The 72,089-nt window shown below is 38.6% G+C and overlaps 4 protein-coding genes across 8 annotated transcripts; 2 read left to right on the top strand and 2 right to left on the bottom strand.

Annotated features, from left to right (window-relative positions):
* The first annotated feature begins 19,382 nt into the window (after positions 1-19,382).
* On the top strand, positions 19,383-19,841 carry LOC135649031 (RING-H2 finger protein ATL56-like). The gene has a single exon (XM_065167127.1). The coding sequence runs from the start codon at positions 19,383-19,385 to the stop codon at positions 19,839-19,841; it is 459 nt and encodes a 152-aa protein (XP_065023199.1).
* Positions 19,842-24,197: 4,356 nt separating this feature from the next.
* Positions 24,198-51,425, top strand: LOC135649433 (AP-1 complex subunit gamma-2-like). Its single transcript, XM_065167766.1, has 19 exons — positions 24,198-24,392; positions 25,294-25,596; positions 25,712-25,853; positions 28,318-28,491; positions 30,001-30,180; positions 38,157-38,311; positions 39,261-39,351; positions 40,005-40,168; positions 40,875-40,929; positions 43,767-43,889; positions 43,975-44,070; positions 44,927-45,054; positions 47,335-47,439; positions 47,520-47,797; positions 49,133-49,234; positions 49,329-49,415; positions 49,491-49,666; positions 50,365-50,469; positions 51,014-51,425. Exons 1-19 carry the CDS (start codon positions 24,361-24,363, stop codon positions 51,107-51,109), a joined length of 2,592 nt encoding a protein of 863 aa, XP_065023838.1. The 5' UTR covers positions 24,198-24,360; the 3' UTR covers positions 51,110-51,425.
* A 1,677-nt stretch (positions 51,426-53,102) lies between these two features.
* Positions 53,103-53,887, bottom strand: LOC135649434 (MLP-like protein 423). The gene is made up of 2 exons (XM_065167767.1): positions 53,479-53,887; positions 53,103-53,366 (listed from the first exon to the last, which is right to left on the bottom strand). Exons 1-2 carry the CDS (start codon positions 53,657-53,659, stop codon positions 53,122-53,124), a joined length of 426 nt encoding a protein of 141 aa, XP_065023839.1. The 5' UTR covers positions 53,660-53,887; the 3' UTR covers positions 53,103-53,121.
* A 3,491-nt stretch (positions 53,888-57,378) lies between these two features.
* Positions 57,379-65,714, bottom strand: LOC135649609 (uncharacterized). 5 transcript variants are annotated; one of them, XM_065168150.1, is made up of 5 exons: positions 65,119-65,714; positions 62,753-63,100; positions 60,602-62,636; positions 58,118-60,508; positions 57,379-58,011 (listed from the first exon to the last, which is right to left on the bottom strand). In XM_065168150.1, the coding sequence occupies exons 3-4, from the start codon at positions 62,595-62,597 to the stop codon at positions 58,161-58,163; spliced, it is 4,344 nt and encodes a 1,447-aa protein (XP_065024222.1). In that variant the 5' UTR covers positions 62,598-62,636; positions 62,753-63,100; positions 65,119-65,714; the 3' UTR covers positions 57,379-58,011; positions 58,118-58,160. The 5 variants fall into 5 exon arrangements, with proteins under 5 accessions (XP_065024222.1, XP_065024223.1, XP_065024219.1 ...); XM_065168151.1 differs by having other exon boundaries at positions 58,118-60,493; XM_065168147.1 differs by having other exon boundaries at positions 58,118-62,636.
* Positions 65,715-72,089: the final 6,375 nt, after the last annotated feature.

Below are 72,089 nucleotides of genomic sequence, written 5' to 3'. Positions count from 1 at the left end.
GTAGAAATCCGATTGAACTCATTTTTGTCTAAAGCGCAAAATAAGGCATTCATAGCCTTCGCGTTTAAAGAAAAATACTTCTTCTCCAAATCCGACCATTCGTTCATCGGTTTAGAGGGAAGTTGAAAATCGTTTTCAACGATATTCCATAAATCCAAATTCATAGAAGTCAAGAAAACTCTCATTCGAGTTTTCTAATAAGTGTAGTCCAATCCGTTAAACAACGGTGGACGAAAAACCGATAAACCCTCTTGAAAGCCATGAAGAGCCATTTCTCTCGGGTGTAAATCCGAAATGAGAAATACCGGGCTCTGATACCAATTGTTAGGATCAAGAGCACTAAGAGGGGGGGGGGGGGGTGAATTAGTGCAGCGGAAATCTTTCACTATTAAAATCGAAAGCTGCGTTCGTTTGATAAAAACGATTTCGATGTAAAAGCTGTTTCTAAGATTACTTTAACTTAAGATTAAGCGAGATGACGTTAAAGTAAATCTACAAAGATAGTTTGCAGTTTATGATGAAAATCAGAATGCAAGCGCAAACTGAAATGCGACGTTCGTACGATAAAATCGGTTTACATCTAAATGCCAATTTTGAAGATACTGAACTTTGAGATACGTTTTATAAATGCGCAGAAGGCAGTTTGCAGTTATGATTGAAATCAAAACGTAAACGTAAACTGAAATGTAATAATCGTACGAAAAAGTCGATTTATGTCTAAACGCAAATTCGGAAAGCTCTTAGAAACTCGTTCGTAAAAGCGCAGAAGGCAGTAGCTATTTAGGAGGTTTGCAGTAAAGATAAAATGCTCAAAGTAAATGCAAACCGAGATTTAGAGCGGTTCGGTTAATCTTGACCTACTCTACTTTTGGCTTCCTCCACCGACGAGGTCACCGACGTCAACTAGAGGCCTTCCTTCAATAGGCGAAGGCCAACCACCCTTTTACAGTTTCACTCCTTTTGACGGGCTTAGGAGACAACCCTTACAGAAATTTTCTCTCCTTTCTTTACAACTCAGAACTTGGAAGAAAAGAGGGAGAAGAACTTTTGGCCTTTACAACAATTTTGAGCTCTAAGAATCACAGAAAAAGATCAAGATTTCAGTGTATGTCTCTGCTCTTTCAGTGCTGAATGGGTGGGGTATTTATAGGCCCCAACCCAGTTCAAATTTGGAGCTCAAAACTGTCAATTCCCGGAATTCCGGGATCAGGCGGTTACACCTCCTGACTGGGGCGGTTGCACCGCCTGGCAGAGCTCGAAGACTGAGCCTCTGGGCGGTGCCACCTCTGTCAGGGGCGGTTGCACCTCTCTGCCAGAGCTCGAAGACCGAGCTCAGGCGATTGCACCTCCTGACTGGGGCGGTTGCACCGCCTGCCAGAGCTCGAAGACCGAGCTCAGGCGGTGCTACCTCCTGTCAGGAGAGGTTGCACCGCCCAGTCTCACTTGGAGACTGAGCCCAGGCGGTTGCACCTCCTGGCTGGGGCAGTTGCACCACCCAGTCTCCCAGGGAGACTTAGCCCAAGCGGTTGCACCTCCTACAGTAATCAGGGTCCGAATGGGTAGATCCATTCAGCCCAAATTGGGTCTTTCAGGGGCCCGATTGCCCCAAGATTAAGTTAATGGGATCACCTCCCATTTCTAACTTAATCATTGTGCTAACTATGATTATTTCCTAAGACATTTACTGCAACTTGCTCCGGTACGTCAATCGCTTCTTCCGTCGAGCTTTCGGCGAACTTCCGTCGATCATCCGATGAACCCTCGGTGATGCTCCTGCGGACTTCCGGCAAACTCCTGGACTTGCAACGATCCACTTGGCGAGTTCCGACGAGCTTCTTTGGCAAGCTCCTGGACTTCTCGGATTTGTTCCCGCAGAACCTCCGACGACCGTTCGAACTTCCGTAGAACTCTCGAACTCCCAACGTGATCATTGTCTTGACTCCGGCGCAACTCCTGCTGCATGTCTTACTTTCATCATAGTTAATCCTACACATGTAAATAAAACTTCGATCGAGACAATTAATCCTAAGCAATTAACCAAGTTGTCCGGCATGTCATTGGTCCCTCGACGCTTCGTCCGATTCTTCGGCGCATCGTCCTCTCCTGCAGCCTATTGCCCAATTGGCCAGTTGACTCCGCAACTCCGATATCCTTGGCACAATACCCGCTCTTCTTGGCCCGATGCCCGAGTCCACGGCCCAAAGCTTTCTGTCGATACGTCGACCGATCCACCGGCCCGACATCCAATCTTCTGACATGTTCCTCCGGCACAACATGATTTTCCTGCTTTAATTGTCTCATCCTGATCGAAGCATCCTACGTCACTCAAAACGCAGATTAAATCATAAACATATATCAAGTAGTTTCATCATCAAAATACGAGATTCAACACTGACATGTTCCTTCGGCACAACATGATTTTCCTACTTTAATTGTCTCATCCTGATCGGAGCATCCTGCGTCACTCAAAACGTAGATTAAAACATAAACACATATCAAGTGATTTCATCATCAAAATACGAGATTCAACAATCTCCCCCTTTTTGATGATGACAACCACTTGATGACGGAGTTAAACTTAACTCCCGGAGTTTAAACAAACTCCCCCTATCAATATGCCATATTGATAGAACCTTGAATTCAAACTGAATTCAAGTTATTACAATATTCATCATGAATACTTGCAACACGTTATCATGAACTTATTCATAAACTTATGCATAACATCATACTTCTCCCCCTTTGTCATCAACAAAAAGGAGAAGTCCAACTATTCTATGTGTTTGGAATATAAGTTTAACTCATTGCCTGAAAAACAGAATATCAAGTTTTATCATCATGTAGTTTTGAAGCTGAAAAATTTAGCAAGTATTACATCATGCTTAGAACATTCAAGTTATGCAAGTTGTACAACATACAAGATAGCAAATTCAAAGATATGCAAGTTGGCATATTTGCTTTTCTTTGCGATAGGTAAGATAGCACTTTTGCTTCTAGAAATATGCAAGTCAGCAATCTTTGCTTCTCTTTTGAGATGAGCAATTTCTTGCTTCCTTTGCAAAGTTTGAGCTAGCAATTTTGCTTCTATTGCAAAGTGTAAGTTAGTATGTTTTGCATCTTGAGATAGGCAAGATAGCACATTTTTACATTTTCATGAGATTTCAAGCTAGCAATTCTCGGTGATGTTCAAGATAGCAATTTCTTCTCTTTTGAGAAGTGCAATTTTTGCTTTCTTCTTGAATTATACAAGCTAGCTATCTCCCCCTTTGTCATTGTCAAAAAGAAGGGAAGACCCTTTATGTCAATTTCTAAATCATGACAAAGGTTAGTAATCATTCTTATTTCAAAATTCCATAATTGACATAAACCTTGAATTCAAATTAAGGCAATTTTAATCATCATTCACATCATATGCAATACATCACATACATCATAAAAAGCATAAGTATTGCATGCAACATTTTAGCAACAAATCATAGCATTTCATCACATAAGGAATATCAAGAAGAATTATTAGGTGATGAGATGTATTTCATACATTCAAAGAATTTCACATAACAAAATTCAAGTCATAAGCCTTAAAAGATGTCATGAAAGAACGTATAAACAATCTTGATTTATAAAATAAATACTCAAGTTATAATTTCGAAAAATCAAGAGAAACCGTGATTCATTTTAAAGCAAATTAATTTTCAGTCATCACATAAGGCATTTAAAGAATTTTTGAAACATAGGAGAATGATTAATTTAAGCATGCAATGTTTCAATCAAATTCAAGTCATGAATACCAATACTTTTATATTGTGAGCATCAATTCACGAATATCAAAAGATATTATTTGTGATTCCAATTTTGCAAGATCAAGATTATGATTTAGATAAAACTTATTCAAATCAAATCGTTAACTTGAAACTCATAATCAAGTCATCAAAATCAATTTCGAGATTCACAAAATATCATGAAATTATTAATCTCGATCAGATGGGAAAAGCATTTTTTAAGTGATTCTTTTTCATCTAAGCATGAAAGTTCAAGATGTAAAGGCAAAATCTTATGAAACAACTCATCAAGCAAGATTTTAAACATCCATTTTCAAGCCATATAAAGAGTAAGTCAAGGATTCAATTATCTCATATCATGAATTTCAATAGGCATCTCAAAATATCAACATCACATTAAAAAGATATTTCAAAAAGATATATCAATAAGTGATTCATTTGTATCATTTCATTCATTCGGAAGATTCTCCTCTTTAGTAAATAAATGTAGGAGAACAAAATGAATTAAGGAGATGTAACATGATTGAAGCATTGAACATGATTTATATTTAAAATGTGTCTCATGTCATAAGTATGAATCAAGCATTTGTAAAATCTGAAATCATCCTCAAAGTCACATTCAATAAATTCATTCATGACAAGCATAGATTTATTGAAAAGACGATAAGATAGAGGATCACATTTCATTTTTATAAATTTCTATTCATGTGATTTGCTTCTTATAAGCATGCCTTTACCTTTAATAAAACAAGTGTCAACATTTAAGATGGAAAGGTAAAAAACAAATCATCAAGCATGATTTCATGATAACATCCTTTTAATATCTTGATATTCATCATCAAGTATGATTTTAAAAAGTATGTTAAAGAGAAATCATTAAGACCAAATGCATGATACACTCATTTATTTTCAAAATATTCATCATGTTTATTTTCATGAGATTCACAAGATTGGTAAAATAAATTCACTAATCTCAATAGAATAGAAAATTATTTCCATTTCATACAATTGATTTCATGTGATGGTATTCAAGTCTTTTGTGAAAACATGTATCATCATTTAAAATCGAAACATGAGTTTCGTCATGAAGCCATCAAGACCAAACACATCATGATATCACATCTATCATCAAAAGACTATCAAGAGATTCTTACATAGATGTACATGTACTATGTCATCTTAATTCGTCATAGAAACGATTAGACCAAAAACATATTAATCTAAAAGGAGAATTTCAAATCAACATTTACTTCAAAAACTTATGCATGACATAAAATCATCAAGATACACATGCATGGATTAATCCTAAGCATTATCACATATCATATTAACATCCCTAATGTTAAATACATCATTCAACATTTCCAAACATAACATGCATGAAACTTTAGTAATATACTTTTCATGATCAAATTTTTTAATTTTTCAAAGATGCTAAAAAGAAAAACATGATATAATTTTTAAAAAATAATTTTTTATTTCCTATTCCTACTATCTAAATTAAGCACTCATGAAAGACTTCAAGTAATTTCAAAATAATTCAAGAGGGTTGAGTTACTTACCTTGTAGTCGAAGCTTGTCAAAGCCCAATTCACCGTTTCACCTTTGGAGGTTTTTTATTTATCCTTGGTTGCCTTCCTCTTCTTTGGCATCTTCCTCCATTCAAGTTCATTGTTTATTTTAGATTTTTGTTTAATAAACTTATTAAGATTTAGTGTTCGAAGTTCAAGTTCATCATTATCCTCATCACTTGAGTCATCGCTCAAGTGGTATTCATTTGTCCGGAGTTCCAAATCCTTTCTGTTCTTTGGAAGGTGATTTTGTTCATCATATTCATCATGTGCATTATGCACCATTTCATATGTCATCAACGAACCAATTAGTTCTTCAAGTGGTAAGTTGTTTAGGTTTTTAGCTTCTTGTATTGCAGTTACTTTTGAATCCCACTTCTTAGAAAGAGAACGCAAAATCTTGTTTACGAGTTCAAAATCCGAAAAACATTTTCCAAGAGCTCTTAAACCATTGACGACATCCGTAAAACGGGTGTACATGTCACCAATGGTTTCGCTTGGCTTCATTTGAAAAAGCTCGAAATCATGCATCAAAAAGTTGATTTTGGACTCTTTCACTCGGCTAGTGCCTTCATGAGTGACCTCAAGAGTTCTCCAAATATTAAAAGCTGAATCACACATCGAAACACGATTAAATTCATTTTTGTCAAATGCACAAAACAAGGCATTCATAGCCTTTGCGTTTAAAGAAAAATACTTTTTCTCCAAATCCAACCATTCGTTCATCGGTTTAGAGGGAAGTTGAAAACTGTTTTCAACAATATTTCATAAATCCAAATTCATAGAAATCAAGAAAACTCTCATTCGAGTTTTCCAATAAGTGTAGTCCAATCCGTTAAACAATGGTGGACGAACAACCGATAAGCCCTCTTGAAAGCTATGAAGAGCCATTTCTTTGGGGTGTAAATCCAAAATGAGAAATATCGGGCTCTGATACCAATTGTTAGGATCAGGAGCACTAAGAGGGGGGGGGTGAATTAGTGCAGCGGAAAACTTTCGACGATTAAAACTGCATTCATACGATAAAAGCGATTTTGATAGAAAACCTGATTCGTAAATCACTTTAACTTGTGATCAAGCGAGATACAGTTAAAGCAAATCTATAAAGGCAGTTTGCAGTTATGATGGAAATCAGAATGTAAGCGCAAACTAAAATATGATGTTCGTACGATAAAACTGATTTACGTCTAAACACCGATTCGAAAAATACTGAACTTTGAAATACGATCATAAATGTGCAGAAGGCAGTAAGCTATTGAGGAGGTTTGTAGTAAAGATAATATGCTCAAAGTAAATGCAAACCAGAGAGCACCGCAATTTTAGAGTGGTTCAGTCAATCTTGACCTACATCCACTTCTGGCTTCCTCCACCGACGAGGTCACTGACGTCCACTAGAGGCCTTCCTTCAATAGGTGAAGGCCAATCACTCTTTTACAGTTTCACTCCTTTTGACGGGCTTAGGAGACAACCCTTACAAACTTTTCTCTCCTCTCTTGAAAGATCAAAACTTGGAAGAAAAGAGGGAGGAGAACTTCTAGACTTTACAACACTTTTGAGCTCTAAAATCACAGAGTAAGATCAAACTTTTGGTGCCTTTGGGTTGCCCTTTCATTGCTGAAAGGGTGGGGTATTTATAGACCCCAACCCAGTTTGAATTTGGAGCTCAAAACTGTCATCTCCCGAAATTCCAGGGTCTGGCGGTTGCACCGCCTAGCAGAGCTCGAAGACTGAGCCTCTAGGCGGTGCCACCTCCTGTCAGGGGCGGTTGCACCTCCTGCCAGAGCTCGGAGACCGAGCTCAGGTGGTGCCACCGCTTGACTGGGGATGTTGCACCGCCCAGCCAAAGCTCAGAGACCGAGCTCAAGCGGTTCCACCTCTGTCAAAGGCGGTTGCACCGCCCAGCTCTCTTGGGAGACCCTCTCCTGGGCGGTGCCACCGCCTAGTAGGAATTCTGGTCCGAATGGGTTGATTCATTCGGCCCAATTTGGGTTTGTCAAGGGCCCAATTGCCCCCAAATTAAGTTAATGGGATCACCTCTCATTCCTAACTTAATCTACATGCTAACTACGATAATTCTTAAGACATTTACTACAGCTTGCTCCGGTGCGTCAATCGCTTCTTCCGGCGAGCTTCCAGCGAACTTCCGGTGAACTTCCAACGAACCTTCGACGATGCTCCGGCGGACTTCCGACAAACTCCTGGACTTGCGACGATCCACTTGGCGAGTTCCGATGAGCTTCTTTGGCAAGCTCTTGGACTTCTCAGATTTATTCCCGCAGAACCTCCGACGACCGTCCGGCTTCCGTCGAACTCTAGAACTCCCAACATGATCATAGTCTTGACTCCGGCGTAACTCCGACTGCATGTATTTCTTCCATCGTAGTTAATCCTACACACTTAAAATAAAACTTCAATCGAGACAATTAATCCTAAGCAATTAACCAAGTTGTCCGATATGTTATTGGTCCCTCGATCTTCGTCTGATTCTTCAGTGCATCATCCTCTCCTGCAGCCTATTTCCCAATCGGCCAGTTGACTATGCAACTCCGATATCCTTAGCACAATACCCGCTCTTCTTGGCCCGATGCCCAAGTCCATGGCTCGAAGCCTTCTGTCGATACGTCGACCGATCCACCGGCCCGATGTCCAATCTTCTTACATGTTCCTTCGGCACAACATGATTTTCCTGCATTAATTGTCTCATCCTGATCGGAGCATCCTGCGTCACTCAAAACGCAAATTAAAACATAAACACATATCAAGTGATTTCATCATCAAAATACGAGATTCAACAGATTGTATATCCCTAAATCCCTGTAGATCTCTAGGAGAGGGTGAAGGTGGTCAAGCGCCCTCCTCTCTAGCGGTGATCCACATAGTAGGGCCACGATGACGCTCCTCAAATCTCTAAGCCTACTTTAAGGAGGAGAAGGGGAGGAGAATAGGAGAGACAATCAAGAAGCTCTAGCCTATGAACCCATGGTTCCCTTCTATTTATAGAGGTCTCTTGTTAACATAACCCTAATGGATCCAGTCCTATTAGGTATTGGATCTCCACCCAACTACCCAAGTCTCTTAGATTAGTAGATCTCTATCTAATAATCTCTCATTAGCTCTTATTTGATCACATCCATAGGATCCAATAATTCATAGGCTTATTGGATATCTAAAAAGATAGGGGCTCCAGCAGATATCTCATGTCCGAACCTCTACTCATCGCAACGCCAACCATATATATATGACCTTCTAAGCCCAATATTAAGCTGGCCGTGAGTCATACCTGTCAGAACTTTCTGACTCAGTGAATTATTATCTCTATAATAATTCACTCGACTCACCGACTATGAACGTACTAGGCCACTATACCGTAGTCCCTAGACGATATAGGGGAATCCAATCTATTGGATCTATCTGTCCTCAGTTACCGTATACCTATAGTCCCTCATCTATTGAATATCCTAGAGACCGTATAATGGGCATGGTGTTGTCAGACTCATATGGTTTCTACTCGAGTTTTGCTCTAATAGGATTTTTCCAAAGAACTCTTTCTCTCTCAATCCAAATGACCTTAGCCAGAGATTTATCTGAGCAAGAACACATGAGATATTTCTCTCATGACACTGAGAGTGGATGATCCTCTATCGACACTCAATAGTTATCATAAGGTTGGCTACCATTCTCGATGACCAGTTGTGCTAGATCTGGAACCTACAGACCTATAAGTCTAATATCAAAGAAAGGAGTACTCATATAAGATATCCTTGGTGTCTCAAGTCTAAGAACCGGATACACTACTGGGACTACGGAATCGTTGTCTAACAGTAAGGCATCATCAACCATCCAACATTCCATAAGCAGATCAATCACTGAACTCATTCTCCAATGAGCACCTATACTGTATCCCTAGTGTCCCCACACAAGCAGCTATGAGACCAACTGCATCCATCATATGGATGGGTATACAACACACCAGTCTGTTTGGTTATCTCGATGTCCCTCTCGAGTAACCTATGATTAGGATTATTTAGGATCTGTATTTAAAGGCAAATCGATCTCATTATCATGATCTCATCACGATTTGATTTCCATTGCATAGATCCATGGACATCATAATATATTAAAGCAATATACAATATAAAGTGATAAAATATCAAATAATAATAATAAGTAAAAAGACTGCGTGTTAAGTCACACGTGTTATCACTCACGTGATTGGCTTGTAGGGCACCTATGACTATCACACGGTAGGGGTTGCGAAGACGCTCCTTAAATCACTACCCAAATCTCTACACCTACTATCTGAGGAGAGGAAGGGAAGAAGAGAATAGGAGGTGGCAACCAAGAAGCCTAGCCTATGGCCCTTTGGTTCCCCCATATTTATAGAGGCCCTTTGTCAACTTAACCTTAATGGATCCTGCCCTATTGGGTATTGGATATCTATCTAATTACCTAGGCTTCTTAGATTAGTGGGTCTCTACCTAATAATATTTTATTAGCTCTTATTGGATCTCATCTATATTATCCAATAATTTAGGGGCTTAATAGATATCCAATAAGATATGGGCTTCGACAAATATCTCATATCTGAATCTCTATTCGTCGTAACACCTATCATATATGTAACCCTCTAGGCCCAATATCGAGTTGGCCATGAGTCATACCCGTCAGAACTCCTTCTAGCTTAATGAATTATTATCTCCATAATAATTCACTCGACTCATCGACTGCTGACGTACTAGGCCGCTACGCCGTAGTCCCCAAACGATACAGGGGAATCTAATCCATTAGACTTGTTTGTCCTCAATTACTGTATACTTATAGTCCCTCATCCATCTAATTTCCTAGAGATCGTACATCGGGTATGGTGTTGTCAGGCCCATACGGTTTCTCCTCGAGTCTTGCTCTAATCGGATTCTCCTAGAGAATTCTCTCTCTTAATCTGAATGACCTTGGCTAAAGATTTATCTGAGCAAGAATATATAGAATATTCCTCTCATGATATCAAGAGCAGATGATCCTCTATTGACACTTAATAGCCCTCGTAAAGTTGGCTGCCACTCCCGATAACTAGTTATATTAGATTTGAAACTTCCAAACCTATAAGTATGGTATCAAAGAGCAGAGCACTCATACAGGACATCCTCAATGTCTCAAGTCTAAGGACTAGCTAAACCATTGGGACAACGGAATCACTGTTTGACAATAAGGTATCATTAACCATCCAATATTCCGTGAGCGGATCAATTAGTGAACTAATTCTCCAATCAACACATATACTATAGTCTTAGTGTCCCCACACAAGCGGCTATAAGACTGGCTGCCTCCATTATATGGACGGGTATACAGCACACCAGTCTGTCCAGTTATCTCGATGTCCCTTTTGAGTAACCTATGACCAAGATTATTTAGGGTTTGTGTTTAAAGGTGAATCGGTCTCATTATCATTATCTCATCATGATCTAATTCTCATTGCACAGATCCATGGATATCATAATATATTTATACATTAAGCAATATAAAGTAAGAAGATACCATAATAATAATAAATAAAAAGACTGTGTGTGATGTCATACGTGCCATCACTCATGTGATTAGCTTGTAGGGCACCTATGACTAGTAGTTTGTTTCATTTATGACTGAAAATGGATACGAAAGAACAACTTTAGATCATTGTGTGTATATCAAATGGTTTAGTAAGAATTTTATTATTCTCTTATTTTATATTGATGGCATGTTTATCCGTGGGAAAGATATGTCTACAATTGATAGGTTGAAGAAGGAACCAAGTGAGTTCTTTGCAGCGAAGAACATGGTGCCATCAAAGCAAATACTAAGCATGCAGATTTTTTGTGATAATAAAAACAAGAATATTTGATTGTCACAAGAGAAATACATCGAGAAGGTATTGAAAAGATTCAGTATGAGCAATGCAAAGCCAGTTGGTTCTCCTTTTTCGAGTCACTTCAAGTTGTGCTAAGAGCATAATCTGTCAAGTGACGAAGAGAAAGAGAAAATATAAAAAATTTCTTACACTTTAGCAATTGAAAGTTTAATATACACGATGGTATGTACGAGGCCAAACATCGCATATGCAGTGAGTGTTACTAATAGATTTCCTACAAATCCAAAAAAAGAGCATTGGGAAATAGTGAAGTGAATTTTTAGATACTTTTAACTTCATTGTATGTTATGACCTGCTTATATTTATTCATATATAAATTTTTTTTATTCCATCACTTCTTATAGGAGTTCAATGTGTTGGGGATGGAGGATCAAGGAAAAAACAGAATACTATGATACGAATAAAAAAAAATCCTTTCGATTCAAGAAAACTGATGTAGTATTTAAAACAAAATGATTGACATAAAACACTTACAAGATATTCTCAAGTGTATTCTTCCTTCTATCTTGCTTCATGAACTACGGTATTATTTATAGGACCTAGTGGTAACTACCCATATCACCATGTCACCCATGATTGAGGTTGAGGTAGTTATTGAAACTACCCTATAACTTCTAGATCATGGTAACTACCTAGATAACTACTATGAATTAATTCTCAACACTCTCCCTTTGATTCATAGTTACATACACCAATTTACGAAATGAAATAAACATGCTTTTGAATTGGAAGCGATTGGGTGAGGATATCTGCAACTTGCTCATCTATTCCACAATACTTCATTGCTATGGCTCCACTGTTAGGATCGGAGCAGCACTAAGAGGGGGGGGTGAATTAGTGCAACGGTGAAGTGCGATAAACTTTTCACGATTTAAACACTTTTCGGAAACTTTGTACGATAAAAGCAACGTTTTCGTTTAAAAATGTTTTGATTATGTTTTAACTTGAAGAGATAAGTAAGACGGAGACAAAGCAGTATAGCATTAAAGTGCAAATGGTTTGCAGTAATATAAATGACAATAAGTAAATGCAAACCAGAGATTACGCCGATTTTACAGTGGTTCAGTCAAATGACCTACATCCACTTGCGAGGCCCCTCTTCGATGAGGCTCTCACCTTCCACTAGCAAATCTCTTGAAAGGGAAGGGTAAATACCCCTCTTACAACTTTTATAAGCGGTTCACTCTCTTACAGATTTTCAGCAAGAAAGAAGGAGGTGAACACTAGCAAATTGAAAATAAGACTAGCAAAGACTCTTCTAAGACTTTTCTCTCAATCACTTGCTGCTCAAAAAGTTGTTTTCTCAGCTGAGACTTGAGGGGTATTTATAGGCCTCAAGAGGATTCAAATTTGGGCTCCAAAAAATTTGAATTCTCTTATGTTCCCGATGCTAGCGATGCCACCGCCCAGCGCTCGGGTGCTGGACAGTGCAACCGCCCAGCCCAGGAGGTGTCACCGCCCAGCTCTCGGGTGCTGGGCGGTGCCACCGCCTGGCTCTCCGATTCACTGGTTTGGCTTAATTTTAGCCCAAACCAAATCTGACTTTGGGCTCAGTTGGCCCCTAACCAGGATATAGGATTATCTCTTAATCCTAATCCTAATTACAAGTGAACTACATAACAAAACACATCCTAAGCAAGTTTTCAACCGCGAACGTCGAGTCTTGTTCCGGCGAGCTTTCCGACGAACTTCTTCCGACGAACTTCTTCCGACGGACTCCCATCAAGCTCCCGAACTTGTGATGACTTTAACGAGTAGCCGAGCCTTCTCGGTGATCTCCGTGAACCTCCGACAACCTCTTCGGTGAACTTCCGAAAATTTTGACAGGTTCCCGATTTCTTCTCGGTTGGTTCCGGCAACATCTCCGACGATTCTTCGGACTCTTAAACGTTCATCAAACTTGACTCCGGTATCCTTGCTTTATGTTTTCTGGTTATCGTAGTTAATCCTGCACACTTAACTCAATAATATGGATTAGATCAATTAACCCACCAATTGATTATATCATCAAAATCCGAGATTCAACATCCACTTGCTACAAGATCCCGGATGAAATGATAGTGTATCTTTATATGCTTCGTTTTTCCGTGAAATGTTGAATTCTTCGTCATTGCAATTATGGCTTTGTTGTCACAAAATATTTCTGTTGCTTCTTTTTGTTTTTGATGAAAATCTTCAAGAAGTCTTCTAAGCCATATTGCTTGACAAGTTGCTGATGTTGCGGCTACATATTCTACTTCCGATGTCAATAACGCAGTTATTGCTTATTTTTTTGAACTCCAAGATATAGTTCCTGATCCAAGGTTAAAAATATTGCCTAAAGTACTCTTTCTATCATCTAAAGCTCTTGCCCAATCACTATCAGTGAAACCAAATAATTTACATTTAAAATTATGAGAATTCCGAATACCATAATTTGTAGTTCTAGCAATGTAACACAGAATTCTTTTAATAGCTTCGAGATGATGTTTGCTTCGGCTATGCATAAACCTAGATACTACACCAACAAAGAAGATAATATATGGTCGAGTATGAGTTAGATAAATCAAACCTCCAACCAAACTTCTGTAGTATCTTGTATTTGTCAAACATGTACCATCTCCAATTTTCAATTTCTCATTTATATTCATGGGTGTTGCTGCAGCTTTGCAATTAATCATATTAGATTTTTTGAGTAGATCCATTACATACTTTCTTTATGAAATAAAAATTTTATCTGATCCTTGCTTCACTTCCAACCCAAGAAAATAGTGCGGTAGACCTAGATCTGACATTTCAAACTTATTCATCATGCATTTTTTAAATTCTGTCATAAAAGAGTTAGATGAACCCATATATATAATATCATCAACATAGAGGCAAACCATTAGAATATTATGTTCACCTTCCTTATTTAGATAAAGAGTATGTTCATTATTGCTCCTCTTAAATCCATTTTGATGAAAATAATAATCAATTTTGCTATACCATGCCCTTGGAGCTTGTTTAAACCCATAAAGAGCATTTCTTAGCTTATATACCTTTTCTTCATGTCCTTTAACCAAAAAACCTTTAGGTTGAGTAACAAAAACCTCTTCGTGTAAATCTTCATTTAAAAATGTAGATTTCATATCAAATTGATAAGCAGGCTAACTCAAGTGAGCAACTAAAGCCAAGAAATTTCTCACGGTTTCGAATATAGCAACTGAAGAAAAAGTATCATCAAAATCAATACCTTGTTGTTGTGAATATCATTTTGCTACAAGCCGAGCTTTATGCTTTTGGATACTTCCATCTACATTAAACTTTGTTTTGAACACCCATTTTAATCCAATAACTTTCTTTTCTTTCGGTAGATCGATTAGTTCCCAAGTTTCATTCTTCTCAATTGACTTGATTTCTTCCTTCATTGCTTGTCTCCATTTCTCTTTTTCAACTACTTACTCAAAAGTTGTTGGATATGAAATAAACAAAGCAAATGTTGAGTCATAAATTTCTGTTAGTGATCTGAAATTTCTTGGACGGGTTTCATCTGAGGAATCATAATTTGAATTGCTATTGGGTGAGGTTGACGATGAACTTGTTGGAGCAGGATCTGTCATTTGATTCTGCGGAGTGTCTAATTCTGCTAGAATCTGAATTTGTGTTCCACCTTTATTGGTCTCCCAATTCCAACTTTCCCTTTCATCAAACACAACATTTCTATTAATAATAACTTTGTCACTAATAGGATTATATAATCGATATACTTTTGATTGTAAGGAATAACCAATTAAAATATATTTTTTAAATTTTTCATCAAGTTTGTGATGATTTTGTGAATTCACGAAAGCGTAAGTAATATAGCCAAAAATTCTTAGATGGCTTACATTTGGTTTTATACCATACCAAGACTCAAAAAGAGTTTGATTCATAACAGCCTTTATTGATGAAATATTCAACAAATAAACTGTTGTTGCAACTACTTCTACCCAAAACTGATTTGGAAGATTTTTTCCTTTAAGCAAACTTCTTATCATTTCAACGATAGTCCGATTCTTATGTTCAGCTACACTATTTTGTTTTAGTGTATATGGTGCCGTCAATTCTCTACGAATATCATTTTCTTCATAAAAAGAATTAAACTCATTAGATAAAAATTCGTCACCTCTATTTGTCCGAAGTGTCTTTATGTGTCTACCACTTTGCCTTTCTATAAGTGCCTTGAATTTTTAAAAATTATCAAATGTTTCATATTTCAGTTTCAAAAAATATACCCAACTCATGCGGCTATAATCATTAGTAAATAATAAAAAATATTGACTTCCACCAAATAATTTTATATTCATAGGTCCATATAAGTCAGCATGAATTAATTCAAGACAATTAGATGATCTTTATGCTTTTCCAATAGGAAATGATTTTTTACTTTGTTTGTCATAAATGCATCCTTCACATACATCAAGTGTATTAATCTTGGGCAATCCGAAAATCATTCTTTTTTTACTTAATAACCTTAAACACTTAATGTTAAGGTGCCCATATCTTAAATGTCATAAATTAGACTCATTCTTTTAAATTGCGACAAGTGCATGTCTTTCAATATTTGACATATCAAGTAGAAACATCTTGTTTTGCGTAATGCAAACATTTACTATAATCAAACCATTTTTTTTATATTTAATAGTGCATGAACTATCATCAAATATTACTGAATATCCATCATCTATCAATTGTCCAATACTAAACAAGTTATGTGATAAAGTAGGAACAAAGAAAACATTACCAAGGTATTTTACCTTCCCTTGATTTGTCTTCACCTCAATTGTTCCTTTCCCTTCCAATTGGATTTGCTTGTTATCTCCAAGTCTAACTTTCAACTTATGAGTTTCATCAATATCTCTAAATATTGATTTTATGCTTGACATATGATTAGAACATCCACTATCCAGAAACCAAATATCATTTGAGATATCATGAACTTGTAAATGAGTCATAAATAACTTACTATTTTCATCATTTTCCTCCACATAACTTGCTTGCTTTTCTCTTTTCCAAGAATCTGCCTTCATGTGATCAAACTTTTTACAATAGTGATATTGAATTCCACTCTTGTAATATTTTTTATCATAATTTGATTGCCTTTGTTCATCATGCCCATCAAAGTGGTCTCTTTCTCTTTCATTTCCTCTACCATGAAATCCTCCTCTGTCATGTCCTCTTCCTGCTAATTTTTTGTCTCCTTTTGAAGTAAAAGACTCCTTAATCTGAAATGATTTCTCTTTGCTTTTTTCAAGTGACCTGTTCAACCTTGCTTCATGTGCTTGCAAAGAACCCATTGGTTCATCAAATGAAAATGTAGATAAATCTTTTGACTCCTCAATTGTGGTAACAACATGATCAAATTTCGAAGTTAAACTTCTCAAAACTTTTGTAACAATTATATGATTAGAAAGATGCTTACCATAAGATTTCATTTGACTAATAATTTTAGTCACTCAAGAAAGAAAATCTTGATGAGCCTTGAAATTTATTTTGAAGTATCAACCAAGCTTGCTTTGATGTTATTGCTACTGTAATTCTTGAGAAGATTATCTCATATACAGCTTGTTGAATAAAGAACAATGTCTTTGAGTCCTTCTTTCTATTTTCCCTCAACCTGATTTCATCATCTAGATCCATATATCCATTCTCTATTAAGTCACAAATATCTTGAGACTTGAATAGAGTCTTTATCTTGATACTCCAAAATTCATAACATTTGCTCGAGAAGATGTTAATAAGGGGTTGAGACATGAAATTGCCATTGAAAGTCATAATGCTCAATTCATATTGAAACTAGGCTTTGATACCACAAATGTTGGGGATGGAGAATAAGAAAAAAAATAGAATACTACGATACGAGTAAAAAAAATCATTTTGATTCAAGAAAACTAATGTAGTATTTAAAATAAGATGATTGACATAAAACACTTACAAGATATTCTCAAGTGTATTCTCCCTTCTATTGCTTCATGAACTACGGTCCTATTTATAGGATCTAGTGGTAATTATCCATACCACTATGTCACCCTTGAGGTAGTTATTGAAACTATCCTATAACTTTTAGATCATGGTAACTACCTAGATAAATACTATATCATAGTAACTACCTAGATAATTACTATGAATCAATTCTTAACACAATGATTGAAAAAATTGTTGCTTGAAGTGGATCCATTGCTCTAATATCGTGATACTTGTTACATGAAACGCTCTTCCATGGCCACAAACTTTGAGGACAGTGGCCGATGGAGTCAACCTTCATTGGTCCCGATGAGGTAGCTCAATCGGAACACAGCAAACGGACATCGCACTTGAATCTACAAGTGGATGCGAACTCTTCTTCCTGTACCCTATTCTGATGGGAAGAAGTCATCTGGCTCGATGATAAGAGCTTTACAAACAAATGACAGAGGGCCTCCGAAGTCATTTAACTTGAACCGCTACTCCCATCTCCAATGGCTTATCATGTAAAGAAAGAAAGGATAACTACATGATCTCAGGGTGCCATTTCTCGTCACCTGTTATCTGAAGCGATAAAGCAAGCAAGGTCAACGCATGCCTCTGACCAGATCAAATTCATTCCCAAGAACAGGTCAAACTTGTCATGATCTACCAGCATGATGATAAGCTTTGTCTTAGATTTTGGTTGGATTGAGGTCGAATAGTGATCAAATTCATACCCAAGAACAGGTCAAACTTGTCGAGATAAACTGTTTGTCCTCGAGATACAAACAAACGTGTCCTTACGTAGGTTTCTCTTTCAGCTTGTCGAACATCTTTTTCGTTTCCGAATGGTACAAAATTCGAAGAACGGATGAGGTTTGATCAGTCTCGTCACGTGGAATTGATGACAAAATATGAAGATATCACGTTGTCGACCATTATTTAGTAAAGCTTCAGTCAAAAGAAAAAGGCCGCTGCTTCTGCAGATTACTAGCCTCCATCCACAAGTATTTTCCAATCAATGAATGATCTGAGTTTGATTGCTGTGGGACAGGTTGGGTCGAGCAAGGGGACTTACTGTAAGCTTTTTGTTTGGATCTCTAAAGCTGAGACATTCTTCCAAGAAATTGTGTACATATGCTGATCCAATGTGAGAATCCACTTCCCTGGAAACTGCAACAGTTGTGGTAGATTGTTGGACTAGCAAACTCGAGAAGACTTGAGAGCATGTGTTTGTTCATTTCATTTCATGCAAAGAATATGGAGACAGTTCCCTGTCAATAATGAAGTGGGGGGCAGTCATTATGGATTCCATTGGCTCAAACCAAAAGGATAAGAACTAATTTACTTTCTTTGAAACAGGTTTAACATGTCATGCTCACAAGGTAGAGTTAAATCTTTACCTCTTTGATATAGTTCAGATTGTATACAAAACGGTACCATACCGATATACCAATAAACTTCACGAGTTCAAAACAAAAAATCCTAAAAAAATCTGAAATTATAGAATAATAATAATTTCTCTTGATTCGTTTATGGATAATATATCAGATTAATGGTCATGCTAAATCATGCATATTATATCGAGTAATACCGATTTATCTTGGTCCTGATAATTTTTTTATCAATAAATATCATCCGTATTACAAACATTGGTTTAGATAAGCACAGCATTCCGGGAGATCAATCTGATTCGATGCAAGAAAGGTTGGAAACTGATTCTACTGATCGTTTGGTGCCGATCTCAACCATTGGATTCTAATTCTACAAAGAAGACTTCAGAAGCAAGAAGCACATGCCACGGAATTTTGTGAAGATGGAAATCGTCTGATACCGCATCCCTTTCTCCTTCTTCTTCAGTTCCTTCTTGCTTACTGCAGTCTCCTTCTCCTTGTCCGTGTCCACCCACTCCACGCATCACCAACTCCCAGTGACAAGCCATTGATTACTAATAACACCAACCGCACAAGCTTTACCATATCCTCTCACCCCCATTAAGTATGTCTTCTTGGTCCTCTTTTGCCTAACTCCTCCAATCACTCGAAAGCTTCTTCTCCATCTGCTGGATTTTGGTTCTGTATGTTTGAGAGAGAGAGAGAGAGAGAGAGAGAGAGAGAGAGAGAGCTGCATGAGAACAAGACAATGAACACCAAGCTTTTAGGCTTTGCCACACAGATAATGGTGATGGCGATCCTCATCTCGGTGGTGCTGCTCTTCGTCGGCGTCGGCGTGTTGGTGCTCATCCATGTCTGCATCGTCGGCAGGGCATTCAGGAGGGGGTTCAACACCATGACGCCGCCCGCGCGCGACGACGGAAGGAGCGGCGGGTTGTCACCGGATGATCTGGCGAAGCTTCCCTGCTATGAATTCAAGGGTAGAGAGATGGTCGGCGCCACCACCGACTGTGCTGTGTGCTTGGAGAGCTTCCAGGTGGGTGACGGGTGCAGGTTGCTTCCTGCTTGCGGGCACAGCTTCCATGCGCAGTGTGTGGACTCCTGGTTGCTGAAGAGCTCCATATGTCCCATCTGTCGAACGAGCGCCGACGGCGGCAAGGGCGGTAAGGCCGGTGGCGGCGATGGGCTTGAGATGAGGGAGGGCCAAAGGGTAACAGCAGGAGTTCCCCATGCTTCCTCTTCACAATAGATTCTTGGAACTCCAACTCGATTCTCTGAGCCTGTGAAATACATCTCTGTGAATCCAATTTTTCTATTCTCCATCAGATTTTGCAGCTTGTCCTAAATCTCAAGTACAGCTTCTTTCGCATTGATTTGTGATTGGTCTTTCAAGGACAAGTTGATGAGGGTAGAATGATCTGCTGCGGGGGTCTCTTGCGGTTCTTCAGATGAGATGGAATTCTCACGATAGCATTCTTTTCTGGAGAGCAACAATGGCTACACGATTGTCCCTGTGGATTAACTCTTACTTCAGCTTGAGATTTGGGTTAATTTAACTCCCTGTCAAAAGATTTATTATTGATCATTTATCATAAGATTTTAGTTAATTTAGTTAGTAAAACTCTTAGTAATTAGGTTCGAATTCTGAGTCTCTATCATTTGTACTGTGAAAGATGACATGCTTGTCTCCTAATGCTATGAAAGATGACATGCTTTGCAACAACATTAATATCTTTCAGTACCACTATTCTAATTGCATTCGGTGTGTGATCCGATCCTGTAGCAGTATATGTTGGATGTATTCTCTTTCATCATTGCATTGTTAATCTTATCAGTCAACCAGAGTCAACAACTCATCTACGTAAGCATCTGAGAATAGAATTTATTTTTCCTAGATATATCTAAATAGAAAATCTTGTCTTGCTGATGCTTCTGATTCTAAAACAATTCTTGTTCCTTATTTAGGATATCTAAACTGCAACGAATCTGTGCCCAGTTAGTATTCCTTGCAATCCATTATCAACAGTGGAAACTAGTTTTCATGAAAGTTGGAATCAGATTAGGAATTTTAGCTTCTGCTGATTGAAGAACTTACTGTAATATCTCAAATTTTATTTGAGGATCTAGTCATAAATATAGAAATTACAGGAGAGGAAGAAAGATAGAAGGAAAGAACAGAGAAGGGAGAAGAAGAAAGAAATAGGGAAGGCAGAAAAGGGCAGAAAAGAAGAAGGAAAAAGAGAAAGGAAGGAAGAAAGAAAAACGAAAGAAGAATAAGAAGGGGAAGGAGAAAAAAACCAAAAAAAAAGGAAAAAGGAAAAGAAAAGCGCTGCAACACAAGGTCTCGATTCGTGGCTGCATGGCTTGCCGTAGCAAGCAATCCGTACGGGAAAAAAAAAGGAGGAGAATACTCGCTGCAGATGTGAATGTGAGGCGAGAAAGAGAGTGGGAAGAAGAGATGACCGAGGAAGAGGGTGTGAGAGCGTGCCACCATCCGACGCGCAGAGAACAGTGGATTGAAAAATATCAGAGAAAAATTATGAAAGATTCGGGTTTGATATCAGACTGAGGTTAGAAAAAATGTATTTTTCTATGAGATATAATTTTTAATTATCTTATATTCATATTAATTATATTTATATTTTAAATTATAGATTAATTTTTTTATATTTTTAATTAATTAAATATTTATATCGTGAAGGAAATAAAAGAATGAAAAACAACGATGATGAAAATAAAAAGGAAATAAAAGGATATGCTTGTATCGAGGATATATGATTAGGATAAGTATCCGATGATTTCATTTATTCTATTTTTAATTTGATTGATGCATGTGTTTAAAAATTATAAATACATATGATATACATTATTTATAAATTATTTTATTATTTAAAGACACTACAAGAAGATTTATATATGATTTGGACAACTATTTATTATGTTAAAAGTATTTATTGATTTATGTTATCTAATTTATACAAAAATATTCATTCAACATTATATTTGAAAAGGATTCAAAATTATATGATTTTTAAATGATATGTAAAAAGATTTGTATAAACTCTAGGTTTGGTAAATGATAATTATGGTGACTATGATAACAATAGAGGTTATATGTTGGAATATATTTTAAAAATTAATTTCTTTTGGATCCTGTAGTCATCAATATTACAACAATTTTTATTCTATTATGTATATTTTAGCTATATTTATCCTTAAGTCTTAGTTATATTTGTCCTTATTCGTGAGTAGTTGATGGTAGTCTTTGCAATACAATGATTTACACATTGATACGTGACATTAGTTTTATTTTTTATTATAAAATATATATTTAAATATATTTTACATTTGAAAAGCATTATTAGTAAATCATGATTTAAAATATATGTATGTTGTTCTCAAAAGTATTCAAGTATTTTATTTTTACAAGTGATGATCTTCAAAGGGGTATAAAGTCTAAGTTTTTGTATGAGCATGATGAAAGTCTTTAATATCCCTGCATATTTCAAAAATATATTTTGAATATATACTAAATTTATTTTTATTTTAAAAAAATAATAATTATTTATGGTAAATTTTGCTAACATATGAGTTATGATGCTTATTGAGCTGTAATTTGCTTATATGATTATCTGTCAAATTTTTAGAGTTGCACAACATAAGCATGGTGGATGTTCAATTATATAATTATTCTATTGAGATTATTTTGTATATATATATATATATTATTTGGATTAGAACATCCTATAGGTGGATTGATTTATGTAATTAATATCTTATATGTGTAATTAATTATGAATTAGATTAATTATGTAATTAAATACTCTGTGAATGTTTTCTTTTTCATGATTCTTTGGCTTCTTATTCTTATAGGAAAACCTATAATAATATATAATATTGAATCGTCCCTAACTTTTCTCTAGAATGAGGGCATTTCACTAGTTCTTTCCAGATGAGACCGACAAGTTGACCGAAGATGAATCTGGTAAAACAGTTCATTGTCCCTCGGTCAGTAAAGTTGACTGAAGATTAATCTGGTAAAACAGTTCGTTGTTCCTCACTCAGTAAAAAGGAAAACACAAGATCGCACCTGAAACTTTCTCTTTGATCGCTGCATTATCTCTCATCATAATCTTATTATTAGCAGCTAACCAATCAAATGCTTAAGACTTGATTGATGAGGTCGTCATAACTTCAGCACTAAACTTTGTATTATTTCATGTCAATAAAAATGTAGTGAGAATTGGACTTCAGGAATCACTGTAATCTGAATGCTGAATGAAGCTTCTAATTGTTTGGACTCTAAAATGACATCTGTAGCTACCAAACACCCCATCCTATAAAGATCTAGTGTTACAGGATGCAAGTAAAAAAGAACAGAAAGAATCTAATAACAGCTTCTTTTGTCTCGAATGAGAAGGTTAAGAATTCATTTGAGATCAAAAAGGTCACACTGCTTAATTCTTCTAATTTTACTTCTGCTATCTCAATCGAAGAGCAGAGTGATGTGACCAATGGAAGCCTTTTGAACTCTCTTGAAATGATACTTGCAGCTGTAGCCTTGGAAGCAATCACTCCAGCAATCCACTTTCATTATAAATCTGGTCCAGCCTCGCTTGTTGCTGTGGCCTTTTCTTTGATCGCAGCCTCTTAATAGGCACAACTCTCTCTCTCTCTCTCTCAACATGCTCACCCTCTCACACTCTCTCTCCTCCCTTCCTATCTATCTGTCCATTTATTCTCTGCTCAACTATTCTTTTTCTTTTCTTTCCCCCTCTTTTTTTTCTCCTCTCCTTTTAATCATCGAAGATAAAATAAAATATAAAAAAAAACGAATGATGAAATCGAACCGAAGATCGAAAATGAGAAAATAAAAAATAATTTTAGATGTTTATCATAATAATTTAATATATTTTGTAAAAATTCAAGAGATATCATCAAGATATTACTGCAAACTGCATAGTAGGGTGAGCGAGTGACAGGGAAGAAATAAAAAAGAAAAAAAACGAAATTAGATGGGTTATGAATAATAAAAATATTATTTTATTATTTTTTAAGGAATTATACATAGTAAAGAGATTTTGAATAATAAGAAGGGATGGAAAATAGTAAACTTTTTTTATTGAAACATATTATGAACGTAATTATAGAGCGTCTAAATTCAATTTAAATGATTGGATATATCTAAACAACAGATATAAATGTGAAATAATTAATTTGAGGAGAGGTAATTATCGTTGATATCATCGATCTGATAGCCCATCAAGAAATCCCACACCTGATCGGGTCGATCTCGTCGGTGCTGTGGACCGGTTTTGCTACGAACATATTTGACTCAGCGTTTAAAACTCCGAATCCGGTTTAAATGGATCGGGCTGATTTCATGTGTCACAAAAAGAAAACCCGACATGCTCTCGCATCACACGCATCATCATCCACTGATCCGATAGCTCATTGGTTGATCCCAGACCGTCCCGGTTCGATCTTGTCGACCCGCTGGGCCGGCTCCCGAATCCGGTCGGTCCACGGCGTACGTCTTCGGTATCCCTCTCACGGAAAAGAGAGAAACCCCGACATAATAAAATCGCACGCTGGCTCGGATCCAATCCCCCATTTCTCCTCTCGGTCTCCGTTCCGCTTCGGATCGAGATTCCCTCGCCCAGATCTCGATCTTTGCCCTCGCTTCTTCACCTATCGGAGATCTAGCTTCTCTTGCGCGTTCCGGAGCTGAAGGTCGAGCCCTAGAGGACCTCGCCGCGGCCTTAGCCATGAACCCTTTCTCGTCGGGGACGCGGTTGAGGTAAGTTGCATACCTTTCTCGCCGGATGCGTAGATCAAACCCCAATTCTTGCGTCGGTGCCCTTCTTCTTGTATCTGCTTCGTCCCGACCCAATCTTTTCGTCCTCAATGGGACGCCCTTTGCCTGGATCAGCTCGGTTTCGTTCTTTTAGCACGAAGAGTCGGGTAGGGCTCCCAGTTGATCGGATTCGCCTTTGGTGCGGATCTTTGGTGGAAAGGAGTATTGACCTACGTCGTAATAAGTTGGTGATTTTTTCTACTTTTGACGTCCTTGATTGTGACCCTTAAATTGGATCATATGCACCCTTCAATTACACAAAGGGTTGTCGGTCCAGGATCGCCATTATTGTATTTGAATGGGTGATTCTGTGGGAGAGAATCGTACAAAACTAGGTGAGGCGTGATTGCAATGCCATAAATTTGTGCATCTATGTTACAGAATTCAAGAACATGCATTTTTTCATTCTAATTATTACCATAGTCTTGGGTTCTGCCATGCGGGTGGAGTTAAAAAGCTTAAATATAGAATGGTTTGTGGTACAAAATGAATATATACGTTAAACATTTGATTCCATTGTCTTTACTTGGTGCTAGATTAAAAATCACCTGTAAGTATGTTGGAGTCTTATAATTCGCCGCATTGTCAAATTGATATCTGGAATACAAATGAATATTATGTAACACAGCTTTACTAAGCATTACTTGATTTTGCAAACTTCAACTATAAGACTAATTCCCAATTCGGAGTCCAATGCAATGTCAAGCATAGGGTATAGACTGGTCCATTTTAGTGTTTTGACATGACTATGCCATGGATTTCTTCAAAGTCACAAAGGAGTAAATCTTCAGATTTCCTCTGAATTTGGTCAAATTTAACGTTTCTTACTAACCTTTAATTTCAGGGATATGATTAGGGCTATCCGTGCCTGCAAAACTGCTGCAGAAGAACGTGCTGTCGTGAGAAAAGAATGTGCAGCAATCCGTTCTGCAATCAGTGAAAATGATCAAGATTATAGGCATCGTAACATTGCAAAACTCATGTTTATTCACATGCTTGGTTATCCTACTCATTTTGGTCAAATGGAATGTCTCAAACTGATAGCTGCTTCTGGATTTCCTGAGAAACGAATTGGCTATCTGGGCCTTATGCTTCTTCTTGATGAAAGACAGGAAGTTCTTATGCTGGTTACAAATTCCTTGAAACAGTATGCATCGACTTCATCTGTCTATTATTCTGTAAACATTACTTTGTTTTCTGGACTAATATTCTGGTCAAATAGAGATTCTTATTCTTATTTTGGATATCTTTTACATATGCAGAGATCTCAATCACTCAAATCAGTATATTGTGGGTCTAGCACTTTGCGCTTTAGGAAATATATGTTCTGCAGAAATGGCAAGGGATTTAACACCAGAAGTAGAAAGATTACTCCTAACTAGAGATCCAAACATAAAAAAGAAGGTACTTTTTTGTTGTTTGAAGAATTCCTCATTTCAGAGCTTCTTGATGTGACACTATCTCATTGCAAGAACCAATTTTCATAACCTTGAAGTTTCCTGGAGGTAGTGTTTGGAAGTGTAATCTGCCTTTTGGTTTATTCTTCTTTGTTTTCAAGTATGACAACCTTTACCACAGCAAAGGATGCTGCTCAAATCTTTCGTGTTTGGCTGTTTGCATGTACTCTGGTGCATATATGAATTCCTTTTAAGATGTATGGAAAGCGTGCTAACTTCTAGGTGAATGTCCTAAAGAGACCCTTGAGTCCTGTGCTTCTTGCTTACATTTCGTTGTTAGATATAACAAGAGAAAACTATCAATAAATATTTTGCAAAAGTCCATGTCTGTTGAAGCACCATCAACTTTTGTGCTAAATATCCTTTTCTCTTATATCTTATATTCGATATTATAATTAATATTGAAATTCTTGAGCTTTGACTAGTTTGTTATTGCAGGTCTAGTAGTTAATATTGAAATTCTTGAGCTTTGATTATTCTTCTTCTCCTTCTCCTCCTCATTCTCCTCCGCCATCTCCTTTTCTCCCCCTCCTTTGCATTGCCTTTTCTCCTCTTTCCCTCCTTCTCTCCCACCCTCCTTCTGTGCCACCACCTCTCCTCCTCCTCTGCCACCTCCTTCCATCCTCTCCTTCTTGCAACACCACCTCTCCATCTCCTCCTTCCCTCCTCCTTCACTGCCTTCTTTTCTAATTTTCAATTTCTGGTAAATTGATACTGGTCGGTACATATTGGGCCTCTAGGCATCGATACAGTAACATGGTATGAAATTGCAATCATTGTTTAAGTCAACTTAAGATTTCCACTTTAAAATCCATGCACTTAAGAAAGCATTGATTCGGGAATCTTGTTCATATTAAAACCAATTTTTCTCACTTGTATCCTATTCTCTATCAGATTTGTATCCCAAAGGGAGGACTATTGTTGTATTTAGCTGAATCAGTAGTTCCTAATTATGATCTAAAAGATCTTTGAGAATATGCCCAATCTCCCTTTCCCATTGCCTTTGTTCTTCTTACAAGATGACACTAGATTATCTTCTTTGTGTGTTAGCCATGTTGGATATGAGATGAACATCATGTACCTCTTCTCTTTTTTCCTTTATTCTAGTCCATCTTTGTGTCTTTATTTTGTTCTATAGTATTTTAAAGCCACCAGCATTTTATTCTTTTATTTGTGTTGTCTACATAATTTCTGCTGATCAGTCTCTGAAATAGAATTGATTTTTATGCTTTATTTCCATCATATGACTTAAATGTAATTGTAAAACATACAGCAACTAATTAGTGGGTATTATATATATATCATCAATTGGAGCTGCAATCCATAGGTTGTGTTTCGGTTACAATATTAATGTTTTCTGAATATTTATATTTTAATGATCCAATCTGCATGAAACTTATTATTGCTGAAATTTTAGCAATCCCTGATTCCTTTTTCCTGTCCCCTTTTATCCCTGATCATCTTTTTACAGTCCAAAATGAAGCTCCAAGCTATCTAAATACAAGCGTGTTCTGTCTGGCAGGTCAACTTAACAGGACATCTAGATTTGAATTTGAAGTTGGACATAGATTGAGAATAAATGTGCATGTGGATCCCGAGGAGTACCTCAAACTAACAATAAGTTGATGCTGAAATTGAACAAAAACCAAAATAGAATTTGATCTGATTGTTATTATCTTTTGTTGTGTTTAGATGGACATTTCAACTATGTAGGCTATGACACTTGTATCTCAAAGAGAAAAGAAGCTGAAATTTTGATTGGAGATTAAAGTCAAATAAAATTTAATTGAAATTGAATGGATCTTGAAGAGCTAAGATGAACATCTAAAAAGGGTGAGTTGGTGCATGTGACTCACGCCAACATGGGGTTTCGGAAGGGTTAATGTATGCAGCTGTATCCCTGCAAGTATAGGTGGTGTTTCTTCTATTATTCATGCCCTGATCACTTAGGTCACAAAGGTACTACCTTATCATGTTTCCAAGTCTAACCCTTTGAATATGAACATCTGTTACACACTTTTTTTTCTTTTAATTCTATGAGATCCTGGGAGACTGTATGTGATCTGTGAAAACAGGGGGTAAATCAACCTTTTCCTCCATCATACACGTTCAAAAAGAAAAGAAAGGTTTTCTAGTTTTTGTATACTGCATCAATTTTATTTTGTGGTTTAGCTTTATCTGCACTATTTTGCTGTTAATCGGAAGACTTCATTTCTTCTTATTGTAAGTTTCTTAAGGTTCATTTAGATAGAAACAGTCTCAACTGTTTTTTCCTAGAGTTGGATGTCATTTGTATGTGTTTAGAGATTCCATGTATAGTTTAAATAGATGCAATAGCCTTTGTGTAATTTTATTTATATTTTAAAAGTATCGTGCAATCTTGCTGAAGTGAATCTGATTTCTGGTTCTAGGCTGCCTTATGCTCTATCAGGATTATAAGAAAAGTTCCAGACTTGGCAGAAAACTTTTTGAGTCCTGCAGCTTCTTTGTTGAAGGAAAAGCACCATGGAGTTTTAATAGCTGGAGTTCAGCTTTGTACAGATCTATGTAAAGTCAGTGTGGATGCCAGCAACTATTTGAGGAAGGTACCCTGGTCATGGACATACATTAATAGTAGATTTTAGCTGTGCCAATGATATAGATGTGTTTCTATCTGATCCTTTGCTCAAGTTCTTATAATGCATTTTTCAATTTTCTTTTAGTCGATCATTTTAAGTATCTAGCATATTGAAATTTGTAAAGCTATTAGCAGTCATTAAGGATATACTTGATAACGTAGTTAGGTTCTTCCTTGTTTAATTGGTTTGATACAATGTTTTAAGATTCACAGTGTATTGCCGTGAAATGCCAGCACAACACATACCTCAGCGAGGGCCCATTGGCATGGGCTTTTTGCCAAGTCAACAATGAATTGATGTATCATATCATTAGCATGAATAGGCTTGCTAACATGAACTTCCACTTATATTCATAGTTAGTGCTTGTATAGAAATAAATATGGGCAAAATTTTATACTTGTCATCTAAGTTCTGCACTCAAGAACACATAATTTTTTGGATCTAAGAAACATAATGTAGATACTATGAGACTTGCAAATGTAATATTTTCTGATGTCTAGCTATCTTAAGGTTTTTGGATGCCCGACGTAGATCCTCTTTATGCAAATTTCATCTTACTATTAAGCTTGGATTTGACTTGGATGTCCTACCTAGCAACCAGATCCCCATGTTCAAATGATTGCATATTAAGCACAGACTATAACATTCAGAATAATTAGTTTAAAAGTAGAAATGATCATATCATAAGCACAAACTCCTAATCTACTAAATGCCTAAGTGTATGATTTCTAGGCATTATTCGTACATAAAATATATGACTCGTAAGATTTTGTAATTTAATTCAAGCTCAACACTTGTAGCCTTTACCAACAGCTCTAGGCAAAAGCTAACCTGCCTATGTTTCTTCATGATCTCCCCTCAAAATAAGAATAAGTACAGCTTTCACCTCTTGTTTTTCAGTAATTTTTAGGGGTACCAGGTTGTAAGAAGTTATGATAAACAGTTGGCGATAAGGTTTATTCATCAATGTCCACCTTATTGACATGGATATCCTACATTTTATCATTCTGTTCTGTCATCCATTAATTTTACTTTTGTTTAAAACTAAGAAAAAAAATATTTAAAGACATCCAACAGTTTATTTGCATAAAGTAAATGGTCAACTTAGGTTTCTGGAACCTAAATTGATAAACAATACTAGATTCTGAAAATATGAGTTGGGAAAAGATTATCTTATAATTGGTTTTCTGTTCTCAAGTTTCTTATTTATGATAGCATACCACATTTCAACAATATTTGTCCTTCAGAGTTTCTATATATGGTGTGAAAACTTAAATGTCTTCATTTTGCAAATATTGAGTAATGGAACCTCTTTTTATCTGCTTCAGCTGAATTTTATTGTTTTTTTTCCAAAATTTACATTATGCTATATACTTCTTTTGGTTGATGCTTTTGCTGGATTCAGCTTGCTTGCAACTGTTAGGCTCATAGTTAAATACAGTTCATACTGTAAATTAGTTTCCATCTTAATTATAGAACTGCACAGAGGGATTGGTTCGAATATTGAGGGATGTCTCAAACAGTCCATATGCACCTGAGTATGACATTGCTGGGATTACAGATCCTTTCTTACACATTCGACTGCTTAGGCTGATGCGAATGTTAGGTCAAGGAGATTCGGATACCAGTGAATATATAAATGACATCCTTGCTCAGGTAAGTTTCCCTCTTTATTCTCAACATGTTCTGAATTTTGAAGATCCTTGCTTCTATGTGGTTCCTGAGATGTGTATTATAATCGTATGCATACAAGGCCTTGTATAATGAAACCTGCTAGGAATATAAATCCAGACATATATGCTTATCCAAATATGTTATATCTAGGTGCATATCCAAAGTTTATGTGTGATCTGAGATAGATCTGTACATACAGTGGCATATTTGCACGTACTTATTCTTGTATATGAATATGATGGGTTTTCCACAAGTTACTTCTGTATGATAATGAGAAAAGTCTTGGGAAACAATTTTCAGATTGAAAATGAGCTTTAGTTCTTGTTCTTCTTATTTGCAATAGTTCTTAGGTAATTTCTTAATATTCAAAATATGTTATGGAGAACTAATGGAAAAGACGTATGTTTTCCAAGTTGCAACATTCAAGATCTTTTGCTTGCCCTGTCATCCTTTTCATGTTTCCCTTTCAGATCAAATTCGGTTAAGTAAAATTGAGTGGAATGGGCAGTTGAAGCTTTAAACAAGGACCCCGGTCGTGGTTTCATCATTTTATTTGTTTATGATCAGAAACTAAAACTTAAAGCAATTCTGAGTTTGATGTAGTTTACAAAATCTGAAAGGCATAGGAAGTGACTTGAAATTCTACAAATTTAACATATCAAATCTAGTCACCTAAAATTATGCATTTAACCAAAGATTGACATTTTGGCACAAGAAAAAATGTTGGTATTTGTGTAGGCATGTGGTAAGCATCAATGTTTTGAAAAACGTTAGGCACTAAAAAGCACCAAGGTGCCAAAACGCTTGAGGCGAGTACAGTGAGGCATTCTCAAATGTTAAAACATTATATATATATATATATATATATATATATATATATATATATATATATATATATATATATATATATATATATATATCAGTGATTTAAAAAGCGCTAGGCGCTAAAATGCGCCAAGGTTCTAAAATGCCCGAGGCGTTAGTTGCTCGCCTAGGTGCTTGCTCGAGCGAAGCAAGTCGCTAAAATATAAAAAATATATTATATAAATAATAAATATAATTATTTAAATAAAAATATGATATTAAATTAAGAAAGCCTTAAGTATAAAGTCACAATATCACACTAACAAAAGTCTTAAAATTCAAAATAATAAATAAAGTTAGTAGTATTAAAATCGAAATAATATATTATTAGTCTAATAAATAAAAGTTACTGTTTATAGTATACTATTAGTGTTAACAGTATACTGAGTCGAGTGTGAGAAGAGAAGAGATCGAGGCTGCTGATTGAGAGCAGCGGCAGCGGTGAGCAGCGATAGTGGCAGCAGCGAGTAGTGATAGTGGTTGCGGTAGCGACAGCGGCAACGACGAGCAGCGACAGCGGCAACAGAGAGGCAAAGCGGAGAGCAGCAACGGCGGAGAGTAGCGACAGTGATAGCGGTAGCGGAGAGAGGCAACGACAACAGAAAGAAAATGTCGGTGGTAGGAGTCGGGCTAGGGTTGGGGAAGTCACGAGAGGCAACGGAGAGATGTTGATATCGGTGCTTTAGTTGGTTCGATTGAACCAACTAACGCAAATGCGATCGAATCAAACCTAACATGCTGGTTCGATCGTCTGATTTAACCCGGGCGCTCGCTTGAAGCGCCTGATGTCTGGGCTTGGGCGAGCGCCCAGGCGGCGCCTTGCCTTGCCCGAACACCTAGGCGAGCGCCAAGCGCCTTTTGAAATCACTGATAGGGTAGGAGATTGATAGGGTCTGAGGTGGAGAGAGGAGGAATTAGGTAGGAGGAGATTGATAGGGTCTGAGGTGGCTATTGATTAGGTGGGGAGCTATTAGGGAGGAGGGAGGAGGAGGGGCGACGGTGGAGGAGAAAGAGGGAGGGGACAACGAGAGGAAAGGAGAGCGGGAAGAAGTAAAGAGAAGTTGAAGAGGGAGGAGGAATTAGGCAGGAGGAGAACAAGGGGTTGGAGGAGGAGGGAGAGGGGAAGCTCGATGACTATTGGTTGTGAGGAGAGCTGCTATGGAGGAGGAGGAGGAAGAGGAGGGAGGGGTGGGAGGCAACAATGAGGAGGGAGGGGACAACAAGAGGGAAGGCGAGGGGCAAGTAGCAAAGAGAAGAAGAGGAAGGAGGAATCAAGTAGTAGGGAGGGGGGGTTGTCGGGGTCGGAGGAGGCTCGACGAGGATGGCAATGACGATAGTGGAGGAGGGGAAAGAGAAAGAGGGAGAGTGTCATGGCAAGGAGAAAAAGAAAGTTACTATGAGAAGAAGACATTATCGGAGGGCCGTTGTGTGTAAGGAAGCTGCTTATCAATCGCCAAAGGATTGCTTTTGCCACAAGAGGAAGTTATTCACCATTGTTGCAGACGACAGTGTAAGTCGAAGGAAGCTTGTGGTCTAGTAGGATAGGATGGAGGAGGTGCATGGTCCAACAATGTAGGGAGGAAGAGGTAGGCGCTTTGGTGGCGTACTGTCACGGACAAACTTCTAAACAAGGTGTTTGATGTAATGCTTATGTATGTCCGTGTCTTTTGGCATATTCATGCCTTGTACAGCATGTAAAGGGGCGGCCGAAGGCTTAATAGTCCCATTTTAGTTGGGATGGTGGCCTCTTTAGGCTTGTAAATAAAGGTTGTGTCATGTAGACACGTGCGAGAGATTTTCGGTCTGTAATGGACCATTTTACCCTTTGTTGTGCCACTGTTCAGAGCTTGTAAAGTCTGTTTGTAATTTGCATTGTCTATGAAGTGTTTTTCGGAGATGTTTGCTTGTGGATCCCGATTGAGGCGTTCTCTCTAACCCGTTCTCTCTTCTGGTGGTCCTAAGGGACAATGGGAGGCTTCGAGGAGGCTGACCTTTGCGGACGGACACGCAAGGGTGCCGCACGACTTAGGCAAAACCAGCTAAGTTCGTGACAGATGGTATCAGAGTGGGACAAGCATTCATAGAAACACTTAGCATGCAAACATGGGGGACCTAGCGGGGCTGCGTTGAGGGCAGTCAGCACTCGCGCAACCGTTTGGGGGAAAACGGACATGGAGATGTAGGGAAAAGGAGTCGCTCAGAGGAGCGGGCATCCGAGATTGGCATTCAGAGGAATGGCCAACCCTTCGCGCAAGAGGCACCACGAGAACAGGCAAGCTTGGAAGAATGTGGAGTGTACAAAGGTTGGGATGGTTGAGTTTGAGCTACGACTCAACGTTGACAACTATACTTGATGGTGCCCAAGCCATGCGAGGCGCTTGGTAAAGGATGAGACCATGCAAGGTGGAATGAGTTGCTCAACGACCAAAAGAGTTATGCAAAGCTCACAGAGGTGAGGGGAATTGCTAACTCGAAGAATTTGGTACTCATGCATGGGCTTGTATGCGGACGATGGAATGTTCACGGCCATCCCAAGGCGATCGAAACTCGGCGCCATGGAGTATTGAAACTTTCTTTTCGGCATGTGAAGGATACGTCCGTAGGAGGCTGAAGTGTGCAACGAGTTCAGCATGTTGCTAGGCCTTGAGTGGTGCAGCGGGGGCTGTATTGACGTGGAGTCGCAATCTAGCAAGTGTGTTTGCATGAGGCAGAACAATGCATAGTTTGTTCAGCAGATCGGAGTAGTCCAAGGGGATGGTGGTCTCCGAAACGAAGAGAGATGTTGCTCCAATGGGACAGTTATCCAGGAGGGATAAGTCCCGGCTCTCCAGAGGGAGAATCATGTGCGACGGACCGCACATGTTGAGGAGGAGTACCTCAACAAACAACAACTCCACGAAGCTCGATGGACTGAGCAAGCGGCGAGGAGTCGTCGCATGATCTCGCTTGAGAGAATGCATTGGTGGATGCATTGCGAGATCAAGTGGGGGAGCGACCCAAAGCAACTTAAATGAAGGCACACTTGGAGTCGATATGGAGATCGGACTCAAGAGAGGGCTGACCCGTGGAATGGTGGGCGCGAGGGCCACCATCGACTCAATGCAAAAACGAGGAGCGGAGCAACTTGGGTGTAACTTGGCGAAGTACTCAAGCTGTATGAAGGGAGCCAGCATAGAAGTTGGAACGTGGAGCAGAGGCACAGTGCTTTCCTTAGACAGAGGTCAAGGACATGAACTCTTGCAGAGGCAAGAGTAGGATCATGTTGTTCCATGGGTCCTTCATTCTGACGGAGCGGACTCATCTTGCATGGTGCCAAAGACGAAGGGAGCTTCGGGGCACATGCACCTTATCTCGGAGAAGCATTTGATGGAGGAACTAAGGCAACTCAATTTGCGAAGGCGAAGTTGGGTACAGAAGGCCTTAGCACGGGGCAAGAGGACGCAGAGGCGGGTACTCTTGAAGAATATGCCACAGTGTTGCCATTCGAGTTGCTATGAAGAAAGCGGTGTGCAGCGGAGATTGTGCTGGTAGGGGCAGAGGCCCAGGATCCAAACAATGGTGCACAAATTACAGTGAAGTCGGTGGACTTCGGGAGCTACTAGGCGACGGACTGTCCTAGAGCGGTGCTTCATCTAAGTATGACCCAAGAGTGGGTGGATGAAGGTCGATTGCCAAAGGAGCGAACAAAATCGAAAGTGGAGGAGACCTTGCAATGTATTGGCAGAGGCCACACATGGAGGGTTCACAATTCGAGTTTATTCCACAAGGATCAGAATGCAATGAAGATGTCACCAGGAGGCGACATGGTGCAGCGGATCGTGGTGGAACAGTTCGTGGCAATGCGATACACATGACTTAGTCCCGGGAGGGACTAGATCATATGGAGGTATGATCGGGAGCTACTGGAAGCTCCACTTCGGTGAACAACACGACGGCAAGAAGGGCTATGGATTCAAGGAGTGAAGGCCATGGTACCGCAGAGGCGGGTCTTCCGTGCGTGCATCGAATTTTGCATCGGATGAAAACTTTGGTCATCAGCATATGGGGACTGGGTTCCACCAAGGGAAAAGTTCGAATGCAAGTACCAGTGAGTTCCATGGGAGGGACTGGATCATGCAGAGGTATGATCAAAGCAGCTGGAGAGTTGGACTGCTCCAGAGCTCATATTCGCTTAAGGGAGCACGGCAAGTCAGAGGACAAGGCCGAGTAAACGAACGTTGCTACCAAGGAAGCTAAGGAGAACAGAATCGGTGCAAACCCTACAACGTGATAGCAGAGGCCATGCATGGGAGTTGCAGTCTGTCTTTCCATCGACCAAACGGACTGCTTGGAGAACACAGAGGTGTTGAAGCAGGGGGTCGAAAGGGGCGAGGAAGCGACGACGAGTCCAGAGGGACTTAGCTACCCAAAATCAAGCATCAGTTAGAATGGAGGTGGACTCAGAGGAGTGCCACGGAGACATATCTACTGATCGTGAAGAAAAGGGATGCAGATGCGAGGCGACGGATAGTAGGGCCATGGGCATGGCAGTGCCATGGTACCGCAGAGGCGGGACTTCCGTGAAAGTCATTGATCCCTTGCTCTCATGGAGGGAGAGCGCTTGGTCGTGAAAGGGGCCGAGGAGGTGGAGAATGTAGAGGCAATCTCCAAGTACCGAGACAAGGCTGAAGGGCAGAGGCCGAAGAACTTCGTAAGACCGGTGTCAATGTGCTTCTCATAAAGATAGCCGAAAGTGAAGGACTTCGGGTCATGCAAGAGTGCATAACCAAGGAACGAAGCAGGCAGTACGCGGTGCTGTACCTTTGCTACTCAGTGGAGTAGGCGGCAGGGTTGATGGAGAAGACGGTACAATCCCAGAGGCGACCAAACCTATAAGAGAATTACTCCAAGTCGGGGTGAAAACTTCTCGCATTCCAGAAATTCGATGGCATTGAGAAGGTGAATCACAGTAGCTAACTCAACGCAAGGAGTGCAAACACTTCAAGTGCTTCAGAAGTGTGAGCAAAGAGCAGGCGAAGACCAGTAACCAGCTCGATGCATGGAGTACAACCTCGAGGAGGCGGGCGAAGTCAAGTAACCTTTGCCTTCTCAACTCTCAAGAGAATGGGTGAAACCGAGTACCCCAATTCTCTTATCTATCCAGCAGAGGAGCTCTGCACAAGTTCAAAGACCCTTCGAAGATAATGGAAGACAATAGTTGTCTAATCCTCACCAATGGTGATCAGTGTTACTGAGAGTAGATTGTCCGCTTCATTTCCCAACGAAATGCCAATCGAAAGCGGAAGTGATGCGAACCTACTTGGATGTGACAACTAAGTGAAAGAAAAGTCAATGAGCAAATTTTGTGGAGGAAGGACCCAAAACTTCAGAAGTTTGCGAGACGATACTCGTTAAAGCTCCAACAAGCATCCACCCAGTTCAAGCAACATGAGGAATTTGAGAGACTGGCGCAGTAAGGATGGTCTTTTCCTTCATTTGGGGGATCCGTAGGAATCAACAAGGATCAACACAACTCAGCCAACCCCACACCAGAGTCAGAGTCATTGGTGAGTTGAAGCAACATGGCGGATCAAACGTTCGACTACTCAAAAACAGCAGCGGAGAGCAGCAAGGAGCCAAAAGGCGCATTGTAGCTGGAGCAGAAGATTGAAGACTCAGCAAAGGCGAGGAGTTGCAGTGTCGACAAAGGCTTCAACGAGGACGTCGAAGGAATAAGTGGGGGAGAATGTCACGGACAAACTTCTAAACAAGGTGTTTGATGTAATGCTTATGTATGTCCGTGTCTTTTGGCATATTCATGCCTTATACAGCATGTAAAGGGACGGCCGAGGCTTAATAGTCCCATTTTAGTTGGAATGGTGGCCTCTTTAGGCTTGTAAATAAAAGTTGTGTCATGTAGACACATGCGAGAGATTTTCGGTCTGTAATGGACCATTTTACCCTTTGTTGTGCCACTGTTCAGAGCTTGTAAAGTCTGTTTGTAATTTGCATTGTCTATGAAATGTTTTTCGGAGATGTTTGCTTGTGGATCCCGATTGAGGCGTTCTCTCTAACCCGTTCTCTCTTTTGGTGGTCCTAAGGGATAATGGGAGGCTTCGGGGAGGCTGACCTTTGCGGACGGACACGCAAGGGTGCCACACGACTTAGGCAAAACCAGCTAAGTTCGTGACAGTACGGCAGACGAAGCAGCGAATGATAGCTAGGGTTTCGTTGGCTTCCTTTCACTAGGTCGGGTGCATGGGGCTACGATTTTTTTTTGTTGGGGAGAGAGAGAGAGAGAGAGAGAGAGAGAGAGAGAGAGAGAGAGGGAAGTTGTGAGTTCGTTTGGTTGAGCCAATTGAGTGCCCAATATTGAACTTGTTTGGTTTGGGTGCACGCCCGAGTCGCCTAGCGCTTTGGCTCAGGCACACAACCGAGTGGCGCATCCTTTAAACGCCTCACCTAGACCTGTTACGAGGCGCCCAAGTCTCGCCTCGCCCGAGTGCCTAGGCAAGGCTTCGAGCACCTTTTGAAAACACTTGTAAGCATGCAATATTGTGTAGAAATTAATGCACGATGGATGTGATCTCCTTTCCTCGATGAAATCTTGTTCCTTGTCTAGATTGTTTCCTCATGGAGTCCTAAATGATTGTCGCTCTCCAAATGTTGTTCTTTCTGCTTTTCCTTTCTTTTGTAGAATTTAAATTGCTTTTCACATATGGCATGTTATTTAGTATCAATTTCCGGAGTTTTTCTTGTAATCTAGATGATCGAAGGTCATGGTATCTTGGTAATAAAATGGAAGGCTTGCACAAAAAAAAGAAAACAAAGATTTTTTAGTTTGGAATGGTGATGTGAAATTGTGAATAAGCTAAGTCATTTCTGATGTTGAACAATATTCATCAACCATCCTTCAATTTCTCATGCTCATTGATTGTAGTTGTCTAAAGTGGTCGAGTTATGTTCTTTTGATTAATCCATGATCCATGACTGGAAGTGGTTACTTGTTCTATGAAGAATTATGAATTATCAAAATCATAGCTGATTATTACCTGTTATATTTGATGTGTATTAAGTCTTGAAGTTCTTATATGTGCTGCATTTTTGTTTTATAGGTTGCTTCAAAAACCGAATCAAACAAAAACGCTGGCAATGCTATTCTATATGAATGTGTTGAAACTATAATGGGTATAGAAGCTACTAGTGGTCTGCGTGTGCTTGCAATCAATATCCTGGGTAGATTTTTGTCGAATCGTGACAACAACATCAGGTCAATTTTTATTTCAGTATATCATTATATTATCTTTTAGTAATATTCTATCAAATTTGAGTAATATTAGATGTGACAGTTTCTTAGCTTTAATTATTTATTCATTAAAGTTTTCATGTACACTAACCAGGTGTTCTTGAAAAGAATGAAATACATCTTTCCTCCATTCATTCACATGCTAATCTTGAAGCCTTGGATTGAGATAAACATGGCTTGTGCTTAAAATTAGATGTATTGTATTGGTTTACGTGGTTCCTTAAATTTGCTTGTACCCTCGTTCAAAAGGGTGAATCCTACTCACCAGAGGTACATGTGGATTAAGGCATGATTTGAGAGGTTTTAAAGATTTTTAGTTTGGCTTGCGGCTAATATACATTGCTGTGAGTTACCCAACTTCTAGCAACAGGGAAGGTGCAGTTTATGAGTGTGGTGATAGTTTAAACTTTGTAATTAGGGAAGGTGATCCTTTACTCAGGTGTCATTAATTTCCAACTCAAATCGATAATATTGTATACTAAATGAACATTACATGAGATGTGCATTTTTGATAACCAGTTTGGTTTTATACTAGGAAGACCAAATTATTGAAGCTTTTATTGAAAGTACTTGATTAAATTTTGACTAATAAAAAGCTTATGATAGAGTTCTTAGAGATATATTGTGGCAAGTTTGGAAAGAATAGGAGTTGCCAACTCTATCATATTTTGGAGTTCCAAAAGCATCTACCTTGCATTCTGGAGCATGACTGTCTGTCCAACTTGGCCATGCTATTGGGTTTGATATTAGGCACTAGAATCGGGGTGCCATGCCAACTGGTGATCTGTACGGGGCATGTGGCTATAAGGAAGACCAAGATTTTGTCTTTCCTTTTGTCTCCTTTGCTAATATAGTTTTTGAACTCCACTATAGACTGTTGTGTTGATATCTTTTTCTTTTGTTTTTGGTTCAGATATGTTGCCCTGAACATGCTTATGAAAGCTGTTGCAGTAGATTCTCAGGCAGTGCAGAGGCACAGAACAACAATTCTTGAATGTGTCAAGGTACTGTTATGTTAAATATATGTTTTATGAAGTGAAATGTACCTTTTCCAAATTAGATTGTTGAGGTGGTGTTTAGGGTTGATGCTTCCCTGTAAGGACTGCATCATAAAACAATTTGAATGTTTTCTGTGTTTTGTTAATCCTTATCCAGCAACAATAGTAAACGTTATTTGTGTGCTTCTAGTTTGTTATTTTCATCATCAAAATTTCACAACTCACTTCTAGTACATTCAAAGGAGTAATTCCCCCCACTGTGAACAAGACATTTTATAATTTGTTTCTTCAGTTCCATGTTCTCACAAGGAGATTAGTTATATTGACTGCCTATTTGGATTATTGATTTAGTGCTGTATTTCTTCCTGAAGTAAAAAAAGCTCTTAAACAATTTGGTCATTTGTGATTTATATGTATGATATGGCTTTCGGTTGAGTGTATTAACTATGTTTTCTTATCATGCTTCCATTTTGTTCTCTATAGGTTTTGTTGCTAATCAGGCGCTTAAGTTTGCAGTCATCATTATCTTCCATCTTTATTTATGTCTTGAAAGCAACTTGCATATTACATTTGGTCTTTTCTGTTCACTGTAGATGGAACTAATGCTCTTTGATAATGCTTACCCATCTTTATTTATCTCTTGTTGCATCAACTTTCAGGATTCTGATGCCTCAATTAGAAAGAGAGCTCTTGAACTTGTTTTTCTGTTAGTCAATGACACAAACGCTAAGCCGTTGACAAAAGAACTTATCGACTATCTGGAAGTGAGTGATCAAGATTTCAAGGGAGATCTGACTGCTAAAATTTGCTTGATTGTTGAAAAGTAAGTGAATTATTGACTTCGATTTTGACCATACAAATGAAAATAACATCTAAATTTACATGCATCAGTTCAAATGCAATTGTGAATTCTTTTTTATTATGGGCAAACTTTGACTTGGTTTCAAGTTTTCACTTTGAGCTTCAGGTGAGACTTGAGAAGAGTATTAGTTGAGCATGATGAAATACTTCAGCTATAGTGATTGCACCACATATCATTTTGGAGCTGTTGATGTTGGTCCATCTTGAAATATTTCAGCCATAGAATTTGTTGGCCTAGTTATGCCCTTTGAGTTTCTTTTGTATTCATTAGAAATTCAGTAGTTTTTTTTTCACTGGTTACAAAGTTGTCTTCATTTTGCTGTTTTTTATCAATTTAATTTGGTCACTTGTTCTCCAAAATAAGATCTTTTTAATGTTGTCTCCAATTCTACAGTATTTTCATCCATAAGCATGCTTTTTCCATGTCTTACTTTGACTAATGCATATTTCTTAGTGTGCCTGTGTCATAAATGAACTGTTCAATTTGAAGTTATAATGTTTGCAGATCTTTTTAACCAAGTTATGATTAGGTTTGTAGGATATTATTATGGCAAAATTGCTTTCAGAAGTCTTGCATCTTTGGTGACCAGGCATCAAATACATTAATAGCTTATGGAGTATATCATGTCTTAAGTCCTAATGACAACTAATGTTTCTTACCTCTGTAGGTTTTCTCAAGAAAAGAAATGGTATATTGATCAGATGTTCAAGGTTTTATCTCTGGTATGTGATGAATAGTAGTTCATTGAATTGTTTTGTTTTATATAAAGGTGCAAAAGTTTGACTATTATTCGTTGATTGATTTTTGCCGGATTGTTTCTATTAAATCGTCATTCTTAATGTTACACAGTTCATCGCACGCTGAGATTCCAGCATCATTATTCCAGAATTGCAAGATGTCTTTTGCTTTTCTTTGTGATTATACATTGCACTTGCTGTCATGATCCCATCTGATAGGCCCATTTGTCCAATAAATTGGCGGAATGAGTTCATAATCATATGGGGCAGCATGCTTAAACCCTAGTTACCAGCTGTTACATCTTCTCTTCAGAACATCATAATCTCCCCCTTACTTTCAGTTTGGGACCAATCGAGATCTCAGAATCTTCCCAACTCAAATGATCAACATGCTTGTCAAGGAGCCTGGAGTCGTTGCTTAATAAGCAGCAAATGAGACCTATGATCCAATAAATGTTTCCGTGTTTAACATGTGCCTCTTGCATCATCCGTAGTAGCTCTTGAAAAACTCATGTTAGTTGGTCCACTCTGTTACCAGCTGCTGTGACTCAAGCCAATATGCTCACTGGCCCAATAACTCGGTGGTGAGCCAATAGCCACTTGGCCTATAATGCTTGACCACAAACTGTTAATTTACTCTTTGATTATCATCAGTAGAACCCCTTGACTGTCAATTGAGGACTCATTGAGGTATCACCCTTGCACCATATCTAAATTGTACATGTTGATTAAACTGTTTTTAGGTAAATCTTTATCATCTTTTCTCTCTTTTTCTTCTTCCAACTTGCAACGTGATATATCATTACCCAATGTCATGATGTGGTGAAAATTGTTGGTTTATATATATTAATATATTTTTCATCAACCGGTTAACTTAATCATAGATTTGGTTATGATGCACTGTGAAGGTTTCGTTTTTAACCTTGGTGTCATGGGTCTGAAATGTAAAGACTATCTTTGTACTGTGGGGGAATTCTGCATGTATCTATCTTTCCATGGTCCCTCAGTGACGAGAACATAGATTACCATTTGTTTTACTTCCAAATTCTATACAAAATTTCTTAGGATATGTGAAAGTTCAGAAATGTGTAACATGTCTCTGATCTGTCTGCTGTATTGACCTAAACATGTCTCATGATTCGCATATTATCTAAATTCAGGTGCTCTTAATCAAGAACCTTATTCTGAAAACCACCTTGTCCATCATAACTGATTGCATTTGACTTGTTTCTTTGTAGAAAAAGGGTAAACTAGTGCACGATGCTACTATCAAATTTATAAATTTAATGCTTTGATCTTGCACTATTGTGGTGATATTAATCCTATCCATAGTCTGAACATGCTGTATCAGTAAGTGTAACTTTGCAAGTTTGGTTTGCCTTGTGAACTACCGCTCCATCTAATTTAAGCTTGGCTTGCTTGCTGTTGACAATAAGAGTTTCAGTGTTGCTTGGTAAATTCTATTTATTCGATTAAGTATGCTTCTTGGTTCCCATGATAAGGCCTTGCTAATGTTTTTATGCCAAACTTATAACCTAAGTTGATGGGTTAGGGATGGGGAAGTCGCGAGAGGGATGCTGGGAGGCTAATATCGGTGATTTAGTTGGTTCGATTAAACCAACTAAAGCACCGGAGAACGAACCAGATGTAAAACACTGGTTCGGTCGCTTGGTTTAACCCGGGCACTCGCCTGAAGTGCCTGACGCCTAGACTTGGGCGAGCGCCCAGGCAGCGCCTCTTTGAAGCGAGGCGCTCAGGCCTCGCCTCGCCTCACCCGAACTCTTAGGCGAGCACCTATTGAAATCACTGGGGTATGGAATCACTGTTATTGAACTCTGGCAACAGGATGTCCCTTGCTCGCTAGCCCTAAGAGGCTTTGTAAGGAGAGCTACTATTTACATGTTTCAATAGCATCACTCTGTAATCGCATGAGGTACAAACTAAGATGCTTGTGCTTGCTCTGCAAGCATGATTAAAGCCCTAAATCACTATGCTTCTTAAGGTGATATTGGTGTCCTATACTTCACATCTTGCCTATAGGAAAAGAAAAATAGTCAGGTAATAGCTGTATGTTTGAAAAGCTCATGAGTTTTCAATGTCAAGCAAGGTTTAAGGTCTAATGGTAAAATGCCAATCATGGGTTAGTGTTGTGTTAGCATGGGCAGGGAAGAGATCTATCATTCAGGTCCAATATTGTTGGGGTGGGGTTACTGGTCCCTTGCCAATATTTAGGAGGGGAATTGACGTGTGCTGCTGTCAGGTCATGCATGCAATTTCTGGTACATTATGTCTTATACGACAACGATCTAGCCTTCTTGGTACTGAAATTAGTACCCGTCTTAACTATGCTTGTATTTTTATAGCATAATTTACTTCCTTATACCTGTAATTTTGCTTGGAAGCAATACCTACCCACCAAAATAGACTACCCTTTTGGAATCAGTTCTTGTTTACTATGGATTGGAGTTGATCACATCAGAGACAAGACTCTGACAAGTGGCTGCATTTCAATTTCATGCATTTGGCATATATATATATATATATATATATATATATATATATATATATATATATATATATATAATTTCTTTGACAATGCTTAACTTTATAAAGTTTAAACATAATCTGATGGATTTCCTTCTTGCATTTTGTTGGATAATTTCAATTGTTATAGTTATTTGCCAACCGCTACTATAGGCCTTTTTTTGTCTAATAGATGTTTAATTTCTTTCTCTACCACCTAAGAATTTATTTCTTTAACCTTTTTATTTTTCTTAATCACAATGCATCTTCTTTAATGTTGTCAATGTTGTGATGCTTAGGGAGGGAATTTTGTGAAAGATGATGCGTGGCATGCTCTTATAGTTGCAATAAGTAATGCACCTGATCTTCAAGGATATTCTGTGAGGTCACTGTGCAAGGCATTCCAAACATCATCTGAACAGGTAAAGACTACTATGTCGATGTTGAGGCTTTATAACATTTGGGTTTGTCTTTTATTTTTTATAGTTGTCATGAATTTGTTTTCAGGTAAGTTTAGTACGAGTAACAGTATGGTGCATAGGAGAATATGGCGAGATGCTGGTTAATAATGTTGGGGTGTTGGAAGTTGAGGAACCAATGACCGTAAGTGCACAATTTTTCCTTTCCCTTTTTGTTTACTAACAACCATGATGTTTCTCCTGTTACTTAGCTTGTAATTTATCAAGTTGTTGATTTATTATCTTCCATTATTCTAAGACATGGTTGGTGTTATTGACACTCCTATTCGAGCCAAGCAAACTTAGAGATGCATTTCTGAACTTCCACAATTTTGTCTTTCGCTTGTGCTTGTATATTTTTGTTTTCATTTCATCTGTTAGGTAATTGAGGATTTTTTATGTGCTGCTTTTCTCAATGTTCTAGCTGTCCCATCATTATTTGACTTTCTAACTTAAAGAGTCATTACACAAATTTTAAGCTAGTAGTCTATCAGGTTTCTTGTTGGGAAATGGTCTAATGTTGTCTGATAAGTAGAACTGTGTATTTGCATTTAGGTTCTAATATTTGCCCAAATATGACTAGCATTTCTTTGTGTCAGCCTTTTCATGGATAGCCAACATAATGAAGTGTGATAAATTTTGGTTCGTAGTTTCTACATTCAAAATCAAGGATGCAATTGATTTGAAGTTTAGATGCTTGTTAGCACTTTGCGCATATTCTAGCCACAGACTTATGCGAATAGGTATTGCCAATTTAGAATGCAGCATAGTGAATGGGCCTACGGTTCCTCCTGACATATATATACTATTCTTTTACTGTCATCATGTTCCTTGGTATCTTTAATCTTCTATAGACTCTGCAGATTCTTCTGTTTGGTAATATCCACCCTTGCCTTGTTGATCAAACACCCAAGAAAATGAATTTACTTTTTAGTTTCATTACTATATTGCCTTCTTTCTAATCCTTGTGTAGGCACCAACTGCTTGATATATTATTGCAGGTGACAGAATCTGATGCTGTGGATGTTTTGGAGGCCTGTTTAACACGTTATTCATCAGATATTGCAACCCGATCAATGTCCTTGATTGCTCTCCTGAAGCTTTCATCGCGATTTCCACCAACCTCAGAGTATGTTCTTCATTTGGTATATTTTCATTTGCCACATTCACAAGCTTGAGTTCTTTTATGTGCATTACAAGTCAGAATATATGTTGTGGTATCTGGTAGATTTAACAGCTTCATTACAGAATTGGTCACCTGCATCTTTTTTTTATTTATTTAGATGGTCTTTACAACCTTCTTATTTCTAGAAATTTCCAAACTAATCATTTGAATTCTGTGGATCCTATTTACATATCTGTAGCTTTGTGTTAAGTATATACGTATTATAACTCTCTTATGAGTTTAACATTGCATCAATCAGTTCATCAGGTTATGGATTTTTTTTTCCCCTACTCTTTTTCTTTTTCTGGTTGTTCAGAATGAAATCATGTTCATCCTGTAACTTATTTGTGAAAATGCATATAATCCACTAAATTACATATGCATTTAGAAACATTTGTTTTCGGGTAACAAATTCCCAATTTTTGGTTGTTTGGTTTACAAAAGCACACTTGAAAGTCCTTGGTGGACTTCTTATATTATCCAGCCTGTTCTGGGTGGTCAAATGTATTCCCATATATCTTTGTCAACTAAAAAATATTAAACAACTCTTTTGTAGACTTCAATGTTTGTGAATTGTTTTATTCCTTGATTTTCATTTTTGTAAATTAAGTGTCTTTTTATTTGATGTTAGGGATCATCACTTTCTTTTGGAAAAAATATATTTTATACCAATGGTTTGCTATTTTGGATATCAGATCGTACTGGCCCGTGGATGGACCAGTATGGGACTGATATGTGCCAACTGCACCAACACACGATATGTCGACATGGCTTTGGTATGCTTTTTTAGGGTTTTGGCCATCTGAAACCCTAAAAATCTCATATTTTATGGGTTTTCCTACTTAATAAGGTGAAGTTCACATAATTTACGTGGTTTAAGACTGTAAAAACGATATATATGAATTGAAACGTGCAACAGAAAGTGAAGAGTCATCTAAGCAATTATGCATAACAAATGATTGTATAAGAACATATATCTGTTTGTCGTTATTCTATAGTCGGTGGGTCGGAATCCTCAATGTGATGATACTGTAGATCAATATGACACATATGCAAAAACCCAAGTTTGAAACTGCTGCCGTGAGATCTAATAGTGAAATAGTTTTGGTGATTTTGGGAGCAATTTCGAATAATACCGCCTGGTACGTACCGGTCCATCAGTTTACCGGTACACGGATCGCCCGTTACCGAACAGAACGATATATATATATATATATATATATATATATATATATATATATATATATATATATATATATATATATATATATATATATAAGAGGCAACGTCGCGTCACCTCGGCGACGTCGCCCTGCATGGGAGAAGGAAAATGCGATGTCGCCTTTTGTAATATATATATATATATATATATATATATATATATATATATATATATATATATATATATATATATATATATATATATATATATATATACCGAACGGTATATCGCTCGGTATACAGTTTCGTACCGTACCGAACAAACGTCGAAACTCCGGTACGGTATGAAATTGCATACCTTGTTTGGGAGTTCATTTTTCAAGTCCAAACTAACAGAATCTTTAAGGAATTCTGTATTATTTTTTAAGCTCATTTTCTTAGTCCAAACTAAGCAGAATATTTGAGGAATTCTCTGCACCTGTCAAGACACCTAAGAAAGTCCATCTGCTGTATGTGTCAGACAGTCTCAGGTGGAAAATTTAAAAGTTTGGTCATAACGTTTCATGCATACTGTTTTGGACTTCCAGTTCTTGGTCTAGTTTTATGCAGTCACATATATCATGCATACGAAGTAATTGCTTGAATATGACAAATTATATCTATGTAAAAACATGCCAATTAAAAGAAATAATTTTGTATTGTTATGCTTGTTTCGTTTCTGAGTCTAAAAAATCTCTCTTCTATTCTGAATGTCAGTGCACATCTTTAAATTTTCCTATCCCATTATTCTTTGCTACATATTCTCAAAGTTCTATTTTATCTTGTGAGGCTTTTTACATGTCTGTTTGTTTTCTCCAACTATTAACAATAGTGTTTACCTGTATCACTACTCAAGGAATTTTTTGTCTGTATCATTGAGTCAGGAAAAGATTAGTTGTCAGTGGATATCTCTTTCCTCTCACAATTTTTTATATGCTCCTAATCATTGAAATGAATCTATCTGCAACAACTCGTTGTTGTTGTATCTACATTATGATGTTATAGGATTTCTGGTCTTAACCTTATTCTCAATCAATTGTTCAGGAGGATAAAAGAGATTATTACAGTGCATAAAGGAAGTGTGGCACTTGAATTGCAACAAAGAGCAATTGAATTCAACTCTATAATCCAGAGACATCAAAACATAAAGTAAGCAATTAGTTTAGTACAAGTACGATTTCACATAAAATCTTATACTTTAATTTTCAGAATAATTGATGCATATGCAGATCTTCTTTGGTTGAACGAATGCCTGTTCTGGATGAGTCGGCTTATATTGGGAAGAGAACTAGCTCTTCACAAGCAAACATTGTAGCTGATAAATCTAGCCAACCATCTTCAACTGCAACTACACTTAAATTTCCAAATGGTGTCGCGAAACCACCTGCTGCTCCCTTGGTTGATTTACTTGATCTCAGTGCTGATGATACATCAGTTCCTTCTTCAACCTCTAATGATTTTCTGCATGATTTGTTGGGCATTGGCTTGACAAACTCACCATCCTCAGGTTTTAATATTTTTCTTTCATATATAATATTCGTACTTCTATATACATTTTTTACATGTTTAGGTTGAGTTCCTATTTGTGTTTGCATAAAATAATCTGATTTACGATTGCATGTATTAGTTTGAGTTGTTCTTTGCATCAATTAATTTGATCGTCTTTTGTTATGTGTTGATGAAGATGTCAGTCCAATATTTTTAATTCTAAGTAGCAGTAAAGTTCACCTTTGCAAGCGACAGAATAATTCAGAGTTTCAAACAACCAAATTTGAGAAGTTACCATACTAAGTATATGCTATATAATTAGTATATTTTCTACCTTTCATATGTTGAAAAAAGCATTCCAAAGTCAACATTCATCAATAATAGCTAAATGCCAAAGGCCAAAACCACCAGCGACTCATGGGATCAGTGCTAAACAGTGTGTTATGCAGTTTGTAACAGTTGTGAATCACTCATATTTCTTGTAAATTATTGAATCAAGTGGCAACGTTTGCTTTTGCTGCAAAGGCAGGTGTGGGGACCTTTGGACCCCTCAGTATCGAGGCTGTGGTTGGCAAAAGTTCCCATTTGCCAGCACTTCAGTATGTAGACCCTGTGGCTTAAACAGACATGAGACTAACAAGAATCTCTTCTTTCTATGTTACATATATCTGGGTGCAAAGTGTGAATAGCTATGGTCTTTGCTTCGCTAACATAATTTCTTTGTGACAAGTCAGTTGAACACTGAAGCATGGATATAGATATAAATACGAAGACAAGATGTTACAGATATCAGATAAGTACGATATGATATGGATTAAATAATGCAATACTATTAGTTAAAGGTTTGCAATGCTGTATATGTCAATTATGTTATATATGGCATAGCTTGAAGTAATCACACACTTTTTATATGAGGCAAGCAAGGTGCTAAATACTGATCCATAGTATTAGTTTTGGCAACTTGTTGAATTAGTATGGTACAAGATGCCAACTGGAGAATTGAACTGTACCATCATTTTTCAATGAAAAATAATACAATGGTGGAATACAAAGTGATACTCAGTTGTATAGTTTGTTAACAGAGTATGATCGGACCGGTGAATGCCGGTTGGCACACACCATTCTGACAGTAAGTTAGATTGTGGATACATGTAATTATTCATCTTTTTTATCGATAATCAATCAAAAAATCCATATATCAGGATATATTTAAATATTCTGACAAATATGTGATGTGTTTGTTAGCATGCATTTATGCCAGTTACATATTAAAAGTACCTTTTGTGTCTTTCAACTTTGATTATTTTGATTAATTTGGAGGAATATTGATTGGATGCTTTTCTTGTATATCAAGGCATTGCTCCATCGGAGGGTACAGATATTCTTATGGATCTATTATCTATTGGAACACCTGTTCAGAATGATACAGCACCTAAAGTTGTCTCCTCCAACCAAGGTAACAGTTGACTTAAGTTCTCAAATACTGAATCATATGAGGTATTTGTCCTCAGCTTTATATTTTTAGGCTCTAAAATAATATTATATTTTAGGATTTGCACCAACAACCAAGCCTGTTCCTACCACCATCCAAGTAATGGATTTGTTGGATGGTTTACCATCAAATGGATCTCTTCCAGGTAAATTTGCTTGATTATTAGTGTTGTGGATAGAGCAGTAAAAATTATGGTGAGGTTACATTTGTGCTTGAACAGGGTCTCAAACTCCAGTTTATCCATCTATCACTGCTTTCGAGAGCAGCACCTTGAAGATCATGTTCAGCTTCACAAAGCAGCCTGAAAAACCACATGTTAACAAAATCCATGCTACATTTGTGAATTTGTCATCTGATGCTTATACAGATTTTGTTTTTCAAGCAGCTGTCCCGAAGGTACTTCAACATATTAACTGGATGTGTCTTTTTGGAGCATTATCATGTTTACTTTCTTTTAGGTTTTTCCTTCTTTTCATTTTAAAAATGCATTCCTTGCAAACAATAATTTATCAGATGTGTCATTGTGGTGGTGTCTGAAACAGTAAACATTCTTAGACATGTTAATTCTCTATACAAAACACTTGTCCCGCTTAAGATCTGTTTTTTTTCTCACCTAAGATTTTCACCAGTTGTCATTTGGAAATTCTTGAGCTAACAAAAAAATGTTGTTAAAGGTATACCACTTGCTTGGATAGTGTTGCTCTCACTTAGTCATGATATATCCTTATACTCTTCAGGTAGGTTCATTGCTGATATGTACATGGAAATATGTAACTTTTCACCATTCTGTATATAAGGATAACAATGATCACTGTATAATAATATTTGAGATATGAAATCACATATTAGGTGAAAATTTGGTAAGCTTGTTTAAGTTTCGTTGGATCTATGTAGGAACATAATGTAGTACTGCATATATTATGCTATAGTTGTATTTCATGAATGTTTTAATTTTGGTTATGTTTGTGCTTTTCATCTATAATTGCCTTTAGTAGGTTTTCATAATATTCATTGGACATGGATGGGCTAGCAGTTTCTGAACTGTCAATTTTTTACTGTAGATTCATGATAGCTGACATTTATGTACTATGCAGTTTGTCCAGTTACATTTAGACCCAGCCAGCAGCAATCAACTTCCGGCCAGTGGCAATGGGACAATCACACAAACTTTAACTGTTACTAATAGCCAGCATGGACAGGTATATGAGATCCAGATGTTGTAAAGCTTTCTTATTGTGGATCATTGTTAGTTCCATACTTCATGAGAGTTAAATTTTCCGATGACATCACTCATGTAAGGTGTAATTCTAGATTAAGCAAGCTGCAAAGTCAACATGAGAGCCATGATATATTCATGTTCAAATTTAAGGATACATGAGGTGATAGATAACCTGAAAGCTAAAAGAATAAATCAAAGTGACATGTAGATAAATTGTTATAACCTATGAACTCAAATAATTCATGCATATACTTAAGTTGATCTGAAACTAAAAAGGAACCCAAGTATATTATTTGTTGGATTCATTTAGCTTTCTGAACTTCTGATGTCATAATGCATCATAATCAACATTGTGCAATTCTTGTTTGAAACTTTGCTACTTGGTAAGTCAGAGTAACAGTCAACAATGTATTGGTAGGATCAAATGATGTTCTGAATCACTTTCTTAGCAACATTTTGGTGGGATCTTTTCTGATGTAAAACTGGATATGTCATTGTTAATTTGTTTTCTTCTGTCATCTCAGAAAGCCCTGGCGATGCGAGTAAGGATGGTATACAAAGTCAACAACCAAGAGAAATCAGAACAAGGACAAATCGACAATTTCCCTCCTGGGTTATGAGTATTCAAACTACTTTGCCACAAGAATTTACCTTCGCTTCAAAGGGAAACATTACCTACTCGATCTCTTTATATGTTCTTAAACAATAGAGGGAAATTTTGATCATTGATTCAAATGTATTGTATAGTTCATTGGCAATTAAATAACAGTGTCAAGTTCCAGTACCCTTGGGCCCTTTTACACCATGCATTTGGATTAGATGTGTGCCGAACTTGTTCGCTCTCCCTGGTAGGGAGGCGGTTGTAATGAAACCTGAGATAGGGGTTGTACAAATATTTGTCAGAGTTATCTACTTACCGTCGTATGCTGTTCTTGATGTACTGTGTTAATGGAGGTTAGATTTTGACATCAATTGGAGAACATGCGATGCACCACACTGTAATCCACCTTAGTGCAGTATCTTATATCCGTGGCCATCTTGGTAATCATGAGATGTGGATTGCATGCGATGGACAACCTTATCAAAGCTCCTCTCTCTCTCTCTCTCTCTCTCTCTCTCTCTCTCTCTCTCTCTCGCAGCCGTCGAATCCGATCCCTTGGTCGATGGATGGAATCAATAGATCGTCGATCGATGCTCCTCTACTGCTTAAGCCAGATCGGATTGGATCATCCATGGAGTCCGCGGATATTACCCTGGAGCCGGTCGACGATCCCGATTTGTTCGGCCCCTGCCGCTGCTGCAACTGGGTCGCCTGGCCCGCGCCCCCGCTACCCTTCCCCCAACCCCTCCTCCGCCGAAACGTGGGCTGTGATGAAGGTGCAGGAGTGGCGGGAGATGGTTGCCGGACCGCAGTGGAAGACCGTCATCCGACGCTTCAACCGCGACCGGCACCACCACGGCGGCGGGGATGGGGGAGGATGGGGTCGGCGAGCTCCCAATACGATCCCCTGAGCTACGCCCTGAACTTCGACGAAGGCCACGGGCAGGAACTTCACGAGCTCCTGCGACTCCTCAGCCAAGTTCGCCGCCCCGCCAGCGTCCACCAAGTCGTCCGTGGACCTGGGCGGCCGCGACGCGCCGTCCCGACTGCCTTCTCCTCCGTCACCACGGCCGGCCTACGAGGAGTAGTTGGAAACAGGTTGGTCTGCGCACGTTTGCGATAGGCTCTATTTCTTGTCCTTTTTCTCAATTGCAGGAAAAGAGCATTTAAACGTCGTCTTCTTGATTGACGGATATTATGAGCTGTTGATTTGCTGTATAAATTGTCCGCGAAGAGTAGCTGTAGAGATCGTGCAATGCAATGGCATTTTTCTACTTTCCTATGACATGGGATCTTGATGCAATACATATATATGGTATGAATGCTCGAATTCACTTGCATAGGTAATATATATGTACAATGTAGGAGCAACAAGGCACAAACATGAATTGATTGGGTCACCATTGAATGAGGAAAAAGAAAGGTAGGTTTAAAACCATGTCATGAACCCTTCCACTCTTTTGGGGCCTCATGTCCCCTCACTAAACTGTCATTTGTGTTTACTCACATTGGAGTAGTAGGAAATGGAGCTGCTGCTGCTGCTCCAATCACCACCCAACTCCATGCTCCTCCCATTACCATACTCCTCTCTCTCCCATCTCCTCCTTGACCACACTCTTCAACCAAGCAAGGTGTTTGACATGGTATGAACTATAATTTGCTGCAGTAACCCGATGAGGACGTTGGTGTTGGAGGTTTTATCTAAGGCTGCTTTAGAAGTAGAGCTTCGATGGTGGGTACAAGATCAATGGTGTGCCAGTGATGCAGATGCCAATAGGTGTGGTAGGAGGACGAGCCAGGAATGCTCTCAATGACGTTGAATTTCTTGCGGAGAAGAACCACAAAGGTCAGATCCTCCATCACCTTCATTGATATTATTGACATAATGCAGATTTAATTTCAGAAAAAAAGAAAGAAAGAAAGATGATGTTCGACCTACATGATTTCAACTCTTTCATGCATTATTTATTCATGCACGTATGCACATGCTCATGAGATTATGTGTTGTAGAAAGTAGGCTGATTAATTTAATTAGGATAGATCGAACAGTTCATTATAATGTTCGACTGCCATCTCCTGGGTGAGATGCGGGTCAGGAACTTCTTCATACACCTTTTCATACTCGATGTAGTATTTAACCAGGCTGCTGTCACCTCTGGCTTCCACCTTTAGGGTGGTCTTGAAGGTCTTGTAGAAGCTCACGATCTCACCATCGGTGATATCGGCATCGTCGAGCTCCTCAGCCACCTGCTTTGCAAACGTGATCAGTGGAACTCCTGTCAAAAAGGCATGCATGTCAACAATTGATGGATCTCTTCTGATCTGCCATCGATGGATCTCCACAAGAAAGATGAAGGGTTAGATAAGTGAAGGGACTGATGTGCTCACCTTGGGCATATTTCAGGAGCCGGATGGTGCCAACACTGTTGCCATCACCTTCAATGATCCGAATGCTCTTGTGATGGGGAGGGAAGATCCTGGGGATTAGCTTCGTGGAGGCATGAATGGCTGTCCAGAACTTGTCTGGGGAGGACTTCACCTCCACTCCCACTTCAACCATGGAGGCCATCTATGACATGCCCTAGCAGCTAATAAGCTTGATGAAGAGGGAGAAAAGACTGAACTGAACCAGAGAGAGGCACTCGAATTTGGCACACAAGTGATTCCTGTACAAAAATAGAGTAACCGTGAATTCGGTTTCTCATCTTAGCTGAAAGGTTTTCAAGAGGCTTATAGTTTACGTAGAAAAATGAAAACAATTATTTGGAATCACCGATCACACACCATTGGAGGATGCATTGACCCATGTAGTACGGTAGTCATCATCGGTGCCTGCAACCTTTCTGCGCTTTGAAAACTTTTAGGGTGGTCAATAACATTAGCAGATGATTGGATCCAATCTGAGATAAATGGCTTCGCTTCCTCCTTTTGTGAGGGATGCAATTAGAGCTGATATAGTTTCATTAATTGAGTAATGAATGGTGATCTTTTTCTTCTTTCTCAAAGAAAAAAGAAAAAAAAAAAAAAATCTGTCATCTGTTGTCTTCCTCATAGATTGAGGTAAAAAAGGAAGACATCATCTTTATATCTAGATAAGCATGTCTAATAGGAATCGAATGATTCAGTTTTGTTGCAACTACAAACATGGTTTTTTTTTTCTGTTTCCAAAAAAAATCTATTAAGATCCCAAAACTCTACATAAGTACGGGCACAGGTCATTGTGCAAAGAGGAAGATAACTCGGGGAAAGGATTTCTCCCACAAAAGACAGTTCTTTTTTCTAACCTAATTGCTGATTGATTATATTCAAGGAAAAAAAAATGTATTACATGCAATAATATGGTGTATGCATCTAACTCTAAGAGTGTTTCGATTTGGATTTGGGTGAAACCTTTCTCATCAGCTACTTGCAAGCCTTCCCTGGCTGCCGAGGTTTCACATTAGATGTCAGTCTTATTAACGACATAAAATTGGCCTACAAACATGGTTTTAATTCTCTCTGAAACCCACTAATATTTTGGTTGGTCTGTGATGTAGGCAAATTTTGAAACTTGGCTGACGGTATAAAGCAAAAGAAATGATCAGATCACAAGCATTTCATATGGTACGTGGTTTCAACTTGGATCTTTCATCAATCGCTGCTCCCATGTGTAGGTTGGCAGAAGTGGATGTGAAATCTTCTATTGCAGCTATACAATTGGAGATGAAGGTGGAAGCTGATGACTTTGCCTGCTCACAATTATTACATATGGTATGACCGTAATTACTTAACCTTTTAACTGCTAAGATTTCCTGTAGCAGGGAGTGATTCACACAACAAATACGACAGCGAGATCATGGAGACATCACACTGTTCACAAATGCTGGTTTTTGGGAACTAAGAACACCAAGTTGAACTCAGACGTTAGGTTTTCTTCCCTCGTTCGATTTAGAGTGGCTGGCTGCTAAAGAACGCTGGGGTATGTGTTCATTCAGGTTTTCCGAGCCACACACATCAAAAGGGCAAAGTCTTTGGTCGAATGATAGAAACGTGGGAGTCCATCTCATGTAATATAATCATGATGTTGTTTGAATTGATAGGAATATGTCAATCTTTTCTAGCTTGTAAATTGCACCCCCAAGTTTTTCTTTGTGAATTGGTGTGACCGTTGCTTCTTCCATGAAACATGGAGATAAAAAGAAGCAAAGGAACAAAAGAGTATGACGATGTTTGATTTCGTTTTCTCGTCTTTGGTAGATTCCTTGAAGAATAGGAGTAATGTCGAAGTCATGAGCAAAACAATACATCCCATCACCCATCACCATCACCATCACCATCACCATGATTAAGGCAAAGAAATCACTTTCCTGTAGGCTAGCTCTCAGGTTGCGGTTTCGTGTGGGAAACTCCATTACAATCGACCTCAGAAGCTCTGTTCAACAACATAAATCTTTACATCAATGTTAAGAGGGTGTATGTATAGCAGGGAGTGTCATATTTATTATAATATAATTATAAACATTAATGGGATCTATATGTTATATCTTATGTTCACAACGTGTACATATCAAGATTATATTTATATGTGTATATATACATATAATTGAAGTTATATCGGTTGAGTGTCTTATTGTCGGGTCATCTATGATTAAAATATATATATATATATATATTAATAATAGGAATCATTTTCGTATGTAATTGGCCATCGACGAAAGAAAACGGGGCCACCATTCGTGTCGTCACCTCCCACCTCCGTAGCTTTGGGCGTGGCATCCAACGTTCTGAGAAAACGAGCGGTCCTCGTTCAGCATGCGTCGCTCGAGAAACGACCACGGCAACGATTAAAGGCCACGGCTTCTTCCAACAGCGTGCACGCACGGCACTCGGCTTGGTCGATCGAGGAGAGAGGAGGAGGAAAAGGAGTGCCGTCATGTCGTGGGGGTGACGGAGGAGAGAGATAGAGAATGAGAGATAGAGAGAGATGGGAGGCCATGGATCCACCCACCAGTCTCGGCACCGTGTCCCTTCCACGGTCGCCACCACATGTGATGGGGGAACAAGATGTCCGAGCGGGGACCAATCCCTCTCTCTCTCTCTCTCTCTCTTCGGTGTGTCTTTTTTGGTTGGTCGGGCAGGCGAGGAGATGTCAGACGGAAAAGGACACGAAGATGACAGTGGAGGAATAATGAAGTGCTGGGACGGACACAGGTGGTGTGGATCCGTCTCATCACGGGCATCCTCTCTCTCCATTGTCGTTATCACGCTTTTGTCGACGCGTATTCCTGATGCGCAGGTGGCGGTGGCCGTCGCCATCATCGCTGTCGCTCTCGCGCGAATAAAGCTGCTGGCAGCGGCTCAGAGGATGCCGGTGCCGTTTCTGAGCGTATTGGCTTTCGTGGACTCCTCTGCGCCGGCCCTTTCTTGCCCTTCACGTGCTCGGAGAAAAGCCCGGCCGCTGCGCCTCGGAATTCAATGTGGGCCCCGACGACCTCATGGCCGGTAACGCAACAAAAGTTACTGCGACAGTGTACCTTTTCGGGTATCGGATCCGATACAGGTCGAGGTATCGATCGGATATCCACACGTGCCCCAATGATCGGTATATTTTTGAATTCCACCTGCAACAAAAAGGTCTATCATACCTTACAAATTGATGGTTCAATATATGTATGATGTCACAAATCTTGAAATTTTCGATTACCCACTATCCTTAAGAAAACACTTATTATTTCTATAATATTAGTTTATTATAATTATTTTTTGATGATATTAACTAACTCAGCTGATTGATTGAGAGTTGAGAACTGATTATTTTTTTTTTTTTTAGTGGTATGATATCAACTAATTTAGTTAATAAAGAAGACTTGAATAAATAACAAAGAGTAATCTCATTTACATCACTTATCCTCCTCCACCTCCAGATGATAGATTAAGAGAGAGAGATGAGCAAATCTCAATCTCATCACTTTTCCTTCTCTTGATATTATCCTCCTCCTCTAGATGATAGATCAAGAGAGGGAGAACGATAAAGGTCAACCTGTTTCGTTTTCGGTGATGCACATGTGAACTTGAATATGTATGTTGAGAGCTCCGTGTGAAGAAAGTTGCACTAACACAGAGAAATCAACCAACGTTCCAACACCCCATCTTCCGAGTAAAAAAGTTTGGTCCAGAATAAAAACACAAGCAGCTCAGCAAGAACAAAGAAAACGACAAAATGGCAGAATGGATTCTATCATTCACATCCACCCATGGCATCGGATTGATAGGGCAAGGAAAGAATGGAGAGGTCAGAAGCAAGAAACATAAGCTTCACAACTCAGGCCACCGCGGTTGCTCAACAAAGTTTTCGAGTGACAAAACTTGAGAATGGAATTTTATGATGACACAATTCATGAAAACTAAATACAAGCAACGGATGGTGATGTCTGAGCATTCACCAAATGCAAAAGTCCCCAGACCCTCTGGAGCAGCAAAGGCAGATCTTAAGCTGCAGGAACTGCCAACCGGCCACGGGCGGATTTACATTAACGCCTTCAAGAGAAGAAAGCACCTGATTGCAGCAGCTCTGGTGGAAGAGATGATGAGTGGGAAAGACGGGCGGATTACATTAACACCTTCAAGAGAAGAAAGCACCTGATTCCAGCAGCCCTGGTGGAAGAGATGATGAGTGGGAAAGACTGGACAATGTTCTGTCACCACCCTCTGAAGATATCCTCAGAACTTGAACATGCTTAAAGAAATGCCATACAAAAGAACTGCTGAATCGATGAAAATTGTTTCAAGAAAGCATCATATCTCAACATGTACATGAAAGATAGCAAATTCGGGCACCCTCTGAAAGATTTCCACATGATACTTGAGATTCATCAGGTGGCATGTGGGTTTGTGAGCATAATTTAGCACGCAGGCCGATAAAAAGAGGATTCCCACATACTCCTGTGCCCGTGATACAAAGACAAACCAGTTAAAACAAATATTAGAATACCACACAGGTCATTAACACAGTCATATCATAGATAACAAAAGAGAGTGGATAGCTCACCGTATTCAGATGCTACTGATGATTTCCTGCTTCTAATCTCTCTTCACTGCCATGAGAGTTGCTTGTAAGCAGATCTGTCTGCATCCCAACCCCCTTCAGGCTCCTTCCTCTTCAAACCCCCACCCGGCACCACTGCATACATTCGTAGCTGCTCCTCCGTGAAAGCCTGGGAGGTTGCAACTAGGAGTTGTCTCGATGCCAAAGGCAGCCTCTCATCTTTCCCTTCCATATCTGCATTTCCTGGACCTGAATTTAGATCAAGACCCGACGAAATCCATTTCCGAGTGTTGTTAGATCCACCAATAGCACCACCCTCCGGAAGGTTTATACCATAAGGCCTTGGATAATTTGACAAAATGGCACCAGCAGGTCCAACAAGTGGGGAAGGAATGGCAGGGAAACCTGAACTAGCGCCAGACGAATCAACAAAGGATGCTGAAGCACCTGAATATGAGTTTGACGCAAGCGGAAAATTGGAGCCAAAAGTGAAACCAGCATAAGGAAATGCTGGAGTAAACGCCATGGCTGGAGATGATGAAAGCACAGGACCCCTGTAAACATCACCCCCAAAGGGGCCACTAGCCGTAACTGGCCCCAAAATTCTTTGTGCTCCTTGTGCTGCAACAATTGGGTAAGGCTGCTCTCCTCTGTTCGACAAGAAGGATGGTATAGCAACAGCAGGATAGGAACTACCAGGAGGAAACCATGATGACACACTTCCTGCTTCAACAGCATTCATCCTAACATTGGCTACTGGAGGTAAGAATGGCACACTACTAGTGTTTTTTGTATTTTGACTCCTAGTTATAGGTTCAGAACAAAGTTCTTCAGGGCCCGGTCCATTATTTAAATCAAAGTCCCTTAACATATTGGACTCCCTATTAGGAAATTCTGCGGATGCTGGTCCTACAGATAAAAGTGGCACCGCCATTCCATGGGAGGCACTCGCTAAGAACTGGCCATTTTCCATACCTTCATCAACTCTATTTAAATCAAGATCAAGTCCCCCAGAAATTCGAGGGGATGCATCAAGATTACTTGTTGTCCCAGATTCAGAGCCCATGGTCTTAGCAGAGCTCAGGTTGGCCATGTCTTCAAGAACTCCCTCATCAGGTTCATTCAGATCAATATCAAGCAGAGGGCGACACTGCTTCCCTGCAAAATCAGATGGTGACAACATTCCAGGAGTATTAAGTGGCATCTCCAGAACTTTTCGTGGTTCCGCTGGTCGAAAAGCACTAGTGGCAGCTGAGCCTTTCCATCCAGGTTCACCCTTGCTCCTAAGTAAGTTTTCAGGTGGAACGAAAGGTCCTTTTGCTGGTGCAGCTACTGTAATTGGAGCAGGCAAACCGGTTGATGTGGAATTTGCAAAAGGAGACAGGTTGGGCAAATGAACTGTAGAGGAACATACAGTTGAAACTGAGACAGCAGTCTCAAATTGGTTTCCATCATCTCCAATGATGCCTTCATTCAAATCAAAGTCAAGCTTACTGGCAACATCTACAGCAGCTTCAACAGCCAATGAAGAGGCCTCTACAGATGATGCAAGATCCTCCTGCACATCTGCAACAGCCCCAGATACCCTAGGACCAGCAGACTTTGATCGACGCTCAGTCTCTTGGGCTGTAAAACTCGATGGTGGTTCTTGACTGGCTGATTCCATGCTTGAACTTTTATGAGACTCCTTTACTTTCAAGTCTTCAACTACCACAGCAGCACCACAGGAGCTGATTGCAGGTCTAACTGATTCGTCAAGCATAGATGAGTTGAGGCTGTTGTTCCCCTGTTTATCATTCGACTCCAAGTGACTGACACTCAGGTCATCAGGCTTACAAATCCTAGACTTATCAGGATCTTTAGATGAAGTAACATCAGGAGAATCCAATGAAATACCAGCATCCACACTTCTCTCCGCAGACTCTGTCCTTAGATGTTGCTGCTGGTCAGACGAAGTTGCATCCTCAGGTATTCTTTTTGCTGTAGGACATGATTGGGATTCCTCAACAACCAGCTTTTCTGATTTAATACCTGAAACAGCAATGTCAAGGTCATCTCCATCATTGCAAACAATTTCAGAGGTACATATGCTGCCATCTTCAATCTTCTGATGAGCATATTCAATAGGTTTGCTTTCCTCTGCTGATAAGCTTGTTTCTTTAAGCTTGCAACCTGTATAATGGTCCAAAACCTGCATATCCGTCATCTGCTTTTCCTCAAGTATGGAAGCTCCTTCACTATCACGCTTATCCACTTCAGCTGGTTTGAAAACAGAAAATTTTCCATCTCTTTCTTCCTCAACTTTCCATTCCGATTTAGCACAGGAGTCTTCAGCTTTATGAGAATTTACAGCAGCAGGAGATAGCTCAGTATGAATACCTGTCATGTTAATACCTTCCAAGGAGACATCAGTTCCATTATTTCGTGAAAAGTTGGTCCCGTCCAGGTACGAGACATCCCTAGTTAAAATAGAACCAACAGTCTTACCTTGCTTAATAGAGTCTGCATCAGCGACTTCATCTAATTTAACATGGCTCTGGGCTGCATCATCATCACTTGATAACCTTGACTTGGCCTCTGTTGATGGGTCCTCTGTTGCAGGTGAAGCTCCAGGTGAGCCAGTGGGAGAAATTAAGTCAGACTTGGAGATTTCTCCAGCTGCCACGCTAGCAAGTAGATTCATCCCATCATCTTCAACAGCCAACGAGGCACTAGCTTCAGAATATTTGACGCAACTTTCAATCAAGGCATTTATAGAGCTAAAGGAACTCGTCTTGGATTCAGTACAGAGAATTCCCTTTTCGTTTCCAAATGATGAACATACAGCTCTTGGAGCCTCTATAGCCTTCCCAGTCTCCTCAGCATTCCTGATGTGTTCATCAGCTGCAGGTGATCTGTCACCTCCAACTCCAACAGGAAGTTCTTTGACATCGTTGCTCTGCCATGACTCTGTTTTAGCATCTGCGGCAGTACTAGGCAGATGAAGTTTTACTCTACGATCAGTGGGCTCATGTTTGTCCGAGACCCCAGGAGATGATGCTCTACTACCCGAAATTGATGGATCCTCAAATGAACTTCCGCTTGCACTTCGTGCAGGACTCCGGACAGGGTTAGGAAGCCTGACAATGAGCTTGTGGCTATTCCCATGATCTACAACAGGCAGATCAATTGGGTTGTCACATGTCAGTCCTGATTGTGATGATTTTTCGAATGCTGTAGCCCTGTAGAGAGAACCAGATTTACTTGAATTAGCTTCCTTCTGAGATCCAGAAGTACTAGTCCCTATAACCCCATTGCTAGATTTTCGATGACGAGATGAACCACCAGCAACCTTAGTAGCATTTATTGACCCAGCACTCGAACTCCTTGTGTCTTCCTTCCATGAAGAACCTACTGTTTTTGCATGATCACTTGAACAAGACTGGCTATTGTTCTGAGATTGACTGGAACTGCTGCTCTTCTCCTCTTTGACTGCTGTTGGCAGCATCTCTGCCCCAGTGTTAGCAGATGCTTTGCAAAGTGAATCCTTTGAGCCAGCTGGAACAGATGTTACTAAGGTTGAACCCATTTTCAAATTTCCTTGCGTTTCTGACTTAACAATAACATCTGAATGTCCAGGCTTACTAGGCAGAGTTTTACACAATGTGGTTGGAGTTACAGGGCTCTTTGAAGTCATATCAGTTGATCCAGCACGTCTACTTCCTGCATGAGAAACATCAGAAGAACCTGGCTTGACTTGCCAAACAGGTTGGCCTGATGCAACAGATTTTGCATCACTGATCTTTGCAAATTCTGCATCAACTCGTTTCTTCCAGGTGTCAATAAGACTCCTAGCTTTCTTCTGGATCTCAGGGTTTTTATGGGTCCGCAAATGATTCACAGATTTACCAATGTTACAAGTCTGCAAAGCATTAAGGTTCACAGGCAATTTAGCCAGTGCACGAAGAAGAGCCAAGATAAGGTCCTCAACAGCTTTATCACTTTCTTTAGGATTACTAGCATCACCAGCCTTACATTTGTGAACCTCATGGAGCCAATCATTCAAGACCGGCACACCCTGAAGCTGCACAAACCTGTTAAGGCAATCATATCGATCAGTGGCTGCAATCACATCTGCCACCAATATCCGACTTGCAACGTCTATTTTTTTCTCAGTTCTATCAAGCTGCATTAAGTACACTAATTTCTCAACCCCTTCGGAGCTTACAAGTCCACCTTTTTCTGTTATTTTGACTATTTCTGCCTTGATCATGTTATCAGACTTGAAGTCAATAGAATCACCATCATCTGGTTTAGAAGGCCGCTCTCTCTTGATAGGCTCTGTGCACTGATCACTCCTGTCCCTCTTTTTTGACTTAGAGTGTGACAGGAGAGAAGGGCCAGTATTATGGTCACTCTCCGAACCAGATTTCAACTGTTGTGCACCGGACGGACCATTAAGTGGTTTAGGAGAACGCCCACCTGACTGAAGTGCTGTGTGCATTTCTACTCGAGTTTTATCCAGAAGCTGCTCCTGTCATTCCTGAGAAGAACAAATGAACCATAAGAGGTAACAAATCAGCAGTTAATCTAGAAGAACACCAAAATGAAAGCAGTATATTTCTCAGAGCAGAAACATTGGAAGGAGGCAGAACTAACATTAATATAATCTTGATCAGTCAACTATCACAAGCAATTGTCAGCAGTGGCATTTCTCATCTGCATATAAATGAAAATAGCCCTGCTGGAAGCTCAACGCACTTGCATAAAAATGCAACTTCACATACATAAAGCAATGAAGCTGCAGATATCACAACTCTGTGGACTGAGTAAAAGCTTTGTTGGGAGCAGCTTTCACCTAATACACCTTTGGTGCAGCTGGTCAGTAAAGCCAATTAACACAAACAAAGGTAATCCCCCCTTCCTTCTATAAACCAATGAGCTACTACAAGGAAAGGTGGTGCATTGACAGCCAGCAAAGAGCAAAACCACGGACGAATTTTACACCTGACCAGCAAAGTGCAGAACATTAACAGGCTGTGGTGAAAGAACAAAAGAGAATAAAAATCAATATTGGTTCCACTCAAAATATAGACTAACAGTAGAACAAAACCATATAAAGCTGCCCCAAACAAAAGAATAAATACTGCCTTATATTTTAAAGTTGTCATCACTGTGACAACATGACGAATATGTTCTCTTTCACCTTGTTGGGAGCAGATAGTAATGCAGAAAAAAAAACTCAATAGTTATATGCAATTTCCAGCTGCACTAACAAAATGTGGTCTTAAAAATTTGAATCATACAGCATTTCATGAAAACAATAAAGACATGTTGAAAAGTACGATATATTGAAGACAGGTTTTACAGACAAATTTCAACACAAGCTACACATATTAGAAATCTGTGAAGCATCTCAAAATGCAGGACTAGTCCTTCAACTCTAAACAACCATTGGATTGAGGATGGGTTAACTTTGTTCTGCATCCTTGTTTGAAGCTAATACATCTTCATCATCGACTGCCTCCTATTATATATAATATTAAGCATAACAAAAAAAACATTTTTATCATCAATTACCTGCCATTAGTTGCTTGTATTAACATGGTAAACATAAATATATAAGTTTTACATCAGCTCCACATGTCCGACCCAAAAATCTCAACAAGTAGTTATGAGTAAAACATGCACCACCCAAGACAGTTAAAACAAAAAAATAAATAAGACAAGAAAATAAAAAACAGGGATAAGTGAGCATTACAGTACCACCTCATCGATACTCATTAACAAAAAACAACATAAAACCTTGTACAATTATCACCAAACAAAGAAAAAGTCAAAAACTTGAGCATATAAGAAACAGAAAGAAAATATGTCATCATCAGAAATTAGAATACAAGCGACTTACAAAAACGTGAGCAGACCAAATAGGTTTAGGACTACAGGATTATGTTGGCAAACTATATCCTTAATAAATTTAGTTGCTATGGTAGATTTAGCAAAAAGAAACCAAATAGAAAATTTATTAGAAAAGCCACCTAAGCCCAATCACAAACTGGATCTCGGAATGATAGACCACAAAATTATGGAACCTTAAGTTTGACCCATGAGCTTTGTCCCATCATCGGAGTCAACTGAAAGATGATATATTGGAGCCACTGGCAACCAACTTCTACATGATGTGAACTATGAAAGAATATGTTAAAAAACCAGAGCCAATTAAAATTTGAATGCAACAAGCTGTTTCATAAAATTCAAAAAAAAGAAGAAGCTGAAAGGTCTAACACGCCATAAATTTGCATGAGGCTGGCAGGATTCTAAAGGAGGTTTAGGCCAACAAGTCTCAGAATAATAACCACAAACATCAAGATTATCTGTACCACCAAAACTGAGACATCAGAGCTCAACAAAATCATATTCAGAATCCATTTCCAACACCAAAAATCAGAAATCTTTGTCTAAACAAAATCTCCAGTATGCCATTGAAATAACGGTATCATACTTTTCACCCCAAAGTTAAAATTTGATACAAGCCATCTGAAGTAACACGGTCATTAGGCTCCACCATCCGTGCCTGAGATTTCGTCCTACACGAAAATTAAAGTCCTTAAGGTCAACAGCAACAAGAACAAAAAGCACACAAACACTAGAACTCTCTTCAAAGAATAAAACCCATTTAAATCATATTTCTGTCGGCAGAAATATGCTAATCTCTCAAAAGCCTCGTCTTATATGCCTTACATGGGAATAGAAAGGGCACAAACCTTGAATAACAGAGAGAAGCAAAAGTCGGAAAAAAGAAAAAGTCCTCGGATTTAAATCCAAACAATATAACGAACAGTCAAGAAAAGCATTAAGAGTCGACAAACAACCCATAGAACTAGAGAAGTAAGACGAAAAACCAGCGAGAAGCACCATAAATGCCCATAAAACAGAAATCAAAACTCAAATCCTTCTGATCAATCGGAGTTCAGCTTTTCCCCTAATTCACACACAAAGACGGATGAACCCACGAAAGGAGACACCTTTAGGAAGGAATCGCACGAGCACCGAGAGGAATCTGACTCCGAGGAGGGGTTATCCGCAAAAGCTAGAAGAGGAGGAGCTGTTGACGATGCTGCCGATGCTTCTGTCCCGGGCGCAAAGACCTGCCACATGTGCCGCCGCAATTTCCTCTCCTCACTTTCCGGCCCTGGAATAGCCTTTCATCGTCCCTGTTTTGGCGTGTCCGATCCCCCCGCCGCCGCCGCCGCAAACCATCAATTCCCCTCCACCCTACCCGTCTACAATTCCACCGAATCAAACTCTAGAACAAACAACAACCCAACGATCGACCGGCCTTCAGATCCGTCGTCTGCTCCCCCTTCCGCGGGCTGGATACCCCTACAAGAGCGCGAGGGGAAACCCTAACTGCGCCGGGCCGAGGTCGACGAGCAAGTAGAGATCGGGGAATAGATCGATCGATAGGGGAGGCAGACGAAGCAACACAGGGATTACGAGATCGAGGGAATTCGCGGAGAGATTTGGGTGCAGGGGTTCCGCAGCGCGATGAGGGAGGGGGAGAGAGAGAGAGAGAGATGGAAGAGATCGGTGTAAGACGGGGATTGGGAGAGCCAAAAAAGAAGGGGGAGGGATTCGGCGCATTTTACCTGAAACGATGCGAAGGCCGCGTCTATCGTGCGCCGGAGAACGGGTGGGAGCGCTTGACCGGAGGTTGCAGCTAACGTGCGCATCCGAGTCATCATGTCACGGTGTGATGCGTACGAAGCTTTTCCTTCTTTTTCTTTTCCGCACCTCTCCCCGCCCGCCCCTCCGGCTTTGCAGTGTGATCGGGATCCGGATCCGATAAGCTCGTGGATCCACGTCCGAGGTTTTGGATCGGGTACATATCGGATTTATGACATCACATCCGATGCTTTGGGAGATTCGGATCACGGATCTCAATTTCTTCCCTCCGAAAACAATATCGTTTGCTGTTGTTACCTGTTATAAGAACCGTTACATGATGATGATACAAGCTATTCTTAATAAATGACACACCAGATATTATAAAATTCATTTTCTAAATTTAATTTGATCAACATCTGACATTATTTTCTTATTAAAAATTGAATTCGGATAATATTAATCTATTTCTATTTTGATTTTTAAAGTGTTTTTTTCATTTTTTTCTCCAATTTACCAAACACACTTTTCTTTCCCATAACCCACTTTATTCAATAACAGCAGCTATAACGTGTTTCCATTGTAGATAGTAACAGTCTAATGTGAGTGTTATGTATACTGTAACGGGTGTGTTTGTAACTATCCTTCTGAACCATGACATCTATTTTGATATATGCAACGTTTTTTTAAAGATAAAATGGTAATGCATACTAAAGATTTGGGATCGATTATAAAGATTTTTTTTATCTAGATATGTAATATATATATATATATATATTCAGATTATTTAATTTTTTATTTATAATTTTTATTAAGATCTTTTTAAGTCTTTTATCATTTTTTTCATATCACTAACATTAATTATTTCACTTTAATTTTTTTTCAATATATATTCATATCATTTTAAATATATTTTTTCTCATCTTATCTTTTATCAAAATGATACCTAATTATTCACAAATAAAAATATTCTTTTCCTCACTACTCCACACATAAACTTTTATATATGTTTTTTCTTAATTATCCAACACCATAAAGTATTATTGGATTATTAAATCTCTAAAAATCTTATCATAGGATTTCTTTAAGTCAATGAAAATTATATATAATTTTTATTTCTCCATATGCTTTTTCATTAATTATCTAAATAAACAAATAGTTTATATGGTTGATCTTTATGCATAAAAATAAAAATTAATTTTTAGAGATGTTTACTTCAAGTCTTATTCTATTTTTTTATGTCTTGTTTCCAAAAGTTCCATAGCTCATGATTTTAATATTTTTATAATTTAAATAATTTTATATGTCATCTTAATTTTTATAAATTTATATTAAAATTTATCTTCATTTATCGAATATCCTTTTGAATCTCATAATTTTATTAAATAAACTAATTAATCATGCTACTCGCTTATTCCATAATTTTTTCCAAACCTCAATAAGGACACACTCTTTGATGTTTTTATCTTTTTTAATACATCTTTTATTTCATTAATAATTTTATGAATAAATTCATGATTATTAAATCTACCACTATTATTCATCGTTAAATCTAAATTTTATGTGTAATATTTATTAAATAATTTATAAAAATAATTTTTATCTCTTTTTAATCTCATTATCATTAACAAGTACTATTTGATCTTTATTTTTAATATATCCAATATTCCCTAAATTCTGGCACTTTCTTTTCATGACTTTAGTAATTCGATATATATCTTTTTCACCATCTTTAGTACCCAATTTATTATAAAAATTATTATATTTTATATCTTATCTACTAATCATTTTTAACCTCTTTTTTAGATTCTTTATATATTTTTTTCTTATTTTTATAATTTTATTAATCTTTAAAATATGATCTTTTAATAAAAATTTATTTTTTGAACTTCCTAGTACCATCATCAATCTCTCTCTTAAGATTACATCTCTATATTTAATTGAATTATCTTTGTTAAGCTCCTAATCCTTATCTAAGTTTCAAATCGTATCTATTTTCATCTTATTATTAGAAAATATTTATATTATCATCTTTAAAATATCATCATCTAGTCCTAATAATTTTTCTACTATATTTATATCTTTCATTATCTATAGTAAATATCTAATACATCAACTTAAGTAAATTCGTATATAATCTTATAATTCTTATAATTAACTTTATCTACATTTCTCATGTGAAAAAGTTTATTCAACTATAGTTCTTATGAGTAATTAAATATTTATATCTTTTCTTAAAATAAGTATTTATAATTATAAAATCATATGAAGTTACAAAATCTAAAATTATACCTATCTTCGTTTCTCTCTCCATAACAAAAGTCCTCGTGTATCCCTTTATATTCACAATATGTTTTCCTTACATAACTACTAAAATCTCATCCGATTATAAATTTTTTAGTTATAGACATTCTTTATTATTTAATTTTTTTTAAGATTTTTTTATTTATTTTGATCATCCAATCCAATAAAGCATAAGTACTAATGATACTCAAAATATTTTATCCTTTAACAAATTTTAGAATTATAATTTCATTTTTAAATATTTTTACACCTACAATATTGTTCTTATCATCCTTATCAACAGTAATTCTATATCATTTATATGTTTAACATTTTCAGTATATCAAATTTTAAATCTAATATTATTAATCTTTTTAGATTTTTTTTCGTATCTACTTAATGTATTATAAGCAAATAATATTTATTATTTTTCTAATCATAGTAACTACCGATTCTAATATCTTTCCAGAAAGTATTTCTATTTTCTAAATTGGTAACCTAATTTTTTGTTCTTGAACTAATTTCTTTACTCCTATTGATCTAAAGTAATGATAGAACCACATCCAATGTCAATGTGATGGGGCAACTTTCTGATGACCTTCTAGTCTACTATTTAAGACTCGTAGAAGGTGAAAGTGCCTCACTTCATTTTCGGATAATGACATAACCTTATATTAAAATCGATTAACATTTATGTTAATTATTAGTGATCTAACACAACTCAGCCATCTTTTTCATCTCATGTTAGGGATTGACGTTGATAGTGTTTGGTAACATGGTGCTCTTAAGAGAAAAAAAAATTAACAGTATTTTTCTTGGTAACACATGCTCTAAGAAAAAAATATATATATCAAATTTACAAATATCATAGATACCCATGTAGATGTACTGCAAAGTATTCATAAAAATTTTATAGCATTTTAACTAATCATTGTATTAGATACACTACATTTTATCTTACCCAAAAATTTCACATGATTTTGACTAATCCTTGTATCAGATATATTATTTTTTTATTTCACCCCAAAATACTTTATTAGATACCAGGGCCTATCTTTTATGAATCAATATTTTATCCTAATTTTCTCACATATTTAGAAACTCAAATATAAAAAAATAAAATTGTATGGATCCATCATATTTTGAAAACAAAAAAATGAAGAAAATAAAAAAATAGTTAATATGCTTAATAAAAAAATGTAAAATAGAATATTATCATAAATGTCCATTGGGGTCTAATGCAAAGCTTGCATGAAAAATTTGTAATATTTTGTCCATTCATCGTATCAGATACATTATTTTTTTATTTCATCCAAAAAATAGTGTATCAGATACCAGGACCTTTTTTTTGTGGATCAAATTTGTATCCTAGGTTTCCCAATTATTTAAAAATATCATATTTCAGTTTTTTAAAAAATATAAAAAATATTATATTATTTTTAAATTTATTATTATTGTTATTTTTTATTATTATGCTAAATAATTGAGATACCACCTTTTTTTATAATTTATTATAATTTTAGAGGTTTATCTATTATTTTTAGTATATTAATCGATATAGTTGTAAATTATTTAATATAATTATTTAATGTGAAGATTATACATATTTTTTGTATAAATTTAACTTTTTAAAGGTCAAAATTAGTAAATAAATTATTTTTAAAAACTTGAAAATAAAAAATAATGGTCATATAGACCTTTCAAATTTATTTTAAAGTTTCTTAAATATTTTTTTAAAATATATTATTATTTATTATTAAAAAATAGTTTTAATTTTTTTTATATTTTAAATAGTTATATATATTTTATTATTTTTAATAATATAAATTGATATATATATATATATATATATATATATATATATTAGTAAATTATTTAATATAACTTATTTTAAATCGGTTTAACTGTTTGTACGTGTTGATTTATTTAAAAGGTAGGGAAATAATATGTAGCTTTTTAGGAGAAAAAGACAAAAGTTATTGAAGGGTTATTTTGTTATTTTGAAAAGTTAGTGTTTCCTATCAATATTTTTGAAAGATGGACGTTCCATGAATTAAATTAATCAAAAACTATACATTTTATAGAATTTTTTTCATTAGAATTCGTCCCCCGGGGTGGAACAATATCTCTGACGAGGTGACGTCTTCAGGGGTGCTTGAGCGGCGTCAGACGACGCTGCCCTAACAGCAGACGACACCGGCCCCAGCCCTTGGGGTGGTCAGGTTGCACAGTCGCACCGTTGGAGCTTGACGTGGCATGCACCCCGCGGTTCTGGAGGCGTACGATGTTGTGTCGGTCTGTAGCGTTTGTCGGTGGTTCACATAGGGTCAAAATATGCCCTATCACTTCTCCCCCAGCCTTCCCCCCCCCCCAATAAAGGCATACCAACGGATCGCTGACGGTCCGGGAGGCATGCCTGGGTTTGAGGGATATGACAACGCTGGGCTTGTTGTGGGAGGAACGAATTGATTTGTCGAGGGTAATTTAGGGGGGCGGTGCCCCATGCTTCGAGCAAGATTGACTTTGTCGATCGAACGGTAGAGGCCTGTCGAGACGAAACCGAAGCATCGAAACCGGCGAGGTGAGACCTACTCAGTGAGGCTGGATTGACTCGTCAGGGGGCGTTTTAGAAGGGCGGTGCCCCGTGCTTCGGGCAGGATTGACTCTGCCGATCGAACGGTAGGGGCCTGTCGAGACGAAACCGACGATGTGAGACCTGCATGGCGAGGCTGGATTGACTCGTCGGGGGGGTGTTTTAGAGGGGTGGTGCCTCGTGCTTCGGGCAGGATTGACTCTACCGATCGAACGGTAGGGGCCTATCGAGGCGAAACCAACGTGTCATAGGTCAGATAACAGGTTTGGCACGGCCCGGAGTTACGGTTGCTGAGATGCGACTGGGGCGTGGCTCAGGCATTGGATTGGCCGAGGTGTGCTGAGGTCGTGGCTCGGGCGTTGGATTGGTCGAGGTGCGCTGAGGCGTGGCCCGGGCGTTGGATTGGCCGAGATGCACGACTCAGGCATTGGATGGCCGATGTGCGTGGCTTAGACATTGGATTTGGTCGAGATGCGACTCGGGCGTTGGATGGCCGAGGTGCGTGACTTGGACGCTAGATTTGGCCGAGATGCGACTCGGGCATTGGATGGCCGAGGTGCATGGCTCATGCGTTGGATGGCCGATGTGCGTGGCTTGGACGCTAGATTTGGTCGAGGTGCGACTCGGGCGTTGGATCGGGCCAAGATGTGACTCGGGCATTAGATTGGCCGCGAGGCGTGGCTCAGGCATTGGATCGAGCTGAGGTGCGTGGCTTGGACGCTAGATTTGGCCGAGGTGCGACTCGGGCGTTGGATCGGGCCGAGATGTGACTCAGGCATTAGATTGGCCGCGAGGCGTAGCTTGGGCCGAGATATGACTTGGGCATTTGATTGGCCATGAGATGTGACTTGGGCGTTGGATCGGGCCAAGATATGACTCGGGCATCGGATCCAGACCTGTGGGCCGAGTGGTTTATACTCGTTCTTAGGTTTCGGTACTGGCAGGTCGCTTGTCGGGAGCGAATTGGATCGACTCGGGCAGAAAATGAACCTGGGGGCTGAGCGATTAAGCTCGGTTTCGGTTCCAGTGCTAGCGGGTCGCAAACCGAGATCGATTTAGCGTGACTCAGACAGGAGCTAGATCTGGGGGCCGAATGGGTATATTCAGCTCAGAATCGGACCTGGGGACCGAATAAGTTCGGTTCCGAATAGAATATGGGGACCGAGTTGTGAGCTCGGCTCCGAATAGAATATGGGGACCGAGGTGTAAGCTCGGCTCCGAATTAAATTTGGGATCGAGTTGTGAGCTCGGCTCCGAATAGAATCTGGGGACCGAGGTGTGAGCTCGGCTCCGAATTAAATCTAGGGGCCAAGTTGTGAGCTCGGCTCCAAATTGAATCTGGGGACCAAGTTGTGAGCTCGACTCCAAATTGAATCTAGAGATCGAGTTGTGAGCTCGGCTCCGAATTGAATCTGGGGATCGAGTTTTGAGCTCGTCTCTAAATTGAATCTAGGG

Source organism: Musa acuminata, chromosome BXJ3-9, assembly GCF_036884655.1.
Source record: "Musa acuminata AAA Group cultivar baxijiao chromosome BXJ3-9, Cavendish_Baxijiao_AAA, whole genome shotgun sequence".
NCBI lineage: Eukaryota > Viridiplantae > Streptophyta > Magnoliopsida > Zingiberales > Musaceae > Musa > Musa acuminata.
The sequence above is the reverse complement of the archived record's forward strand: the minus strand, read 5'-3'. Positions and strand labels throughout refer to the sequence as shown.

Coding starts and splice junctions, on each gene's coding strand:
- LOC135649433 (XM_065167766.1), top strand. CDS start 24,361: ATGAACCCTTTCTCGTCGGGGACGCGGTTGAG. Junction 47,440..47,519: donor CAGAGACATCAAAACATAAA/GTAAGCAATTAG, acceptor ATGCATATGCAG/ATCTTCTTTGGTTGAACGAA. Junction 49,416..49,490: donor ATCAAATGGATCTCTTCCAG/GTAAATTTGCTT, acceptor GTGCTTGAACAG/GGTCTCAAACTCCAGTTTAT.
- LOC135649434 (XM_065167767.1), bottom strand. CDS start 53,659: ATGGCCTCCATGGTTGAAGTGGGAGTGGAGGTGAAGTCCTCCCCAGAC. Junction 53,367..53,478: donor GCTCCTGAAATATGCCCAAG/GTGAGCACATCA, acceptor CCTTTTTGACAG/GAGTTCCACTGATCACGTTT.
- LOC135649031 (XM_065167127.1), top strand. CDS start 19,383: ATGGCGATCCTCATCTCGGTGGTGCTGCTCTTCGTCGGCGTCGGCGTG.
- LOC135649609 (XM_065168147.1), bottom strand. CDS start 62,597: ATGCACACAGCACTTCAGTCAGGTGGGCGTTCTCCTAAACCACTTAAT.